Raw genomic sequence first — 54663 nt, forward strand, 5'->3', positions numbered from 1 at the left:
GTCATTATCTATTATAAATTAGCAACTCTAATCATCCCCAACATAAAAAACGAATTATTTTTGGACCATTTTTTCTCCAGGGTGACCCATTGGGTGAATCGAAGCTGTCTCCTACACTTCTAGAAGCAGAAATTCGGAGGAAGGTGAAGCCATTGCGATTCTCAAAGGAATGCAATGGGCAGAATCTCATGAATATAAAAGAATCATTATTGAAAGTGATAATATTAATATCATAAAATATCTACAGAAAGGGAAGAATAATATACAATGGCAATCACAAATTCATATTAATAGAATCCAAGATATAAAAAGGAGGTTGGACATAGTGAAATTCTCACATACTAGCAGGACTTTCAATAAAGCAGCAGATAAGGTGGCGAAATGGGCAAGAAAGGAAAATAGATCGAAGGTTTGGAAACATGTACCATATTTTCTTTGTAAGTTGTATTGTAATCGAATTCTTATCTCTAGTTAATTAATATATAGCTCTTTCAACAAAAAAAAGAAAAGTAAAGTCAAATATTTTCAACGAAAAAAAAGTAATTTCAACTCTCATGATCCACTCCTCAAAATGTACCAACTAAACTAGTACACTTTAAGTTGAAGACCAAATTGAAATAAAGACGGATTAAATGAAATAAAGACCAATTAAACGAATTTCAGTGGTCATATCAAATCTAGAAGAAACCCACTCTTGACTGCAAATCAAGCCAAAGTCTAGGGGGAACCCTCTGGGTTTGAAGTCTAGTAGAGCTCTCTGATTGCTCTCTCTTTATCTCTCTTCTAAATCTTCATGTATGCTTCTTCCTTTTCTTTGCTTTTCTTTTTTGTGTTAGGGGGACAATGTTAAATAGACTCACCATTTTTTTTATAAATACACTCCCATCTTTTTTTTTTTTTTATGAAATAATACACTCCCATCTTGTTATTTTTTTTGTTGAAGTATATATAATAAAATTGGTGAATGCATTTGAATTTCCCTATGAGGGGTTGCAGGGTTGGGTTTATAAAAGACTTGGTCCACGTTTGGGCCCAAGTCCAACTTTGTAGACTGGGATCTTCTAAAGACACCTTAGCTTAAACATTTAGTTGTAGGAGGCCCATAGAAAAAGGGGGCCTTTACTGTTAACAACAACCTTTGGGCTCTGGCTAGTCAATTTAGGAGCCCCATCCTAGATGAGTGGTTGGCCCAACTACGAGTCGCTGTGTATTTCACTCTCATGTACACCCTTGTGTACCACCTTGGATAGGTCTAAGGGAAATTTCGTCTTTTCACATCCTTTGGGAGAGTGTAATAAAGATGAGTAACATAAACATGCTTAACCCCAAAAAAGTAAACGACTTGCTTGCTTTGCGAGCTGTTTGTTTTTGCGGCTGGCTGAAGGGGAGAGACAGAGTGAGCAAAAAACTGATTCGAAAATGCTCTTGGAAGAAACCAAATGGTTTTTAGAGGGTTGGTAGTATATATGGTTATAATATGTATTTGGAAAAAAAAAACTTCCCTAAACATTCACATTATTACATATAAACCCATCTTTTGGACTAGATCTACACTAAAAAAATGAGGCCTAGGGATCTCTTTTGGGTTAGTGATGGACCCAATCCATCAATTTTTTTTTTTTGTTGAACTAGCCAATCCATCAATTGATTTAGGATTTGGAACCAAAGCCCAAAAGTTGTTATCTCATTAAACAATATTCATCTAGCCTTTTAAATGTGACATAAAATGGAAGAAAACAGTGGAGATAAGTAAGCTTGTTCTTCAACAATAAAAAACACAAGCTTGTTGACGATATATTTTCATTTGCAGTGAAATTCTCAAAGAGTGGTGGTTTTGAACCATGCTCCATTGAGGAATGCCGACAAAGATTTGATTGGCCAAAATAGAGAGAAACAATTGAGGCAGAATTAGGTTCTCTTAATAAACTAAGTGTTTATACCGATGGTTGGAGTCTCTCTGATCCACAAAAAGGCATTTCACAGACTTTTTACGTTTCTACCAATGATGGTACAACTTTCTCATGGCGATCGAGTAAGCAAAGTATGACAGCTACATCTTTTGACCATTAAGAATTTATTGCTCTCATGAAGCTACTAGAGAATGTGTTTGGTTACGCTATATTATTAGTCACATTAGAAATTCATGTGATCTATCATCAGTCACGAAATCACCTACTATTATATACGAAAAAAATGCGGCTTGCATTGCTCAAATCAAGGAAGGAAATATTAAAGGTGATAGAACGAAACACATTTCACCTAAATTATTTTTCTCACACCATCTACAGAAGAAAGATGAAATTAATATTCAGAATATACAATCATGTGATAATTATGTGGACTTATTCACTAAGTCACTACCTACTACAACCTTCAAAAAATTGATTCATGGAGTTGGGATGCAGTGCATGAGTGAACAAACATTACAGAGATGATAGTTTCAGGAGAGGTTCTATCAGGGGGAATTTATTCTACTATGAGGTCTTCTGTATCCACTAAAATTTATTTGCGTTGTACTCTTTTTCCTTTGTCTAATTTTTATCTCACTGGATTTTTTCTGACAAGGTTCTAATGAGGAAACTAAAGAATAACCCACACCTATCATAGCTTTCGGTATTGTGATCTTTTCTATTGTTAGATTTTTTTTTGTCGCACTGGATTTTGCTGAGAAGATCTAAGGGTGATGATCGTCCAAAAGAGAGTGTTGTAATATGGCTGACCAAAATTTACTATCCTCTTTAACTAGTAGGAGGTGGGAAGTAAGGAGGAAGTGGTGCCCATATATCATTTCCTTATCGGCAAAGACATAATATGCGAGAAAGAAGAGATGAGATGTTAAAAGGGGTTATTTCCCATATGGCCCCCTACTTTGTGACCAGCTTCCCGCCTGGCCCCCCACTTTACGAGAAATACCCATATGGCCCCCTTCCGTTATAACACCGTTACTCTCTCTCTTCCATTTCTTTTCTCTCTCCTCCAACATGTTTTCTCTCTCTGCCACCTCGTCAAAACCAGCCACCTCATCACCTTCTCCGGCAAGGTCGCCGGCCGGCCAAATTTTCGGCCGGCGACCTTCAAATATAAAAAAAAAAAATTTCTTTTTTTTCTCTCTCTTCTCTCTCTCTCTCTAAAAAATTTTTTTTTTAATTCTCTCTCCTCCCTCTCTTCTTCTTCTTCTCTTCTCTCTCTCTTCTTCTTCTTTCTCTCTTCTTCTTCTTTCTCTCTCTCTTTCCCCCCTCTCTCTATTCTCTCTCTCTCTCGACCTCCGGCGTAGTCGCCGGAGGTCGAACAGATTCTGTTCGAACAGAATCTGTTCAGAACAGAACAGATTCTGTTCAGAACAGTTCAGAACAGAACAGACTGTTCTGTTCGTTTCTGTTCGACCTCCGGCGACTTCGCCGGAGGTCGAGAGAGAGAGAGAATAGAGAGAGGGGGGAAAGAGAGAGAGAGAAAGAAGAAGAAGAGAGAGAGAAAAGAGAAGAAGAAGAAGAGAAAGAATTTAGAGAGAGGGGAGAGAGAATTTAAAAAAAATTTTTTTTTTTTTTTTTAGAGAGAGAGAGAGAAGAGAGAGAAAAAAAGAAATTTTTTTTTTTTTATATTTGAAGGTCGCCGGCCGGCGACCTTGCCGGAGAAGGTGATGAGGTGGCTGGTTTTGACGAGGTGGCAGAGAGAGAAAACATGTTGGAAGAGAGAGAAAATAAATGGAAGAGAGAGAGTAACGGTGTTATAACGGAAGGGGGCCATATGGGTATTTCTCGTAAAGTGGGGGGCCAGGCGGGAAGCTGGTCACAAAGTAGGGGGCCATATGGGAAATAACCCTGTTAAAAGTTACATTCCGATACTCATAGGTCATGAAAACGGAATGAAATTACTAAGATTCAGATTTGAAATGCTGTTTAGTGCACAAGAATGCATCAGAAAGCAAGTTCCGAGAAGAAATGTTGTTAGTCCGGAGAATTACAAACTCAGAGGGTGAGTAGATGGGTTTGCGATTCCTTTCTGTTGAAAATTGTTAATTATATAATCTACGAACAAAAATAATTTCTACCAACTTTACCTTACCAGAGCAAAAAATGTAGTTAGTTACTGCAATTATCTAGAATCACATTAGTTCCTGGTTATCTCATTCCTTTCCTAAGAACTTTTATCCAGCACATGGAAATCACAAAAAGATAACTTCAAGATCTGTATTGAAGGAACAGTCATTTCAGCTTAAATAATTCAGATTCAGACTGAAAATTTATTCACAAAATCTACTAATCAGAGAGAAAGAAATAACAGATAAAAAATCTGCACTGACTGTCCTCTGAATGATAATGTACATGATAATCTAGGTCTTTTGTTTTTAAGTGAACCCTACCAATGCCAGATCACAACTTGACATCCATGGACCCACAAAAGCTGACACCAATTTCCTAAAAGACAAAAATCGCCTCGAGAAAAGCCTGGTCGAGTCAGACAACTCACCAAACCACAAATACCCTTCCGGTCATAATCATACATACGTGGACAATTCTGGGTCGTCAGTACAGGAACAGTACGTGTTCTTGTCTACAAGTGATTGGAAATAGGATCATTATTGGTGCACGTCACTGTAAGTAATGGTGACGTGGAGGGATGTCTGAGATACCTTGTCTTTGTAGCTCTGAGAGAACACTTTCTGTTGATGGTGGTTTGAGACCTAATGGCAAGGGTAGCCATGGTTTACTTATTGCTTCTTTCACAATCTTGTCTATCTCTTCCTCTGCCTGCATAAAGAGTACAAAACATTTTCAAATTTCTTTAGGGGTAATTATGTCACATATTACTTATTCGTTCGGCCGTTTGCAAAACGATAAATCCCTACTATTGCACGGAGACTCTAAACTACTTGTGTCTGATCTATACTTACGTCTCTCGCAAAGATACATAATCAACATCAAGTAACATCTTGATACATAATCAACATCAAGTAACATCACTGGAAAATCTTCGTGTAAGAAAAGTCGAAGACATATTTGTCTGTTTTTGCTGATTTTTCTTAGTCCTATGCTTTGTCTACATTGACGGGCGAAGGATAAGATCTACATATGGTATATGAAGATTTTGTATGTGTTTATGCATATCAAGAACCATCTTTACAATAAATTATGCATCATTTTGTACCTTAGTTAAAGGAAAATGATGCTCTTCCCGGCACGGAACCTGGCCGAAACCCGGCGGGGTGACGTGTCGGGACGTGATTTAGAGAGAGAAAGTCAGAAAATTTCTCTTTCTAAATCATGTCCCGACACGTCACCCCGCCGGGTTTCGGCCGGGTTCCGTGTCGGGATGTCTATCACGGTTGTTAATTTAAAAGTGAAAGTGAAATAGTTGTTGATCTTCTCATTACTATTACATACTAGCATCTGATAATGAGCAGTATACAAAGCTTTTAACTTTTTTGGTTTTTTCATGTTTGTTCTGTCTTCTTAAATGATAATACTGCCTATCCATACTTATTACTCGGTCTTTGTAAATGATACTGTATGATAAAGGAATCATTTCGACGAAAACCGACTATGAATTCATGTAAATTTATGAGTAGCTAAGAAGAACAAATGATGGTGTGGAAGTAATTGAAGTTTAATTTGATCTAATTAATGTAAGAGAAGAAAAATATATCTGTTGTAACATTCTGGTCTTGATTTTGACCAGAAGTCAATTTCATCATTATAGGTCCATATCATTTTAATTAGGATTTTTTACTTTACTCCCTCAAGACTAATTGGTGGTCGAGTTTATGTGGTTCGTAGATTTACAATTTTCGTCAAAGACATTTAGTCTATGTTTGGAGCTCTAGAAGAAAACACAATAACCAAGAAAATACTCTAGTAATACGATTACTGTTAAATGTAATACTTTACTTTGTTATTTGACTAAGTCATGAATGGAATTGACCGATATTGACTTCCAGAAGCAATCTCTATTAGACGTAGTTTATTCTTACAAGTGAAAGAAGACCTTAATATTTTTGATGAAATAGTAAATATAAAGACGTAATCTCTTTACTAATTGTGGAGGGGTAAACTCAATTACTAACGGAGGTAAAAAGGCCAACAACCCAATCAATTATTGGTCCTTCATGAAACATTGGTTTGGTAGAGAAGTGAAAGACCAACAAAATTAACAAATAAACGGAAACACTTGTGGATTCAGATCTCTAAGAAACAGTTAATTATTTGCAAATCCATGATTTGGGTCCCAAATGTCTCTAACGTAGAATCTTGTAGGGTCCTCTTTTTTTCTTTTCTTTTTTCTTATATCGTAATTTATTTTAATTTCAATGTTTATATTATTATTTTGTATTATTGCTATTTTTCATGAAGTTACAATAAAAATTGAAGTTGCACTGATTTGGTTTTCTTTAAAATTAAAATCTAAATACAGTTTTCTCTACAAAGTGCTTTAAAACCGTCCTATACGATGGTACAATCAGTGTCAGGTGGACACAGACAATTCTATAATCTAAATTTTTGAAGAAATTTAGGAGGTGTAATCTTATCTATTCAAGACAAATTTGAGAGTTTTAATCTCAACTTTTGGAGATAAATTTCGGAAATGTAATCTCAACTCTTTCAGATGAGTTTGGGAGGTTTAATCTTAGTTATCGAAGAGGAAGGTATATTCTATAAAATATATCCCCGTATCAATAGATTAGCTTAGTACTTTAATATAGTTATTATTTTTTTTTAATAAATCATATTTAGAAAATAAAAGGAAAGTGATTAATAAGTTAGCTTTGCTTACGGGGTGAGATTCGAAGGAAGCCTTAGTCATATCCATTCTGCTACTATCTTCAACCATCTCCAAACTAGTCCGAAATCCAGAGACACTGTGCATCTGCAATGTGATCAAGCAAACATGGTTTTGATTGCAATTCCTTTACGGCTTTACCATCTAGTTCAACCATGGCTTCTTTCTCGTCGTAAAGGGAATGGGATGTGTACTAAATATTCGAATTTTTCGTGTAAATTTAAATATAGATAATGCATACTTACTTGAGGGAATTGATGAGTTTGTGGTTGAGATGGTGGCATGCCCCATGCATCCATATGCATCTAAAAAATGCAAGCAACATTCATGTATTTAAATTCAATACTTATAAGATATAAAAACTTAGTATATATAAATATAGAAATATAGAAATGGCATTTCTTACTCCAGGGTATATATTCCACATCCAATTTTCGGGCGATTGCCATGTGGCAAAGCTGGGTTGGCCCCACATTTGGGAGGTAGATGAGTGACCCATGGTTGGATGACCCCATACAGAACAAATTTGATTTGTAGGATGATAAGTAGGAGGGTATGCCATGATGGGTCTGTGTTGATAACTTCTCTGCATAGAATGCCTATCTTTTGGGTGTTGCCATGGTCTCCTGTGATCTTCCTTTGGCAAAACATGTCTTCTATTCATCCTATATTTCTGCATTAACTCAAAACAGAGTTAATATTTTATGCAAATTATTTATTAAACATGAATATGTCCTTTGAGCTCGGCAAAGGGGATGGGTACGAAGCTTCCAAGATTTGCCCAATCCACACTAGACGTGGGAAATCGAAGAGGCACGAAGTAAGCCCCTCGGGCCAAAAATATGAGAAGGTCCCAACCTATGCCCGTCGCTTGGGGAAGCATCCTGGAAGATGTAAGACTCCTAGGGAAGCTCTGTAGGCACAAAAGTCCTGAAATGGCCCCAAAGAAGTGCAGCACTGGGAATCCTTCTAGGTGCAGCAGGATGGCGAAGCGTGCGTCTTGGATCAAATTCAAAATTACAAATGCATGTATGAGAAAAACAAACATGACCTTAACATATATACTGACCTGAAGATGGCTGGCCACATTGTGCCTTGTTAATCCTTCAACTTTCATCAACTCTAAAATTCGAGAAGGAATGGCTTGATCAACGCCTAGTTGCTCAACCGCCTGCACAAACCGTTTATGCAAATCTGCTGTCCAATCCACCTGAAATCCCACGAATATTTAGAAAAAAACCTATACAAAGAGTTTTCTATGAAACAGATTCCAAAACATACTATGACCCAAAAAAAGGCCCTAAACCTAGGACCCAACATAAGTAGCGTTGGCACCGAAAAGGTACACCCGTAGCATACTACATTATATGAAGAGGGTAGGATACCAAATGGTGGAACGATTTGCTTTCTAGGTAACAGTGGTTCAAATGCACATTTAAACAATGTCTATATCTCCTTTGAGTCATTGAGTAGAAGCCAATCAAACTAGTAAACCAAGGCCTAGTTTTCATTATCCAAATACCTTCATTTTCTTTTTGTTAGCTTTGTACCCAAGTGAACTTGAATGTGTGGATGCTTTCTTTGAATTCACAGACTCATTTTTAGACTTCATAACAGTGTCCTTCTTTTGAGGTTCACGCGTTTTAGAACAACTAGGCAAGTCTTCGTTTTTGGTCGAATCCTCGCCTAGCATTGACGAATGATCCAAATTTGCAATATCCTCTGCAACGATTGAAATTCCACTTGAAATGTCGACGAATTTTGTTGTTCTCTCTTGCTCCCCAAGATCATTATCTATTGAAGAGTTTGGTTGATCTTGAAAACAATCATTATCGAGTACACTTCCAACTTTTTCTAAATGAAGAGTTGAAGACGAATTAAGGAACTCATCGTTGGCATTGGTCGAATTCTCCTCTTTAATTAAATTTTGATTCTCGGTTTCATTTTTCTCTTTTTCAAGTTGAAGTATGGAAGCTACGGTTTCTTTAACGGGCTTCAACGACTTTGAAACTCCACCTTCCCCTGCATTAAAGGCCTGTTAATGGGTTAGAATTTAGCAATCTTGAATTTTCAATTTCGAAGTTCATCTAATTAAGACTAACCTTATGAACAACATGCTGCCATATATTCCTTAATTTATCTTCTGATAATGGTTTTTGAAGAAACTCAGCTGCACCAAGCTAAAAATTTACGACACATAAGAACCCGTCCGGAGACTAATAACATCTATAAGTACCATTTTCGAATGAGAAATCAAGTTGGAAAACTCACAGCGATGCATTTCATCGTGGTGCTTAGACAATGGATGCTCGATATCACTGTCAACAGTTACTTTGTTTGTTCATATTTACAGTTGAAAGTGTGTAAAAAATAAAAAAACGGATAGGTAGATTTTAACGCAAAAACATAATAAAAACTTAACGGATGGACGATAAAGCGAGCTTATACTTAAAACTTACTGATAATAGGCAGGTCCTTAGCAGTCTCTAACAACTTGAAACTCCCAAGACTATTGCCTGTGCTCACCTGTGAAAGAAAATGTAACTCAAGAACTAAATATTAAGTGATCGATATGCACGAAAAGAAAATTTATATATTTAGAGCTAGTTTTCGAACACCTTACCTCGACTATGGCAACATGGAAATTCTCCCATTTGCCTGAAATTGCCTTCAATGCGTCATTTTCGTTGGAGAAAGTAGAAACTGTGACCATACACGTACGTGATCAATAACGTTGAAACATGAAGAAAAACGATAGGATCTCATTTGTTCTTTAGTAAACAAAATGTTTAAACACAATAATACTATCTAAAATCTTTATCCATTTGAGCAAATAACAAGAACAATCACATAATCATGGGTATAACAAGGACTGGGCCTAAAAAAGGCTTAGACACGATCGATCACGGGGATGGGCATTTGAATCCATGACTTCTTTCACCTCTCCTACCCTGTAAACCGCTATGCGTTCTAAAATTTCGAACTACCTGTATGAAGGATCATAACACATACATAGGACGGATTGGATGGAAAACATTAAGAGGTCCACTGTGGAGATGGAAGAGCCACAAGTCTAACAATATAGATCCTTCAATTGTCATAAGAACCCGAACCCAATTTCCATCTCAGGTCTTCGTTTGTTTTAAACTTTTTAGTTTATACTTTATAACATTATAAGTGATTATTCTTGGAAGAATAAATGCGCAGAGTGTCTAAAGATAGAGAAGAACCAACTATAGAGACAAAACTCCAACAACGGGAAGAAAGAACGAATAAAAATCTAACTTTTAGAGTGAAAATGAAGTAAATTATGTTTTTGTTTAAGAGAAGTCTAGGACTTTTAGAGTTCTTATTAAATGAGTTTTGGATCTAACCGATATAGTCCATTTCTTCGAGTTTTAATCTTATCTCAGTGGCGGAATTGCTATCTTCGTCAAGGAGAAGAACCTTTAGACCTTTAGGGAAATCCTTCCACCCGAGTAGATCATTAGCACTGCAAACCATAGTTGGTTTGGCCTTAGCATCCTCTTTAGGCCATTTACGATCTTCCGAAATCACCAAGTACAAGTGTATAATACGATCGCTTCTGCGAACCCAACAGAAAAACAAATCGTTAACCTCCTCAACCAAATCAAAATTTTCATAGCACCCATCAAAGATCTACATGAGAAAAGAGATAAGAAGCCCAAGAACTATATATTACAAAGAAACTAATCGAAAAACAAATCGAAATTCACTTTCATTTCTCTACGTAAAGAAAACTATGGAAATGTTATGTACCAAATTCTCGAAAATTCTTGAAAGGATTAAGTGTTTGTCTTTTAACTTAAACCATATGAAGAGATCATGAAGATTGAAACACAAAAGGGTAATACCAAAAGTGATTGAAGGTATGACATTTGTTAATAGATCATGAACTTAGAATCAAATACTTGGATCAATGAATAAATCATGGAAAAAAGACAAAATACTATTCTTAATCTCTAGTTAATCTATTAAATAATTCTAAAAATTAAACTGATATGGATTGGCTAAGAACCAAATCCAAAGAACTTACTAGTAAACAGACATAAGAAAACAAAGAGTGACTTAAAAAACTAGAGAGTGAAATAGGCAGGATCTTGAAAGAGAGAGAGAGAGAGAGAGAGAGAATTTATGTAGAAAAACCAAGACAAAATTGAAGATATAATACCTCCAAATCCTTCTAAAAACAAACTCATGAAATGAGAAACTTGATCAGAAAAAAAGCTTTCAACAAAAACCCATTGATTGAAACACTAAAATAAATAAAAATACTTGAAATGGAGAAGAGAGAATCTTGAACATAAATATGAAAATCATAAACTAAGAGACAGAAAGTTTTCAATCAATGCAAATGCAATAATTATGAATAGCTAGTAAAAGGAAAATGTTTACAAAAGGTAAAATGACAAAGACTCTGTACTACCTTTGGTGCATGAAGACAATCTCATTGTTTTTCTTTCTTTTGATCTCTCTCTCTCTCTCTCTCTCTCTCTCTCTCTCTCTATCTTATAGATGAAAACTTATATAGAAATCTAGAGAGAGAGAGAGAGGTTTCACTTGAACTCATGCACAATTTCTTGTCATTGGCTCTACACCACATAATTTTGCAAAATCTCTTTAAAAGGTCAAGAAAAGCTTTCAATTTTTTCAACAAAAGTTTTGATAAAAAGATTAAAACCCATAGATTATGTAGAATGTTGATGCATGAACTTATTAAAGATTGTTAAGTTATTACCCTTTGAGTGTTCTAAGGTAAAATCTTGGTTTTTAAATTGTTTCAACTTCTTGGGTTTTCCTGCCATTCTTATGTGAGGTTGTCAGTAAATGAGTAGACTGGTATATCCAATCACCTATAAAATCCAATAAAAGTTTGTCTATTTTTAAAAGGACACCTCTTTTTTTTTTTTTGAATAAATTAAAAGTTTGTTATCTTCCAACTCAAAACTAAATACACGAAAACATTTCCGTCTTTATCTCAGAGTTTGGGTTATATGATAGCCGTAAAGATATAACTTGGCGCATCATTTCCGTCTAGTCTGTTACCTATATACTATACTCTATCATGGGTAGCATTCTTTGAGCTTAATACGTTTTATTTCTAGCAGAAGTCTAGCACACTCCTCATTTGGCGCATCATACCTAGGTTAGCTTTTTTTTTTTTGATGAGCATACCTAGGTTAGCTTAATAGTGTTATGTTGTACACATATAACTTGTATCATTATCAATAACTTCCGTTGGAGTAGTTACGAAGTTGTTTTTTACTCTCTTCATCTCCGGTTTGAGACACAGATACTACATACTTTTCTTTAAAAAAATTGTACGATGCGGTTCTTGTTGAGTTGTAAAAACATGTCTAAATCTTGAGGTTCTCTTGTTCTTTATATTTTCGTACTAATTTGGTGCCATGGTAGCAAGAAGGTGCAACCGATGAGGCGAGAAGTAGGTATCAAACCCAAGTTCAATTATCTGAACACACACACCACTATTGATTACATAAATCGACTTCTTGTTGTCCAAGTCAAATATACTTTTACGGGCCACATTTGGTAAAATTCGTGCAGTAGGCTCGTATAATTTGTCTTGAAATTTTGTAGTTATCATGTAGAGATGTACAGGAATTAAGAAAAATACAAGAAAATTATGAAGAACTTAATGAAATAAGATAATTGATTAACTTTTAATTGATTGATTTATCTGGAAGTGTGGAGTAACAAGTAAAATAGGTCTTTGTATACACAATTAGAAACCCTAATAGTATTAATTATAACTAGTCAAATAAGGAATTAGAAATATCAAAATAAAGAAATTGCAAAAAGAAAAATTGTTCCTTGATTACAATTCCAAAAAATAAAATTGTTCCTAAATTAAGCATAAAAGCAGATAGGGGCGCTCTCAAGACTACCCTGTAGTTTTAGTCCGATAGATGTGGCCTAATAGGTCACCTAGGCCAGCTACATCAAGATAAAGATCTATAGTGTAGATCATCTAGTCCAAATTTGGATTGGCGCAGTCTATAATCAGTCAAACAATAATTATTTTTATATATGTTATTTCAAACGACTCATCGATCTTTTGGTTTCCAATGTAGATCGTTACAACAGAAAAATTTAACATAGCAATTACTTTTTGGTGAGACAAAAAAAAAAATTTAATTGTGAAGTTTTGGCATTTTTAATCTAAAAAATAAATTTGAAAAGGTCTATCATTTTGGGGTATGCATAATTGAAAATGAGGTTAGAAGAAAATAAAGAAATTGTGTTGATTCATGAGCAAAGGGGGCGCGGGATAAAAGACTCACGGGAACGTTTAAGCCTTATCTAGCCCGTGGGCCCAAGGGTGGTCCAGCCATGTCAGACTTCCCTCAATTTTAATTGGTATCACATTTCCCTCACCCCCACAAAGCCACAACCCTGTCATTTCTCCCCCTGTATTGGGTGGGGAGTTCGACTACATATTCTAAGTTTGACTCAAGACAGTGATATATTCAATAATATTTTGATTTTAAATTATTGAGATTCTAAGAAACAATTCGTGGCACAATTGCCGCGTTTTTTACCATCTTATTTGCCAGATTACCATGTAATAGAAGATGTCACGATTTTGCAAATATGACATCTTCTTCGCTTGCTGAAAACCTCATGATAGAAGTGAAGATGTCATAAAATGTATTGAAGAAACTTTAATACACATGTGGATGACGATTTTGAGTAAAGAATTATATGCATATACTTTGCTATAGTTTAAGAAAACCTTAAATCAAGAAAAGGTTATAGAACTTTCAAAAAAAAAAAAAAAAAGGTTATAGAAAATGCTCTCTTGTACATTTAGAACCATTTGCTTATTATGGAGAAATGTGAAGAACAAAAGATTCCAAACAATTATACTTATTCACACAGTTGATTAGCTTCGTGGATTATCGAATGAGTATGGGACAAAAGTGGTTATTGATAAAATATGTATTAGACTGAAAACCACTAAATAAATCAAAGAAGAAGATTTTTTTCCGAAATGGGTCAAGTATGAAAGAGTAGTACAAGTTTATATCAAGCAGGCATTACCGAATGAACTCACAGTAAATTTGATCGATTCTAAAAAAAAAATTCAAGATTGATATTAAGTTCAAAACATTAGATAAATTTTGCCATTGTTATAAGAAATTAGGGCATCACTTTAAGAACTATCAAACCAAATCTTAATATTAGGGACGCTATCTCAGACGATTGGCTGAAGGAAATCCAAGATAGGGCTAAACAATTATAACAACCAAGATTAAATGATTTCATTAAAGAAAGTTTTAGCTGAAATTCGAGGAAGGAGTACAAAGCAATATATACCGGCGGTCATGGAGACTCAAAATGGAAACAAAATGCCATAAACTCAGTCTTGGAATTGGAGTTGGTTTAGGATATTAAGAATCTTAAACTCCTAAAAATATATACACAATTACGTTCATATCTTTAAGCTCTTAAGTTTAAAGCAAAAAATAGCTCAAATCCAATTTCAGATGAATGAGATATTCTCATTTGAAGTTTGTTTGTTAGAATAAGGACTAAAAGGTTGGATTAGGAAATTTAGATTGAGGGTTGGTCGGTTTACAATGAGGAACATTCTGGTTTGACGGCTCAGGTCATACCCAAACAAAAAAAATCTTTACAGTGATTCAATTTAAGGGTGGTCTAGTGGGTGTAGAACTCCTTATGTAAGAACTACACTCAAATTCACCGGATGATGGGTTGTATAATGAGTATTGTTTTATTGATAGTGCATAAGAGTTATAAATTACACTAATAAATAAATATAAAGTCGAAATTACAGGTGTGAAGAAAATTTAGCGTAGGGATCAAATTTTTAGATTTCAAAATGTTTACTCTAAACCAGACAACCAGTCATAACCGAAGTCCAAGAATTCCGACTGATTCTTCAAGAACTAAAGGCCGAATGATGGGTAACAAATGAGTTAATTCAAGTACGAACAATAATCATAAAGTTTCATGCGGGTTGGAAAGTCTTCAAGAATTACCTCCGTCACAAAAATGAAGCTGAGCCTTGAATAACTTATCTCAAGTTTCGAGCAGAAGATTGTAGTTGTACAAATAGAGAATAAGGCAGAGAAGTCTTCAAATGGTTCTAAAGTTAACATCATTGAATGTGGGCCAAAACCAAAGCAGAAATGCTCAGGCCAGGGAGTGGGTTCAAGTAAACCGACGAAGAAGAATTTCGACGACAACTACTTTAACTGTGGCAAGAAGTGAGGGGTCATGAAAACGTCTCATCTGATTCGTTTAACTTAGGCGAATTGTTCAATTTCGAGTCTTTATCATAATAAAATGATTGGTTTTCTTGACTAGGTGCGTTTTGCGGAGTTAAGTGTGAAAAAACGACTAAAACTGAAGAAAGATACTCGAAGAACATTTCGGTCATTCGGAGCCAAAGATATTCTGGTTAATTTGGCCAAGATCAGCATATGGGTGAAAAGTAGAGTCAAAGACATGCCCGTAAACGAAAACGGAACTCAAATAGGAGTTCAGACAAGCAAATAAGCCAAAGTCCAAGTTGGGTCAATTGAAGTTAACCAAATCAGCATTCAGAACATCTTTGGGATTTATTTGGAAAGTGGGACAACGTGGAGCACTGTCACGATTTTGGGATGCACTACAACTTATATTATCCGGCGCGAAGCAGCAAATCACTCGCTCCAGAGCGCAATATCTAGTATGCCGCAAAGTAACTTAACCAGCATAGTCCCACTACCAAACATTATTCAAACCGCGCGATATTCAACCGAATGGCTAAAGCTTTCTGTCACACCTCAAGTCAGCAACCGCAACTCACTAAATACCGCAAATTGGTCCATCAGAAACCCTCACCGCCACTTTTCGATTCCTGTCAACACTTGGTAGCCCAAGTGGTGGATAGTGTTTACATAAACTCTAAAATCCTAGAAGTCCCAGGTTTGATTTCCAAATGAAGTGGAATCCATGGTTACTTGGGTTATTAAAAAAAGGTATAAAAAATGTAGTTATGTGGGCTTTAGGCCATTTAATTCGTTGGCCTTTAGGTCATTACTTTAGTTGGGCTTTAGGCTTGTTTGTTTCTAAAGTTTAATTTCGGCGGTTATCAATTACACAATTGATTTATAGAACTGCTGACAAAATAACATAAACCTGCTGACAATATAAAAACCAAACATTCGAACCAGAAATTCACAAGAATAACAAATTAAAACTAGTGAGTATTTCATTAACGAAACCACATACATGCAAAATAACGAAGTCAAAAGCCAATAATGCAAGCAATACTACTTGTTCCATTCAAGTATGCCGTAAAATAACAAATTCACTAATGTAAACAATAAAACCAACCGACTTAAAACCGAGCGTAAGATTCAAAATCTAATTGATATTCCATTCAACACGCCAAATGATCGATACGAGATATCATGGTAACTGCATTCACATACATACAAAATAAAGTTAATGTCTTATGGTTTGAAACTAACAAAGTGATGCATTAATGGGATAAGTAATCAATTGATCGTCAATGGTGGATTCATAGAAAGCCATGTAATATAACAAAGTAATGATGGAGGTGAGACAGTAGTGTTGTAGTGATGATAGTCATAACAAGTGAGTGAGATTTTCTTTTTAACATAATAGAAGTTATAAACACTTTCATCCACAATTACACAAATTTTGTATGGTCATAGTAATTGGTTAGTTGTGACCCTTTCTACAAAAATTAAAAATATTTAACCCTTATGCCGATCTTAGAACATATTTACCCAAATACATGATATCTAAAACAAAACGTTTACCCAAATACATATTTAACCCTTAGGCCTCTCTAGAACAAAATTTTTTTATCGCAATCGATCTTTGCACTGCTTGTAGTTTATGTGCTGGCTCGTGCGTCTCAGCACTTCTAATGCAACACATGGGTGGGGAAAACATCCTAAAGCTACTTAACTAATCTCACCACACACCTAGGTCTTGTAGAATTATTCTATAGATTAACTTTAGACTATATGACAATAAGATGCACTCTAAACTATAGGTTAAAAATTCTCAGTGAAGTCACTAAATTTAGGCAATTAGGGTTCAAATTGTAAGTTCAATTAGAATTGAGAAACCAAAAACAACCTAATCACATTATGAGACTTCTTTGTTCATATAAGTAAATAGATTCCAATATTAAAAATTTCAGAACACTTAAAACATATAGCTAAAGTAATTTCTCCCTAATTCATCACGTTAGACATCTAGGGGACAATTTAGGGCAAAATCAGACAAAGTTCACACACCTCATAACACTTATAATATATAATTAGGACAATTTCTCCCAAATTCATCACATTAGACATTTATAGCACAATTTAAGGCAAAATCAGATTAATTTCATAAATTTCAGAACACTTATAACATATAATTAGGATAATTTCTCCCAAATTCATCACATTAGACATCTAGGGCAAAATCAGATTTATTTGATAGATTTCAAAACACTGAAAAGGGTATAGTTGAGTACCTTCAAACCGAGCTGCTGTTAGGAGGTGATTTGGTGCCAAAATCGAGCTTCCAAGTTGGAGCTTCGATTTGTAGAAAGAGATAGAGATAGAGTTAGAAATTTGAGGGTTGGAAGAAGAAATTTGAGAGTCAGAGAGAGAAACTGAGCTTCAAATCTTCAAACTACAACAATGAGTTCACCACAAGAGAGATAAGATGTGAAAGAAGAAGACGTTTGAACCTTACCTCGATCTAATGAACCCTAGGTGAAACTGAGCTTCAAATCTTCAAATCACAGCAATCAAGTTCAAATTCTTGCCCTAATTTCGAGCTGATGTCTGGAACGAAAAAATCGGGTAAACCCTAGCTAGGAATTTTGGAGAGTTTGAGAGATGGAGTTCGGTGTCATTAGTAAACATGTCATTAGTAGAAAAGCTTTTCTTGCGATTCCGAGTTGATAAAGATGCTTTATGCATTCCTGTACCAACAAACAAGTATTTAAAATATGATTTTACTTATAAGAGCGAAGGCCCTTGAGGTGCAACATGGAATAGCATGATGGAGGCAATTCACTCAATGAGGTAGATGTGATTCAGTGGAAAATTGAGTTAGTATTTGGTTTTGGGAAGACCCTTAGAAGATTTTGAACAAGGAATAAGGAAGGGGCCGAAAAAAAATAGAAGTTAGCCGAGTGCAAGAGATAGTCTATCTGAACGATATAGTGAAATATGGTCAAGGGGTTAGACGACCATTCTGCTAGGGAGATATTGGAAATCCCTTAAAGAAGTATTGCTTACGAAGATAAAGGGCCGTGCCTGAGAATTTCGGGGCCCCGTGCCAAATTTGATTGTAGGCCTTTCGAACAACAAAAAATTACAAGTACAATCGAATAAAACGCAAGATAAATGAAAACTATAGATGAATCCAAATGCATTTTGAAGAAAATGGTTGTACAAAAAAATCTACCTTTTGATATCATTTTTATAAGAGATTTGCTAACGAAAAATATTTTTTAATCTATCTTAAATTATACTTATAACTACATTTAATATAATGAAATCCTAAATTTTCATAAAATTTTGGATCTTGAAAAAATTTAGGGTTATTTCCCTAATGGCCCCCAACTTTGTGACCAGCTTCCCGCCTGGCCCCCTACTTTACAAGAAATACCCATATGGCCCCCTTCCGTTATAACACCGTTACTCTCTCTCTTCCATTTCTTTTCTCTCTCCTCCAACATGTTTTCTCTCTCTCTGCCACCTCGTTAAAACCACCCACATCATCGTCTTCACCGGCAGGGTCGCCGACCGGCCAAATTTCCGGCCAGCGACCTTCAATTTTTTTTCTCTCTCTTCTCTATATCTCTTGAAATTTTCTTTTTAAATTCTCTCACCTCTCTCTCTAAACTCCGGCGAAGGGAAACCTTCGCCGGAGCTAGGTCTGTTCATCACGAACAGACCACGATCTGGTCATCACGGACAGACCTAGATCTGGGGCTGTCCGTGATGAACAGACCTAACTGCGGCGAAGGTTTCCCTTCGCCGGAGTTTAGATAGAGAGAGGTGAGAGAATTTTTTTTTAGAGAGAGAAAAAAAAATTTGAAGGTCGCCGGCCGGAGATTTGGCCGGCCGGCGACCCTGCCGGTAAAGACGATGATGTGGCTGGTTTTAACGAGGTGGCAAAGAGAGAAAACATGTTGGAGGAGAGAGAAAAGAAATGGAAGAGAGAGAGTAACGGTGTTATAACGGAAGGTGGCCATATGGGTATTTCTTGTAAAGTAGGGGGCTAGGCGGGAAGCTGGTCACAAAGTTGGGGGCCATTAGGGAAATAACCCAAAAATTTACATATTGTTAGAATTTTATCGCTTACAATCACATTAGATAATACAATAGTTAGAATTTTATACAAAAATTTAAGACTTCTATTGCTTAAAATCACATTAGATAATACAACAGTTAAGAAAAAGGGTAACAGAGCAAAAATAAAGGTTGATTTAACGACATTGCTCTTAATGTCAATAAAGCGACACAAAAATGAAAAAAAATGAGGTGCATGTGGCTCGAACTTGCATCCGTTGGGTGAAAACTGACAAACCTTACCAGCTGAGCTAATACAAGTTATGTTTATAAAAAACTGTCTTTACTATTAATATAATAATTAGACTTGAACCTTTTATCAAGTGGCCCTTTTGGTGGTGGGGGGCCCTGTGCGGACGCCCTGCCCGCACCCCCCACCACACGGCCCTGCGAAGATAAGATAATATGGGTCCATAACTAGAAGTACTTGTTCCGAAAATGAATTGGAAGATGAAGGAAAAAATAGTGGAGAAACAATTAAAAGAGGGTGATTTTCAAGTGAACTAAAAAGTTAACCAATTCAGTGAATGTATTAAACGACCACGACTTTTCTACCTTGGTCATTTGATTTGGTTCAATGACCTAGATTAAAATAGGAAAAATGGGTTAAAGATCCAAAAATACCCCCATTAATGGGCTAACAACCCAAGTGAGGAAGATATTAGGGCACAGATCCAAATTGCGCAAAATTGCTAGGCCCAAGAAAAAATGACAATAATTTTTTTAATACCTTAAACACCCTTCAAACCCTTTTATCTCTCTCTAATTCTCTCTATTTTAACTCTCCAGATTCAAGAAACACAATTATTTAGATCTAGATTTTTTCGGTGGTTTTTTTTCAAGAACACAACTCCTCCTATCAAGAAATTTCTTCAAGACACTCAACTGTTTAGAATTAGATTCATTTTTTTTATAGAGATTGATTACTAACCAATTTAGATGATTTTGGAGAAGGGTTTGCTAGTTTAAGAGAGAGATTCATCACCAAGTAGAAATCTGATCTGTTTTTTCTTTAATCTTTATCAGTACAACAAGCTTAAAATCAACAAAAAGTTTATTTTTCTTTTTTGTGTGTATGAGGATGGTGATAATATGAGGAAGGAAATTCTAGTGTGGTGTTGATGATGAAGAAGATCACGATGATATAGTAGGACTGGTTTCTAATTCATTTCTTGATGTTAATAAATTTGATATTAATCTTGTTAAGATCTTTAAAAAAAATGTTTAGGACATAATTATATGTATAGTAGGAGACATTTGATTAAGTACTGTACATACCAAAATGTACTATACTTTCTTCCCAGAAAATGTAAGAATTTTGAAAAGTGTATATGACATTATCATTTGTAAATTACATTTGATTATTTACTCAACAAAATGTCTTATACCTTCTTCCTAGAAAACGTAAAAAATGTGAAAAGTGTAGATGAAATATTAATATGTATAGCACATTTGATTGTGTACTGTACTTAGCAAAATGTCATATACTTACAAATGCTAGAAAGTGTATGAAATTTGAAAAGTGTGTATGACAATCATATTTATTGTACAAGACACTTAATTACGTACTTATAATAAAAGGTTTTATACTTTCTCTCCAGAAGACGTAAGAAGAAATATGAGAAGTGTATAGGAAATAATCATATCTACAGTACGTTTGATTATATACTCTAGTTTTATAGATTAGGTTTATTTTTTTTCAATTAGGATTACTCTAGTTTTATAGATTAGGTTTGATTATATACTCTAGTTTTATGGAAAAAATTTGCTAATATCGGTGGGTGGAACCACAAATTTATGTTGAAGAAGATATATAGATTACTCTAGTTTTATAGATTAGGTTTATTTTTTTTTCAATTAGGATTCAAACTATTTAAATCAAGATGAACAAAATTTGAAACTTTTCAATTTCAAGGTAGTGTTAGGAATAATAAAAATAATCTAATTTCTACAAAAGAAGTAGCGTGATTTTGATGTCACTTTGAATAACTAAACTTTCATACTTGTGGTCTCAAATTCACCAAACTAGGTGGTAGTTAGATTATAAGAATCACCCTTGTGATTTAACTAGTTTCGTCTCAAATATCACATGCATCTTGATTTCGAGAAAGTGAAACCTATGTCTAGATGTTTCGCGTTAAGACCAAAAGTATTTAACTCGACTTAAAAACATTGCAATTCAAGGGTCAGGCACGTTATATTGTTTTCAAAATGTTCTCATATTGCTTTGTTTTATAAGTAATGATGGAAGACTAAATTCTAAGTATTCTTATATTGAAATTCAGACACTTTTTTTTAGTTATGATCAATCACTTTCATTTTCAATGAGAAAGATTCTTGCCAATTACCTAACTTCCAAAATATTTCCTTCAAATCTTAGTCTATACTTATCTATGTTTCTTTTCACTGTTTCTGTGGGCTTGAACCCTAAGAAGTGGATTTTAGTTTATTATAATTAAGATGTTTTCATGTTAAACTCAATTTTTTTTTTTTTAAAGTGATGTTAAACTCAACTTGGTGTAGCCAAAATAAACAAGCATAGATTGAAAAAGAGTGCCTTCTTCTCAGAGGCCGATTGAGGGAAGAGGCTGGGAGAAGGATTAATTAAAAAAAATATAATGTGTAATATGTTTATGTACATGAATTAATTTATACTACAATGAGTGGTAGCTAAGTAGATTTTGGTTTCGGTGAGGCATAGAGGTTTAGGATCAACTCTAACAGCTGAAAAGGCATCGTTTATTCCTTTTCCCCTTCGTTTAAATCTGTCTATTTTTTTTTGTTTGTTTATATTAAGTTGTTTGTTTCTAAATATTTTATTTCTTTGCTGACTATTACCATAATTTGTCTAACTTACATGTTTTCAAGATGGGAAGATAATTCACAATATTATGACTTTTTGAGCATCTTCAATGCAAAACTCAATCTTAGAAATTCGGAGTGCCACATAAGATTATCTGAGTTTTTCTTACAAAATTATCTCCATTGCAAAACTCAACTAAGATCTCAAAGATGATGTGTCGAGTACCAAAGCAGACAATATCACTTGCAGTCCAGAAGGTTGGTCCGCATCATTTTATAACACATTATCCATGGTAAGGATGATGATTTTTGAAAGAAAAATATACATGGAAAAGATATATCTCATGTGTAGTCAATTACACCTGAAGTTGTGATATTATAACAAATTACTCACACTTGAAGTCGTGATCAGATGGACGTACCTGAAGCAATTGACTCTTTTTAGTAATTATCAAATGAAACAGATCTATTGACAACAGGGGGAGGAAGTCCTGTATTTAATGTCGTAAAATACTTGAAAATAATCAAGTTTCCTCATTTGGAATCAAGATACGGAGATTTGTACCTCCAAATATTAATATGCTCATACTCAGATAAAAGTCATGGAAAATGATCAGAGCTAATCAAAGGTCATGGAATAGGCTATACAATTAGAAATAAGTGTGATTCATATTCTTAATAAAATCTTCCGATGAGGATATGTCTAAAGAGAGACATCGCCGTTTTAGTTAGGCACATATATGAGATCATTGAACTATGTATGCTGTTGTGAATTTGAGAAACCAAATAAATCATTTCAGACGATATATATTTGAAAATAGTATCTACTGGGAGCATATTGATTCGGAATTACTCGAAATAATTGGTCAACTTTTGACGAGAATTAGTTGTGGATTTTTTTTACAAAATAACTAAGTCTTCAGACACAAAGTGGAAACACCAACCGAGAATTACCCCGAAGGTAATAAAGTAGAGACATGTAAGAAATTTCATTTAGTCTATAAAAGGCTTGACGCCCATTTATAAATTTTCAGTATGAATTACAAATCCTCGAGTTATATTATAAAGTACTGATAAATCATATTGTGACTCCTGAAGAGTTTATCAAAGCTTCATAGTAGAGTATTAAGAAAGATTATTCGAGTAAATAAAATCTTGAAAATAAACATATATCAAAATACTAAAAAGCTCCAAGCTTCAAAGCAACTCATATTGTCTTGAGTTATCATCTATCACAGAAAATTAAGGTCCAGAAGTACCTAACGTAGTACAAACAATACATTACGTACATTGTATTGTATTTTAGAAAGGACAATAATTCTTTTGGTTTGTAAAAGAAAGAACTCTTGATCAATATATTACAAGAGGGAGTATGATATAAGCTATCAATGTTAAAATTTTACGCGTTGTACTCTTTTACCTTCGTCAAGGTTTTGTCTCATTGGGTTTTCCTTGTCAAGGTTCTAATGAGGCAACTATGCGTACTAAAATTGTAGTATTTTTCCTTCGTTCAGGTTTTGTCTAACTGGATTTTCCTGACAAAGTTTTGGCTAGAGAACTATTTTAAAACAATGGTCAGTGAATGATGAGTTTGAGACCTATTATGTGTGTCAGGTGGATTGTGCATAGAATTTATGATGAATCACATGGAAATGTGATTTGTACATGATTTCACAAAATATTATAATTATCTTATTGATGTATATGATACACAAATATGAATCACTAGAATGTGAGCTCAACTGAAATCCCTGAAGGATCTAACAAACTTCTATCTAAAGTGTGCATAACTTTGAAGCATTATATGAATGCAACTTGAAATGTCAAATGCTACTTATTATATTTTTGTTTATATATACCAAAAGGAAGCTGACAATAAAAAGTTGAACAACACCCTCAACCTTCACGAGGGGGAGTGAGTTTATGAAGACATTGTATATTGTATTTTCATACTGTAATCTTTTTCATTCGTTAAGATTTTTACCCACAGGGTTTTTCCTAACAAGGTTTTAATGAAACAGATTATGTTGGCATAAAAAATGAACATATAAAAAGAATTTGTACTATTTTTCCTTCACTATGATTTTGTCGCATTAGGTTTTCCTAGTAAGGTTTTAATGAGGCAATTTCTGATGTGGTGGACATCTAGGGGGAGTGTTATAAATATTTGATATATGGTGGATGGCCACCACACTTTGTAACTCTTATCACCATAAGTTCTCCACCATTACTTTGTATTCAAGCACCATTATTGTGTGACTCTCTATTATTTATGCAACTCATCTAGAGGCCTATATAAAGAGGTTCCTTTGCTGAACAATACGTACCAAAATACCAATGTACCAAAATAGAGACACAGAAGAACACAATATAGTTTTTTTGTTTCTATCTCTTGGTCTATATTTCCATTATCTTTCTTCTTTACTCTTTCATTTTTCATAACATATTCGAAATTTTAATGTCAAACAAATTTTTATGTAATTTCTTCTTTCGCCCTCAGATTCTTAACAGTTAAATCAATATCCTCCTTGGCGGAAGTAGCTATCAGAGTTTTATTGTGGTTATCAGAAATGGTGGGTTGGGAGTAATTCAGAATCTCTTCCGAAGTGAGAGTATGATGGAAAGTAGAAATATCTTTAAGATGAGAGGTGATAATATGAGCCATGTCAGTTTTATTATATATCCAAACACCATTATTATTCTTGATTGAAAGCATTCTATTACTCATGTTTCTAGTGATAGTTGTGGAATAGAAGTATTCGGTATTCTTATCTCCAAGGGTAATGAATGAGAATCCGCATTCATATGGAATCGATTTAACGTAAACCTTAACTTGAAATCAATCTATCAAAGACATAAGTGTACCAGCTTGCTCAACTCATCGTTTCGATGAGTGGAACCAACTCATTAAAAAAAAAAAAAAAAAGAGTCCCAACCCAGAGCATCTATAATGCAACTCAACCTTAAAATATTAAGTGTCACTTAGGACTTTAGAGTCTTTTTCTTAGAAAAACCTCTCAAGTGCAAAACTCATTTGAGATCTTAAGATGATGTAGAAACGTTTAATTTTGAAAGTCTCGATTACAAACTCTATTTTTGAGATCTCTTTTAAGTTTCGTAAGTATCATAGCTATCAAAATTAATTTAAGAACCACTAGAAAGTTTCTCTCTCAACTATTTTTTCCTATTAAATGTATGTGTGACGTGTGTAACTCTTATAATTTTCTGAGTGTTGCATTGGAGAAGGGCTTGAATTAGAGATACTTAACTTAACCACATAGGAAAGATAATCTCAATTGATACTTATAGTTTTTTTTTTGAGTTTTGCATTGAAGATGTTTAAGTGACGAGCTTAGGTTCGATTCCAACTATATACATGCCTTTTGTTAGTTTTTTTTTTTCTGTTTAATTAATATTTTCTTTACATGTTGTCTTCCTTCACCAAATTTTCTATCCATAATCATAGTGAAGGGATTACTCACAAGAGTGAACCTAAAAATATTTGAACCTCAAAGACTCCTCTCAAGCTTAAACCTTGGCCCGGGCTACCCTGTGGATGGGCCCATCCCTATCTATGACAAACAATTGACCTGTAAAGAACTGCTAGTATTCCTAAACTTCAGCATCCTTTTGATGCTTTGATGATACTCAATATTATGAAATGAAAGGCAATCTAAGGCCCACATCTCATCGATCAAGAAATTGCTTCCTCAATTCCAAGCTACACTCTTCACGCATATTCCGTGGAAAGGCAACGATCTAGCTGACGCGCCGGCTACATTGGCTAGGACTAATAATTGTAGTATTTGGGAGGTTGTTTCCATTATCATTAGACATAAACATGGAGTAATGCCTTGTTCATTTTTTAATCTACTTTACTTGCAACAAAAAAGAATAGTTATAACAAGAAAAAGAAAAGTAGAAGACACATCTGACTCCTTAATGCTTGTTCAATTTCGCGATGCCACCAACACTTTTACTTGCAATACTATTCCGACCCAATCTGATTAAGGAAGAATCGCAGTGAGTAAGACACAAAAATATGTAGATCGAGGGCTGACATTTTGAATCATTGAGTTCTTCATTTTGAATGAATTCTGAAACCCTAAGAACAAAAATATTACCGATACCCTTGCACATTTACATGCATTTCTTATACATGGAATAAGTGTACAAAATTCATTTCAGAAGGTTTGATAGATACTAAAGCTACAAGAATAAGACCACCAAATTCACTAATGAAAACCCAAATAAAAGATATCACTACCTGGTCTTCTGGGCAATTTAATACCCGGTTTCGTAAAAGAAAACTCTATCTTCTTTGTCTCGATAGAGTTTCGACGAGTCTACGACTCATTCGTCGCCCGATGCGTTCTTGTTGTCATTGGTACTAGCAACCCAGTACTGTTTGACAGCAATGAGTACTTTCTCTGGTACAAGTGGTCCATCTTCATGATCGTGCATTTTCGTATCCCATTTCATTCCATTTACCACTTTCTGTACCTTGTTCAAGATGTCAACCTCGTCTCGGAAGATTACTGTCCCTTCAGGACGTAAGATCCGATCCATTTCAAGAAGAATGTCTTCGGGTTTGCACCTGTTTGTAGGTTCATTTATTTATCAGATCACGGAATTGAGGAGTTCAGATAAATTTAAACAGTGCCAGGCTTAGCATGAGCAAATTATGCAAAACAAGGAACACAGAAATGAGATATAATCTGCAATCGTCTAAGTTGAGATTCTGAAATACTACTTTTTAGCCCAAAACCTATCAAATCATATTAGAATTCCAAAAACACGTAATTGCATTGAATGTAGAAGATTTTTTTATCATAAGCAGAAGATTGTTGACATGGTGAAGATGCTTACCCGCTCTGGTACAAGCTGAACACACCACTAGCATGAATAAGGTCGTATGTACGTGGGTAAGTCGAGAAAGCTTCACACCTGAAAGGATAAATAAGCAAGAATTCTTTAGTGTTTAATACGAGATATTATTCATGGCAAAGTGAACATCATTTCCACCAAAATAATTACAAAACAAGATTATCGGAACTGAAAGATTTTATCTATTTTGATTGAAATATGTTGATTTTTAGTACCATAACTTCCTAAGATAAATTTTGACGTAAGGCTCTTTTTATATGGGGAATCCAGAAATAAACATTTAAATGCAGCAATCTAGCACAATTAACCCAAAACCCTGAATCAGATATCCTTCTCTATAAATACCACAAAACCTAATGTAATCTACAATTTTCGATTAAATAATACGCACAATATAGAGAATATAGATAAACGTACCAGTCGTGATATATTCCGATTAAACCTCGCTCGTAAATAACACCTAATGTGTTTTTCTCAGCAATATTGGGGACAACATTCATCACCCATGACTTTGGTGACTCAAGTGCTGCGGCAAAACCTCCAAGGCCTGCATTCATATCCATCATGTTTCGATATCTTCCCGACCCGATTAAAGAATTGATCCTTTTATAAGAACTAACACGCGTTTTCCAAAGCTTATTGTCCTCTTGATAAGATTCCATAGTGACCCCTGGAACTAGTCCCTTCGATATTCTTGGAGGGACGGCAAAAAGCCTAGCAGGGAACTTCTTCAGTTCTCCTCCGGCAACTTCACTTGGACTGCTAACTTCTGGATAAGGAGTTCTGCATGTATCCATTTTCTTGTACCTAAGAATGTATGACACCAATTAAGCTTAGAGCTAAATAAACTTAGTTACATTAACGATAAGAATGAAAAGAATAAAACCCCAAGTGAGGGATCATTTTTAGGACTTCATCACAACTTGGCACGTGACAATTAGATAAGATAGACTGATAGAGTACAATGGGTTATTGGATTTTGTGTTCTTTGCAAGGAATGAAACTTCCCGAAATTTCACCGAAATTTCGCGAAACGTTTCCTAAAATGAGATTAGGTGCACGAAGTAACACTTACAACTATTTCCTGCATAGTTTCCATCGACATGGTCGAAATTTCCACCGAAGTTGTTGGAAATAACGAAATTTCCACCGACATGATGGAAATTTCGACCGACATAGTAGAAATCTAGCAAAAAACCGGAGAAACTAATACTTATATCATATCTCTTCCTTCGTCTTTTTCATCTTCATTTCTCTTAGATCTCTCTTGATTTTTATGCTAGTTTTCTGTGGGTTTTAAATCTATTTGAATAATTTACGCCTTGACTTACTAAAGTTGATTTTATCTTAGTAACACCCCAGATATAAATGCGTAATTGACGATACATTCTGAAACTAAAATAGTTTGTTAACTGTTATTAGTAAGAATGTTATCTTTTGGGCATTATAGTCAAAGAGTTATTCAATTTACACCTGGAAGTAACTGTGTAATTGTTATTACTCCCTCAAACTAAATAGATAATGTTAAACATTATTTTTATGCTTCACTATGGTTGAATAATCTTGTTATACATAATTGCATCATATTTCTATCATTTCTGTAGATTTGTAAGATTTCCATACTGACCGAAACATTTCTACGAAACGTTTCCACTTTTGGACCGACCGAAATTTCCACCGAAACCGAAATTTCATTCCTTGGTTCTTTGTGCTTTCTAACACTTCGTTAGGATGTAGCAAATTTTGAAAAAGAATTTAGACAAATGGCTGAGTTGGATGTCCACAAACTTAGTATGGTAGCAGAGCAAGGTCGAGATGTGTTAAGCCCAACAATTTTCATGTCATCCAACAAAAATGACATCTGTTCTAATAAAAAAAGCTACAGGTGAGGAGGAATCAGAGAAGACTTCAACATGGACAAAGAGAACTCTCATGGCCAATTAAATAACATCTAGGCAGCATTCATTCACGGGTGAGTTGAACGTCAGAAACTTAATTATTCTATAAGTAATGAAAAATCATACTACTCACCAGACATCATCAAAGTCCCTAGGTTCACATGACTCAGTGGACTTCTTATGGCAAGAAACTGAGTTCTTCTTCTTCCTCCAGATTGCAATATCCCCTTTCTCATATTTCTTCTCCCAGCATAGCTGTTCAGCCAACTGTTCAAGTTGTTTTTGTTCTTCCTCGACTTCCTCCTTAGACCGCTTCCAAGTCTTATAATAGGTTCTCCAATTTATCGGAGGGCCAGACAGGATCCAGTATCCACCAGGTCTCAGAACACGATCGACTTCCATAAGGTACATCCCATCTGCATATACAAAAGAGAAGTAACATGATATTTCCATCAGTTCTTTGAGTGAAAAGAAAAGCTCCTACTTTTTTAATTCGGAAACAATGTCAAGGATCTAACTCAGAAGTACACCCTAAGGTGCTATCCGCAGACTCTATACCCTTTCACAGGTAGCAGAAGCAGGAATATCTAAGGGGCTTGTTTAGAGTGGTTAGCTTAATTGATGGAACAGTGCGGGCGTATTAATATAAACCCAAACAAATGACACATTGAAGGCCTTTAGGTTGGAAGTTTACTTACCATTAGCTGTCCATGGAATTAAACACCGAGAACACTGAGCCATATCGAAGGCTCTTGATGGATATGGAAGATTTATGCTTCCAAACACACCAATAACAGCAGGTACTCCTCGTTCTAGTGCAAACTGCACTTGTGCTTCATGATTGTCACGTGGTGCAAACGACATAGCCAACACATTTCTCTTCAATAGATAAGCACCCCAACTTGCAACCTATTAACATAGAACCACTCAGTTCAGAAAAAGGTGATTACGCAATAATTGTGAATTATAAAAGGAGAAGAGCTTATGTATCAGCTGTGTTATGAGGAAAGCGTACTAGTTCTACACCTTAACATGATAATACATAACCACTATGAGGTCATGTTGATGAAAACATAAGTGAAATTTAAAACGAAAATAGAAAATACTAAATAAATAAGACAAAAAAAGCTGGAAATAGGAAGAAGAAAACAATAACAAAATACGAATAAAATAAAAGGTTTTGGGATACACTTAGTAAACACAAAAAATAAAGCACATGAACCCAACTCAAGATAGAAAAAAACCTACATAACGTGAATCCAACTCGTCATATCCGGCAACTGGTGGAGTTGTCAGAGAGCAAACTAGGTCCAAGTACTATGTATAGCAAAAGAAAAACATTGGACGGGCAAGACTTGGTAGCTCAGAGAAGTTACGATACAAATTGAAGAGGTGGGTCCCGTGACCGTAACCACAGGTGAGAGTCCTGAATTCAATCACTTCGATGTAAACCTTTGTTCATGGTTCCACCAACGAGTCGAAGGCTCTAGCTAACATGGTAAAACCCCCCAAAAAGAAAAACATTGCATTTTGACAACGTAGAACAAAAATGAAAAAAGGAGTGATGAACATACCCCACAACCCGTGTCCAGTGCTGTTCTAACTGTACCATCCGCAATTGGGATCACTGATGCAAGTTCATCAATATATGCCTCTGCTCCTTGAGGAAACATGGTCCCTCCACCAGGAAATTTGAACACATTGCCCTGAAATTCAACCCAATTTTGGTTTGCCTTCTCAACTGTCAAATGTTTATAAGGAACATTTGCATAGTATGCGTAGTCCCTACTTTTCGGCCATGGAAATGGAGTTGTGTACCCTTCAGGTGCTGGAATAAGACATTGCAACTTTTCATCAACTCTAGGGCAATGTCTTTCTCTGTAGATCATATTTTCTCTTGGGAACTTCATTGCTTGTTCTTGCTCCTGACAAGGAGTATAATCCTTGTATTTAACATCACATGGCTTGAAGACTTTGGCTTCTGGTTCTGAAGAATCAATAACTTCACCTTTAAAATTGTGATGGCTTTCAAAATTCAAGTCAGGCAAGATATTGCAGTCTGTTTGTTTGGTGATCTCCAACGCTATGCTATCTCCTTTCCCGGAACCACTTTTTTGCCATGCCCCCAGTATATAGAAAAAACAGCAGAGACCTATGACAATGAAGATAGACACAGATCTTCGAGTTTTACTTCCCGTTGAGTTGAGTTTTGAACCCATTGTACTCTTTTAATACTTCTCAGCTTGCTGTATTTGGAAAGAAAATTAATGGCAGTCAGTAAGTCGAACGCAAGAAACGTCTAGCTATCCTGTGGCAATTTCTAACTCAATTACATGTGTTAAGGTCACCACTTGAGAATGTTAATCTGTTAAAACTTGTTGAAAATCAAGTTCTCACATATGAGCAAGATGTCAACTTAAACCTTTATTCACTTTGAGCTTCATAGCTTAGGCCATACATCTCAATTAGAACCATTGAGAAGCAAATACAACCATTATGAACTAAGTAGATCACTGAAATACATCCCAACGTACATGATGACATTGTGACCCGATTCACGAGAAATAGTCCCACATTAGACAAGAAGATCTTAAATAGTCCCACACTTATCGGTCGACACTACGGACGACTGATAAGTGTGGATCTAAATCGGCCGTGGGTTCTAAACTACACAAGGAAATATAGGAATCTAATAATTTTCTCTTTTTCTTAAATTCGTAAGACAACTTCGCAAATCGAGCAATGTGCACCAAGAAAATAGTAGATCAACTGTATGAATCAAGTTCCTTCACCTACTGAACTATCAAAAACAAAACCAGCTGAAATTTTTTTAAAATAAAAGGAAATTGGATCAACAAATCTCTGTGGCAACACATTTCATTTAATCAAACTGTAAGAATCAAGTTCTAAATTAGTTTAATCAGATTTCCTTATACAGAATAGTTCAGAAACACCCAATTTTATAAATCTATGACTATGAAAAGTTGGAGTATCTATGGTGGTGAAATCAGCTCTTAAATTGAAGCTAAAAAAACCCATACCCACAATGTCATAAAAGATTTATAACCTTAATACCAAACTACCTACTTGTATATTTCAGCTCAAATCAAATCTACTTGTATAGGTAAAGTTCACAGTAGAAAAGAAATACAGAATAGATCCATTACTAACCTGATAATTGAGGAAGGAAAACGAGTGTTGAAAAATTGAAGAAACCCTTTTGATTTCTAGAGTTTAATGCTCGATATTGGCATTTCTAGTGAGAGAGAGAAGTCTAGAGATCTAGAGAGAGAGAGAGAGAGAGAGAGAGTGATGATGAAAGCAGTGAGCTTTATAGTTAGGAATAGCTAGCTGGTTCACTTAAAAGCTTCTTTTTTTACCTTCGCCGTTTTAATGTGTGATGAGAAAAACAGAAAGAATAAAGGTGGGAAATTGGGAAAACAAATGAAGAAAAGTAAAATCATTGTGTACACCCACTTTCAAGGTAGGTGACAAATATCTTTTGTCCAATGACCATTTCAAGAGGACGTACAGGTGCCAACAACGGGGTAGACCAGTTGGTAAGTGCATATACTCTGTAATGCGGAGGTCAAAGTTTCGATCTCATGCATGGAAGTGTAAATTCATGAATATTGAATTTGGGTATAAATAAAATAGTTTCTATGAATTTTAGGTCATTTAATTCAAACATAATAACTATTTGCCACCCTAAAGATGACCGACTCACCAAAATGGCTCCTTAAAGATGACTAGTTTCCATCATAGTATCCTTTTGAGCTTTTTTTTTGTCAGTCAATTTCACTCAACTTTAACAGCTGATTAATTCTTTCCTTTTACCGTTAATTTCAAATATGTTATCTTATTTACCTTTTCTCTTACATCGTCTAATAGAGTTCCCTAGCGACAGTCGGACGACACCTCACCGACGACCATCACCTGAAATTTTTAGAAGGCATCTTTTCCTTTCTACGTCTCTCCTTAGTCGATGTCGTCCTGTTCGTTAAAGTTTACCTATGATTTCTAATAATATTAGTTCTTGTGAGAAAGTCGGTGAAGGGATCTTGGATTACCTTGCCAGAAAATCATAAATTATCATCCCTGAACTAATCTCTAATGATGATAATGAGTCGGATAATGTCAATTTAAAATCTGAGAGTAAATTTTGTTAAAACCGGCTTTTTTTTAATCAATTTAGGAAACCAAACATAGTCCAAATCAGAAGCAAGGCGGGTCATTGGATTCGTCTCGTCGAGCTCTTGAATGTAGACATAAAGTTTGTCAAAATCTGATTTCGTATGAATGAGTTATCATTGATTTACTTGGGGCAAAATGAAATGATAACTACCAAGTGTAGTTTTATTGTTAGTACCATATTGAAAAAATAAGACAAGTTCTATTTCCTTATCTAGACCTTCTTATACAAATATTAGATTCCTTGGAAAGATAGGGTGCTTTGCGTGGTTACCACCACACAAACCGCGTATGGACGCTTTAGAGGCGCCCGCATGCACTTTGCATCGTCGCGAGGACCGACTGAAGCCATTCGTTTTTTTAAGATCAGAGATCTGATCCGACTCTGGAGATGTAATCAATTGATCTAGGCGATACGACAACCAAAATGTTGGGCGCCTCCTAGGATAGATTCGTTAGGGATCTAGGGTAGGTGTGTTGGGAATTACATGTATCTAATACATAACTTAATCATGTTACTAGTGTTTGTATCTCAATCATCGTATGATTAACACTAAGTTGTCCAAGATCTATACATGAACCAATCTATGAACTAGAAGGAAAAAAGAATACCTTTTATTCGCTTTCCCACGAACTAAATTCCGATCAGTATTCGGAAGATAAAGAGCTTCAAGTGTAGCTCCTATACTTGAGACACCGATGTATAGTTTGAACTCCCTCCTTTCAGTCAGCTAGGACCTCCTTGAAGGTAGAGATGAAGAAGTCCTTCTTCTAGACTTTGATTGATAGAATGGGAAGCTTTTCTCTAAAGTCTTCTTCTCTCTAAGATGTATGAGAGAGATGATTTTCTTTTGAGAAAATTCCATACCTTTTCTAAACTTATAACTGGTCCTTATATAGGCATTACCTTAGTAGAGTCTCATTCGAATAAGGAATCCTAAAAAGTCCCACAGAAAAGATAAGCACAAAAATTAGAGTTCAATCCAAATAAAACTCTTTAATTAGGGAAAACCAAATCAGGGTTTCCCCTTAAGTGTGGCCGCCCAAGACAACCCTTAATGGGCTTGTCTTGGTCGGCCTACACTCCCCTTTTGACCAGCCAGTGTAATCCCTTTAAGGGATTCCCTTTTCGGTCCAAAAGGTGTGCTTTAAGCCTTTTCAGACTTTTCTTTCGAGCCTGATTCTTTTCTATCTTTTAATTATTATCAGATTGGATCATATTCATCTATATACCCGTTCCCATCAGTCTATACTCACTTTTCAAGTTACCATTCTTATGTGTAACCCCTTGTAGCACCCGATCTATGGTGGTGTGGTGGTTGAAGCACGGTGGTGGAGGAGGTATAGTGGTGGTGAAAGTTTTGTTGACGTGGTCGAAAGAAATAGTCAATCAAGTAAAGTTCGTGTTTATATCTAACTTAAATAACTTAACTTTAGAGTCAAAAAGCAAAGTGGACTTAAAATAAAGTTAAATTTAACTTAATTGAAGTCGTGCGTTTTCGCATCACCAAATTTTTTCTTTTTTTTTTTTTACTTTTCTACTTAAATAAGTAAGAATATACCATAGGGTGAATTGTTGTGGATGAACTAAATACGTGGTAAAACTCGTACTTTTGTTAAGCGTGACCATAACTTTTTTACAATGATGATAGGGGGACTCCCTAGGCATACTCCTAGGTATACTTACCCTCACAGTGACAAGGCCATTTTGATCTATTCACAGTTTTGTCAGAATGAAAAGACCAAAATTGCCTTGTCCTGTGAGAGAGAATACACTTGGGAGTATGTCAAAGGGAGCCCCCAATTCATTTTTCATTTTTTATAGGTCATTCAGACTATTTTAGGTCAAAATGACTTATTTTTAACTGGATATTGTTTTAATTTAGAACTTTTTCACTTGCGACTTAATTTTATATTTTACCTTTTGACTTAAAGTTCTTCTAATTCTCATATATACAGAATATAGTTTTTTAACTTAGAATATACTTTACTTTTTCACCGTTTTGTCCCTCGTAAGTGTTGAGCAATTCGATTTGGCCCCTAAGGGCCAAAAAAAATTTACATTTTTTTAGAAATACCCTTGGAGGCTAAAATGGAGTTAATTCTCAAAGTTTTAAAAAACATAATTAGCCAACTCATTTCTCCCCTCTCCTCCATTTCATCACCTATCTCCTCCGCTTCATCTTTTTTTTCTTTAACCTCATTATCTTCTCTGGCGAAAGTCGCATGCCGACCAAGTTTTTTGGCGACCTTCAAACTCATAGATTTGCTATCGGGTTTTAGAAATTGGGTGTTGTAAGGTAATATTAGCATATTGGGATCGAGCGGGATACCAAGAACCACTTCAAAACACTGAGTCTGACCTATTTATTTATCGGACTTGTCTAGTTGAATCACATCTGAATTTCGGGTGTCCAAGGGTCCTAACGGACTGGGTGTCCATGATGAGTCTCGGATACTATAAATATTTTCTAGCCCAACTTTCACGGCTCCATTTTAGAAAATTGATCATTGTTAAAGACTACAATGGAATTAACCTAAATAATTTCAAATAGGATTGTTATTACAATTTTAGCCTTTAGTAAAGTAGGTGGACATAGTGTGAGAATTTTTATTTCTTAAAAAGAAAAAAAGAGATCGGCGATTTTGGAAAAAAATTGGAAATCTTTTTAGGGGTAAATAGTTTTAACGTATTTAGTATAAGGACCCGAATAAATGGTACAGGGACGTGGTGAAAATATCATCTTTTTAGATTTTAAGTTCCTCTACCAATTGGAAAAGAAATATTTTTAAGAGATTGAAATCATATAAATTAATTTCTATCGAGACAAAAACTAAAATAATTTATCACATAATTTTCTTTCAATTTTTCTTCCTCCTTAGAACAAATTCTACTACAAAATTCTACTTTTAGCCTCTTCTACAAAACAACCACCGCTTATAAACATGTAGGTGAAGATTCGTCTCAAGAAGCAGAAAATTTCGGCCAAAATGGTTATTTTATCTTCTTTGTCGCCACAATTTGAGTCATTTGTTATTGGTGAAGATGAAAATTTTCGGCATATTTCAACCACATTAGTCAAAATTTCGGTATATTTCTATTTCTTTGTCTGAAAAATTTTCCTTCAAATTTTTGTTATCTTTTGTTCTGAGTTTTTAGATAGAAAAGGAGATCTTCAACTATTTAAAATGTTTTGTATTTGAGTGGGTTGATATTAAATATTAAAGTACTTTCAACATATTCCATATCAAAGTACTTTCAATATATTACTTTTAAAATGAATATGTGATGATTTATTTAGTTTATTTTAATGTCTACTTTAGTAAAAAGGAGCAATGTCTCTTCACTAATGGTCTCTCAATACACCAGAGACAAGTCCCTATACCAAAGACCAATTTTAAAGAGGGATTGTGGATTTTGTCAATTTTTCTAGGACAAACTTCTAGTTTTTCATCTTACTACATCTCTTATCACAATCTCCGGACACCGTCACCATCTCTTTTTTCTTTTTCTCTTTATCTCATCCCTCTCTCTGGTGGGTTTCATTCGGAGAAAGAGAGAAAAATGAAGACAAAGAGAGAGAGTAAAAGAGCGAGGATACGTAATGAGAGGGAGTGATAAAAAAAGAAAAGAGAGAAATTGTAGTAGTAGTGGTCAGGGGAAGAAGAGGAAAAGAGAGAAAATGCTTAAAAGAACATATTAAAGGTCATCGACACTGACAATTTGCTAGAAACTCTAAGGGGCATGGTGTTGGGTTTTACACCCTTCTACTAGTGTTTATAGCAGAATTAAGACATCTAATGTCTACACTAGTATTCCCAGGATCACATGCATAAACCTATGATAATCATTAATTAAAACTAGAAAGATAAATACCTTATTCGCTAGTTTTCCCTCGAACCTTTCCAATTGCTTATGAGAAGATCAAGAGCTTCAAGTGTAGCTCCTCTACTTGGGACACGAGCAAAAAATTTGATCTCCCACCTTGTTGTATAGCTAGCACACCAATGGTGGTTGGAAAAGAAGAACTCCTTTCTTCTTGACTAGATAGATAGTTAATGGGAATTAGCTCACTTTCTCCTCTCTACTTGATGTGGTAGAGTAAGAAAGCTTAGAGAGAAATTCCACACCTTATTCTCTGCCCTAAGAGTGTTTATATAGAACCCTAATAAGAATCCACCTCCTTTTAGGTTTCCTAAAACACCCTTTAGAATAAGATTTAGGGAAATAGTCGAAAATAGCAACTATTGATATTTTCTCAATTCCCTAAGGAGGAGGTGTCCAAACACCACGAAAATTTGCAGATATAATGTTTATTATATCAGCAACTAACCCTCCAAAATTCAGCCCAATCCGAGTCCTAGAAGTACCCGAACCGGTCTAGGCCCAAAAACCCTGTTTTTGGCCTTTTTGTACTATCTTTGCCTAATTCCTTTTTAGGCCTATGAGATATGTTTATGAGACACTCCCATGATTATATCTCACTCCCACTAGTCATATCCTAGATCAATTTGTCACTCTTATGTGTAACCCGTTGTAGGATCCGATCGAAGTTAGCCGCGAATTACTTCGTAATTCGACGATCGTAGTTGGTCTCTAGCTACAACTCTACGATCCCTAAATCAATCGGACTTGATGATCTTCCACATCAATTGTCCTATCCGACAAATTGTTCGCATTGTCACCTTGGTCGAAGGACATCTCCTTCAACTCCTTCAGACTCCCACTTGGACTTAGAACAAGTACAATGCTCGATTCCCATGTCACTTAGTATCCCATCTGATACGTCACGTCATTCAGACTTTCTTGATCTCAAGTACAACTGTCAAAACAAATGATTAACTTTTAATCCATTTGAGCACGGCCATGCATTTTCAGTTGTTGCTCGTCAAGTGGCCCGAGGACACTGTACCCTAACATGGTTAGGAAGACATAATCCATTCTTGCGCTCCCACTCAACTTCATGTCTATGCTGTCCTTCCCAGTATCCGCCTTTATAACCTCCTTTTACGGCGCGGCGTTTAACGGAACCAAAGTCAGACATTCCTTACATAAGATGAGCTGAGCACTCATGTTTTGAGGAATCTCTTCAATCTTGTCTTTGTGAGAAGTTTGACGATTTCATCATTCTTTGGATGAACTTCTCACGTTGAGGGTTATTCCAGTGTATAATCCCTATTATGCACTCACGTAGTCGAATCGAATACACTATTTCTATAGCCCATGAAACTGCGCTATCCCATCGACTCCCGTACTAGTCTTCGTGAGTCATTGTTGTCCATGCAATGACCTGGACTAGGGAATTGATAATGAATCACTCCAAGTTCACTTAGTAGGGTTTCATTCATAAGATCACGTATCTGACAAGCCTACTCGGAGCGTTTTCTTTATCGTGTGGACTGTCTCTTAAAATACCAAACCAAATTTTAAGGACAAAATAAAATTTCTTTTATTTTATTTATCGAATGTAAGTAATTAGGCACATAAACTCTATTATGAATCCAAATTACATTTGTTGCTATTCCCCAATGCGCTTTATACCAATGTCCCTCATGTGTGAATCATGTTTGGGCTGAGGTAACGGTTTGGTTAACGGATCTGCAACGTTATCATCCGTATGAACCTTGCAAATTACCACATCTTTTCTCTCTATGATTTCTCTAATCAAGTGGTACTTCCTTTGGATATGTTTGGATTTTTGGTGCGCTCTTGGTTCCTTGGCTTGGGCTATAGCTCCGTTGTTGTCACAATAGAGAGTCACGCCCTCTTCCATGCCAGGTACGACACCAAGTTCTGTCATGAACTTCTTGATCCAGACTCCTTCCTTTGCAGCTTCCGAGGCCGCTAGGTATTCTGCTTCAGTGGTAGAGTCTGCAACTGTGCTCTGCTTGGAACTTTTCCAACATACCGCTCCTCCATTCAGACAGTAGACGAACCCAGATTGTGATTTGAAGTCGTCTCTATCCGTTTGAAAGCTTGCATCCACATGGCCTACAACTTTTAGTGTATCTTCCCCTCCATATACCAGGAAATGATCCTTAGTCCTTTTCAGGTACTTTAGGATATTCTTGGCGGCGTGCCAGTGCGCTTGGCCTGGATTTGATTAGTAACGGCTACACATGCTCAAAGCATATGAGACGTCTGGGCGAGTGCAGATCATGGCGTACATGATTGATCCTATTGCCGAAGCATAGGGTACTTTCATCATGTGTGCTAGCTCATCAGGACTCTTAGGACACTGATCTTTGCTAAGCACCATACCATGTGACATGGGAAGGAATCCTCTTTTGGAGTTTGTCATCTCGAACCGTTGAAGAATCTTATCTATATAAGTTTCTTGACTAAGTCCGATCATCCTCCTTGATCTATCTCTATAGATCTTGATTCCCAATATGTATTCTGCTTCCCCTAAGTCCTTCATAGAGAAGCATTTCCGAAGCCAGTCTTTAACTGATTCCAACATCGGAATATTGTTTCCTATGATTAATATGTCATCGACATAAAGGACTAAGAAAACTAGGTCGCTCCCACAAACCTTCTTGTAAACACAAGATTCTTCTGCATTCTTGAGAAATCCAAATTCTTTGATTTTCTCGTCGAATCGAAGATTCCAACTCCGGCTTGCTTGCTTGAGTCCATAAATGGATTTCTTAAGCTTGCAAACTTTTCCAGCATTTTTGGAATCTACAAAACCTTCGGGTTGTGTCATGTACACATCCTATTCCAAGTGTCCGTTCAGGAAGGCGGTTTTGACATCCATTTGCCAAATCTCATAATCATAATGAGCTGCAATTGCTAGAATGATCCGAATGGATTTAAGCATTGCGACAGGTGAAAAGGTTTCATCATAGTCTATGCCATGAATCTGTTTGTATCCTTTTGCCACGAGTCTAGCTTTGAAAACGCTAACGTTTCCATCCTTGTCAGTTTTTACTTTGAAAACCCATTTGCATCCGATTGGTTTTGCTCCATCGGGCAAATCGATCAAGTTCCATACTTGATTTTCTGACATGGAATCCATTTCCGATCTCATGGCTTTTAGCCATTTTTCGGAGTCGGGGCTCGTCATAGCTTGGTTGTAGGTACTCGGCTCATTATCTTCTAACAGTAGGATATCTGTTTTCTGAGATAATTCCTGGAGCCTTTGAGATCTACGAGGGGCCTGAGCAACTTTTGGAGTGTTCTCAACTAGTTGAGATGTCTCCTGCGAATTTGATTCGACTTGAGCGGGAGGTACTCTCTCGACCTCATTTTCCTCTTCCATACTTTGTGTATAGATAGGAGCCGCTAAACCTCTTGATATTTCTATATCTGTGTTTATTTGTTGCTTATATCGAATTTCATCGATATCTACATTTCTCCCACTTGTCTGTTTGGAAAGGAATTCCTTTTCAAGGAAGACACCATCTCGAGCAACAAACACTTTGTTCTCAGATTCGTGGTAGAAGTAGTAACCCCTTGTCTCTTTTGGATAGCCCACAAAGAGACATTTGTCTGATTTAGGTGCGAGTTTGTCTCCTTGTAAGCGTTTTACATAAACTTCGCATCCCCAGACTTTGAGAAAAGACAGCTTTGGAATCTTTCCAAACCATAACTCATATGGCGTCTTTTCTACAGCTTTTGACGGAGCTCGGTTAAGTGTGAAAGCAGCCGTTTCTAGAGCATACCCCCAGAACGTGTTTGAAAGATTTGCTAAGCTCATCATAGATCGAACCATGTCTAACAAGGTGCGATTTCTCCTTTCAGAAACACCATTCATCTGGGGTGTTCCTGGCGGAGTGAGTTGAGATACTATACCACAACTCCTAAGATGATCGTCAAATTCTTGACTCAAATATTCACCACCTCGATCGGATCGAATGGCTTTTATTTTCTTGCCAAGTTGATTCTCTACTTCGTTCTGAAATTGTTTGAACATGTCAAACGATTCGGACTTATGCCTCATCAAGTATATGTAACCATAACGAGTGAAGTCATCCGTGAACGTGATGAAGTAGCCATAGTTACCTCTCGCCGGAGTACTCATTGGTCCGCATACATCCGTATGTATGAGTTCCAAGGGTTCTTTGGCTCGGTCTCCTTTTCCTTTAAAAGAAGACCTCGTCATTTTACCCATTAAACATGATTCGCATGTGTCATATGATTCTAAATTATACGAACCTAGAAGTCCATGTTCATGGAGCTTCTTCATGCGTGTCATGTTAATGTGACCCAAACGACAATGCCAAAGGTAACTTGGATTTGAATCATCTGACCGTAGCCTATTGGTTTCTATGTTGAAGACTTCGTTCTCAATATTCGTAATATAGAGACCGTTGTATAACTTAGCACTGGTATAAAACATTTCACCTTTGTATAAAGAACAACGCTGGTTTTTTATTAATAGGTGATATCCCTCTTTGTCTAATTCTGAGACTGAGATAATGTTTCTAGAAATAGAGGGTACATAATAGCAATTATGAAGTTCTAAAACTAGACCAGTTTCCAAAGGTAGACTGAAAGTTCCTACAGCTTTCGCAGCAACCGTTGCTTTATTTGCTACTCGTAGGACAAGCTCCCTTCCAGATAAATACTTGATTCCCTTAAGGCCCTGCACATCATAAATGATATGAGCACCACATCCGGTATCGAATACCCAGGATTGAGAATCAAATGTATTTGCTAAGTTAACTTCGATAACATAGATACCTTGGTCGGAATCGTGAGTTCCTTCCTTTTTCCTTTTGTTCTTCTGAATCAGTTGAAGTTCTTTCTTTGATTCAGACATTCTAATGCCTCTCCGGATTGCCTTAGAAGTTCCGTACTTCCTCAACCGTGATTTGTTTCGGGACATGTCCCTTAATCGACGGATGATTGTGTGCGCATCCATTTTCCTGAATCTCTTTTGAAGATTAGGCTCCATGGTTGCCAACATAAGGCAAGTTACTGAAATTGATTTCATCCGGATACTTTTGGCCTGCTTTTGTTCCTCAATCTTTGAGTTCGCAGTTATTTTTGGAATAGGGGTATCCAGTACGCTTTCTTTGTTTGTAGATTTGAGAACACTTCTCAATCTCTTTTCCCAATCAAGGAAGTTATCCATGTTCAATTTGTCCTCATCAAGGATTGAACATAGGTTGAAAAGATTGATTTTTGCCATAGTAAAACTACATGAAACAGAAAAAGGATTTTGCTAAGTATTACATTCGATAATTTTTGCAAAAAGTCCTAAGTTTTTGCCACATTATTCAAGATAAAACGTGTCCCTAGATGAATAATGCGATTCCGAGATCCCATCTCTCAAGGATTAAGCGGACTAGGGCCCTGCCCTTAATTCCCATTGATTTAGGTGAGTGAATACTTTCACTGATCATACCATATGATTCTCGGTTGATGGATTACATGTTTAGTGTAAAATCCATCCTTTTGCCTCGAGTATCCAAGACTCTCTTGCTGATCTCGTTGAGTAGAACCATTTAGACATGTAGGCCTCTTCTATAGGCCTACCCGCAATGTCCCAAGGTAGAGGAGGTACTCTGCGAAGGCCGACCCACCTTCCTCGAACAAGGGCGCAAGGAGTGTCTTAATTTGGATAGGCACTGTACTCAAAATTACTTTTAGGACTTTTACGCTAGTCTGGCGTTCGTTTTAGTGAACTAATTAGCCTAACTAACATCCACGACATAAAGCGTAAATAAGTAAGTAAATGCGCGCGAGAAAGTAAATCAAGCACATATGGATCCTAGTATGGCCCCTAACCTAGAAGATCTAATCTCCTTTGGTTTGCTTCTTGTTTCGCCTTTTTAGTTCGTCTAGATCTCCGTCTTTGAACCTCCATTGATTTCTCCCACTCGCCTTTGAATTTCTTCCTTGAGTTTCATCAATGGACTCATAAACCCTAAACTCTAATTACAAGACTCAAACGATTCGCAGATCGTGTAAACTTGAAATTAAAATTATTACAAAACATGCACCCATCCGTGCTCAAAACAAGAATAAGAAATAAATTCTATGGCCATACTAGTTTCCGCATTCACATCACATGCAATCATATAATATATTTCAAGGCTATCAATTATATATGCATGTATATCCGGGAGATACTTTTGTCGACATCCGTATGTCATGTACGCACCTTAAGTCTACATCAAAAGATTAGACTAATGGTGTGTCTTGGTTTGATTTTAAAATTTGATTTTAAAGAGAAATTCCGTTTGGGCCTTGAATGGCCCGGGTTAATTTCGGAAATATTTGGATTGGAATTTTGGGAGAAAATTTGGATAAAACTCCCACTCGAGTAGTGGTCCCTTTTCGTGGTCCGAAAAGCCTTGAAAAGACCCGGGACAAGTCCTAGACAAGTCCCGGCCCAAGCCCACAAAAGGGCTTGGACAAGGTCCGGATATGGCACGACCCATAGGGCCGGCATGTCCGAGCCGAGGCCAATAGGCCTGATCTCGTCCTGGCCGGAGCCAGGACGCTAGTCCAAGCACCAGACGCGTCCTAGACGCATCTGGTGCTGGACCGGACCAGCACTAGGTGTCTCGGACTTAGTCCGAGACACCCAGGACCCCAGACGCGTCTCCAAGACGCGTCTGGTAGTAGCTATTGGACGCGTCTGGAAGACGCGACCTGGAGCAGCTGGACGCGTCTGGAAGACGCGACCTGGAGCAGCTGGACGCGTCCTCAGACGCATCCAACAGTAATCTGGGACGCGTCTACCAGACGCGTCCTCCAGGCTACTGGTCCGGCCAGGAAGCTTCCTGGCCGGACCTATTGAGTTTCTAAAAAACTCAATAGTTTCCTTTTTTTTTTTTGTGTTGCAATTTTAAATTGCTTTTTCCAAAATTTGAAACACTTCTAAAATATTTCAAATTCTTTTTAGAACTATTCTAAATTTCCAAATTTTGTTTTTCACAAGTTTCCAAAAAACTTAAAACAACTCTTTTAATCAAACCAATTTGGATCAAAATTTTAGGTTTAGAAATTCTTTTCAAGAACAAATTTTGAAATCTTTTGACAAATACTTGAATCTTATTCAAAATTAATCAAAAATTTTGTGTTTTAAAACACTTTTAAACACAATAATCTATCTAGAAAAGCATGGAATTGGTCCAAAACTTAGATAAGATAGGCTAATTGCAAGAGGCTCTGACGCCACTGTTGGGTTTTACACCCTTCTACTAGTGTTTATAGCGGAATTAAGACATCTAATGTCTACACTAGTATTCCCAGGATCACATGCATAAACCTATGATAATCATTAATTAAAACTAGAAAGATAAATACCTTATTCGCTAGTTTTCCCTCGAACCTTTCCAATTGCTTATGAGAAGATCAAGAGCTTCAAGTGTAGCTCCTCTACTTGGGACACGAGCAAACAATTTGATCTCCCACCTTGTTGTATAGCTAGCACACCAATGGTGGTTGGAAAAGAAGAACTCCTTTCTTCTTGACTAGATAGATAGTTAATGGGAATTAGCTCACTTTCTCCTCTCTACTTGATGTGGTAGAGTAAGAAAGCTTAGAGAGAAATTCCACACCTTATTCTCTGCCCTAAGAGTGTTTATATAGAACCCTAATAAGAATCCACCTCCTTTTAGGTTTCCTAAAACACCCTTTAGAATAAGATTTAGGGAAATAGTCGAAAATAGCAACTATTGATATTTTCTCAATTCCCTAAGGAGGAGGTGTCCAAACACCACGAAAATTGGCAGATATAATGTTTATTATATCAGCAACTAGCCCTCCAAAATTCAGCCCAATCCGAGTCCTAGAAGTACCCGAACCGGTCTAGGCGCAAAAACCCTGTTTTTGGCCTTTTTGTACTATCTTTGCCTAATTCCTTTTTAGGCCTATGAGATATGTTTATGGGACACTCCCATGATTATATCTCACTCCCACTAGTCATATCCTAGATCAATTTGTCACTCTTATGTGTAACCCGTTGTAGGATCCGATCGAAGTTAGCCGCGAATTACTTCGTAATTCGACGATCGTAGTTGGTCTCTAGCTACAACTCTACGATCCCTAAATCAATCGGACTTGATGATCTTCCACATCAATTGTCCTATCCGACAAATTGTTCGCATTGTCACATTGGTCGAAGGACATCTCCTTCAACTCCTTCACATGGAAAATAAAGAGGGATTGGGTTAACCATCCAAAATGAGGGAAGAAATAGGTTTCCCATTCTAAGTAGCCAAAAAATGAAAGGCAGTTAAATTGCCAAAGAGTCAGGTTGGGAAAAAAATGACGAAATGGCCCTTAGAAAACAAAGTATTTACGGTTCATGCCATCGAAATTTTCTCGGGAAACGATTTTTTTTCTGAAAAAGAATCTGACAACCCGTCCATCAGAATCTGTACTGTTCAGAAATTTACGGACTTCCACCGAAAAATTCCCGGGAAACGAAATTTTTTTGAAAAATTGTCTGACGCACCGGAAAATTATTTTATTTACTGGAAATTTTCTTTTGTATTAGACACTTTTGTACCGGGAATTTTCTTGTGACCGGGAAATTATTTTATTTACCGGAAATTTTCTTATGTACTAGATACTTTTGTACCGGGAATTTGAAATTTCGTTTGAAAATTTCAAATTTTCAAAAAAATTCGAATTTTCTTGTGTACGGGAAATTATTTTATTTACCGGGAAGAGATGTTTTGCTGGGTTGGAATTTGAAATTTCGTTTGAAAATTTGAATATTCTTTTGTACGGGAAATTATTTTATTTACCAGGAAGAGATGGTTTGCTCGGCGGGAATTCGAAATTTCGTTTGAATTTTCAAAAAAATTTGAAATTTTGAATTTTTTGTGTACGTGAAATTATTTTATTTAACATCCAGTTTTTTTTTGTCAGGAAACGTTAGCATGTCCCGTTCAAGGGCAAGAGGGGGATAAAAGAAAAAGAATCGGGAAACAATGAACTGTCCTGACATTTGGACTGGAAACTCATTTTTTGGCAAGGTTGGATTTATTTTGGTTTTACCCCCTCAAAATTGGACATTTCACTCAAAAATCCGGAAAATAAATGGAGTTGAGGGACTTAAAAGAATAAAAAGAAAAGAAAATAGAAAATGTTAAGTGTACAAAAAAATATTTGACTTAATTTGTGACTTGCTTGAGGGACACAATAACATTACACAAAATCAGTCATTGCTGTAGAGTCAACAGTGGTTTTCCACATTATATAGGTCACCCGTTCAATTGCATCTGTTTCATTCCCTCTGTTTCATTTCCTTACCAACTTTTTATGGGTGAGTTTGTTTTCACCGTTACTTCTTAGTTAACTACCCATTTAGCTTTATATTTCATTTTTTTGCCTCACATTTTCAAAATAGGTTCTTCATTTAGAGCTTTATATATATATATATATTCTTTTTTCTGACTATTATTCTAAAACCTCTCTTTTTTTTCTTTCATTTCTTTCTTAAAGAATGTAAATTATTTATATTGGGAGTATAGTGATGGCGGCCATCCCCTTAATGGGCCTTTCGGCCAAGAGATTAGTGGGCCTAACGGCCAGGTTATTACATTTGCTCAGTTTCTAGATTTTAGTATTTAGGGTTTCCATGTTTAGAGTCCAAGCAATCAAGGAAAGTGTCCTTAGTAGTTATTTTCTTTCTTTATTCGAGTCTATCTAGGAAAGTACAATCTCTATATAAGAGAAGTCTAGTCTGTCTTTGTTAATCAGATCAGAGAATATTATCAACCAAGTTTATTATTATTCAAGTTATTAATCAACTTTATTGTTTATCGTTATTTTATCAGTTTTATTTCGTTAGTTTAGTTTATTAACAATGGTGGATTCCATTACTTTTACGATTCCGCAACAATCTACATCAGCTGGTATTCAGAGCTTCAAGAATCGGGGAACAGATAATTTTTTTTTAGATACTTCTCATCTTGAATGTTGGAAAAAATTTCTGCGTTTAGATTGGGATCCTTTTAGAGATGCACAACAACTCTATGTTGATCGAAAAGATCAAAACAACATTAATGGCGTTTCCAAAACCCCTATGTTTGATTGTCAATATCATATAGATTTTTGGATTCAACAGATGGAAGATTGGTTTATAAACCAAGAGGTTTGTGATGAAGATAAGGTTTTTGTCGTGGAACAACATATGTCCGAAAGAATCTATGCAAAATTCAACGAGATGCAATGGAGACTCGTTGATCAAGGAAGAAAGTTCATAGACAACTGGGATCAATTAAAAAGTATCTGCAGGTATGCTTTTCTGCCCTCGAATGAATACTTATCTTATGTGGAATTTGGAATTGAATCGAACATAATATTATCCGAAATTCCTTCGACTATCATGGTCGGTACTGCTAAAGGAGATATTCTTGCTAAAATAAATACTAGTTTTTCAATGACGGAGGAATAAAAGTTTCATAAGACGAATCAAGAAGAAGAAATTCAATTGACTAACACAAGCCCAAATAATTTGTTCGACCCATATATGATTCCGGGAGAAGAATTAATTGTTTCAAATCATAAAAAAAATTCGCATCAATTATTTCTCACATCGTCGCTTTTCTACCAAATATCCTTCTACAAAATTCTCTTCAAACAATTAAGAAAAAGAGGACTAATTTCTCTGTTCTTACAAGGGTCCTAAACTCTATGGTCAAATATCACTCAAATTTCTTCAACATAGTAATTGAAGAACTTCCAGCTAGGTTTTACCTATCAACTGAAGAAAACAAACCATGGGCTCTAGGTCTTAACAAAAGAAGAAAAAATTACAGCAAAGATAGAGGAAAGAAGAATAAGGTCGGAGAAAGAGCTGAGGACGAAGAGAAAGAACAAATTGAAGGCAACCTTGCTTTATCCATTAAAAAGTTGAGAGAAATTCATTATGAACTTGAACAGTTAAAAGAGAAAGCAAGAGAGGTGTTGGAAGTGGAACAAAAGTATACCGTGATCCGGAAGCTTATAAGGAGCGAGATTATAAAATCCATTCCGGACTTTTGGTTAACTGCCTTTTTGAGCCTTACAAAGACATCCTTCTCTGATGAAGGAAGTACTAAGATAAGTGGTACCAAAATCAAGTGGAAGTAGGGCATAGACATTACTAATGGAGCTCATTATGAGAAAACGGGAAACAACCTACCCTTTGTCCAAGAGAGGTTCTTTACCAGGGTCGGTAAGACTCAAGATAACGAAATTGTGGAATTGCTTCATGATGAGGATGCTGACATAATCAAAGAGGATTTATGGCAAGATTCACTCAACCAATTCAATGCCTTTCAGCTCATCGGAATGTCTTTTTGCCTGGATCTTTCGTTTTTTTTTTAGAAAGAGGATGCTTCTGAGAGAAATAACAGGTTTACCTCCAGCTCTAGCTCGAAAGATTTAATCGAGAAGATCGAGGGTACTTCAACGAATAGAGAATTTCAAGTCCAGAAGACAAAAGGGAAGCTGAAGGTTCTACAACAACACAAAGGTCATAAAAGTTCTAGTAACCTTTTAGTGGCAGCAGAGATGTTCGAAATCAATCCATCTCTTCATGTAGTAGAATTCAGTATGTCCTATGGAGATTCTTCAGTATATAGGCAGATGTGTTCAAAGCTATCAAATAATCTTGGAAAAGGTACCATACTCAAGATGTACTTTTTTCCCGGTCAAAGAACCTCAAGCCACATAGGAATACACGGGGCACCACATGGTTACAAGAAAGATGGTTCTACTGTTTATAACATGGCGACTCCCACATTAACTGGTGCTAAATAGGTGCTTCTGTATTTGGATTCCAATTATTATGAAGTGCCACGTCAAGCTAAGATTGATGCAGGGCCGTGCCTGACAATTTAGGGGCCCAGTGCGAAATTTTGATTGGGAGTGCTTTGAACGAACTCACATTGTTCTACATGTGAGATAATAACTACCCATTTTTGAGTAATTTATGTCATAAAATTATAAATCAAATGGAGTAATGACGCTGCTACAAATCAGTCAAACATTTCTCCAACCAATTTATTTTTTATTTGAATAAGTTTTTATCTTTATAGTAGTATTATTTAGAATTTGAGGAAAAGAAATTAATTTCTAGGATAAAGTCTGAAGGCAAGGATTTTATTACGCTCCCGTCAAAAGAAATCTATGAAATCGATTTTTTGTCATTAAAAAAACACAATATTTTTATGAACTTATTAGATGTTAGTATTTAGAAAGACATTGTAAAGATTAAGCTTCTCACATTTACCATGAGATGTCTAAAGTTATGATTAGATTATTATGTTAGGACAACATATAAAATTATATGCAAAGAAGATAAATTTGATAAGAGAGAAAAGAATTGAGAAAGAAGAGAGAGAGAGAGAGAGAGATCAAGAGTGAGGTTTAGCCCTAAGGTTTTAAAATTTAGAAAAAAAAAAAATTATTATGCAACCAGTCGGGCTCGAACTCAAGACCTCCCACTTACTAAATCTACACAACTAAGTGCCTAACCAACTGAGCTACATTGCTTTTCTATTTTGAGTCTTTCATCTTGGGCTTTAGTATCATCAATAACAGTAAAAGAACTTCCAAAAGTAGGCCCCTTGTGGTGGGGGGCCCTGTGCGGGCGCACGGCCCGCACCCCCCACCACACGGCCCTGGATTGATGTATCCGAAGTGGGAACTACGGATTGCTTTCAAATTCGTTGACGATCAACTTTATGACAACACCAACTTGAGGGCAAGTTGTTCCGCAGCGGGGGAGTATGATGGCGGCCATCCCCTTAATGGGCCTTTCGGCCAAGAGATTAGTGGGCCTAACGGCCAGGTTATTATATTTGCTCAGTTTCTAGATTTTAGTATTTAGGGTTTCCATGTTTAGAGTCCAAGCAATCAAGGAAAGTGTCCTTAGTACTTATCTTCTTTCTTTATTCGAGTCTATCTAGGAAAGTACAATCTCTATATAAGAGAAGTCTAGTCTGTCTTTGTTAATCAGATCAGAGAATATTATCAACCAAGTTTATTATTATTCAAGTTATTAATCAACTTTATTGTTTATCGTTATTTTATCAATTTTATTTCGTTAGTTTAGTTTATTAACAATGGTGGATTCCATTACTTTTACGCTTCCGCAACAATCTACATCATATAGTCTATACAACTCACAAGTTAGTTGTGGTCAAGTAGGTTTAAAACGTGACTTTAGAATATATCGGTCACCCGGGTGCATGTCATAGCAAAATGTTTGGATAATTTACAACTTGTTCAAAGTAAAAGTACCCGACAAATTCTAAGTTTGCAACTTGACTTGTTGACTCACTTTAATATATGAACAGTTTAGATCATAATCGAACTTTAAATATCTTTATCTTTAAACGAAAGTGAATCTGTAAATCACAAACTAAGTCAAATTCTTTTATAGTTGTAGCATTCACAAAATAATTTAGCAAAATTTTAGGGTGCTTCAATATTTTGTGTTTTGTTTCCCAGAACGGTGACAAAAAGACTAGAAAAGGAACACAGATCCCAAACCCACAAGAAACGTTAAGGTAGCCTACCAATGAAATAATGCCATTGTGTAAAGGTTTCCAAAAAACAATGGCATGTGTAAATCTCTCAACAAAACTACAAAAATAAATAGGAAATTTAGAAAGTAGAAATCACATGAGTCCCATAAAACAGATGAAGATCTTGAATAGAAAAATTATTTTATTACTAATCTTGATCTGAAAAGGTTCACATTTTTTATTCATTTAAAATTGCATCTTCATTGCTTCAAAGGCAATCCATACATAAATAACACTAATCATGTTCATGAATAAAAATAATACTATATCACAATATATGTCATTACATTTTAAGAGTGTGAGAGTGAGAGAGGGGGAAAATGGAGAGGTAGATAGTAGAGTCGGTGAGAGAGACAAAAGGGCCCATCATTTTAAAGAGGGGGGTGGGGGTTGGGAGTGGGAATATGAGTGATGGGGTCCCTTACCCTTAATAAAAAGCAGTTTTTTCCCTTTCACTACATGTGGAAGAAGATAGTTTGGTAGGTAGATACCATTAGTGGCTGAACCATGATGCACTCAAAACCTCTCTACATTCAAACTACATCCAAAATTACTCAACATAGAATAGTATTACTAGGGAACTACTAGCTATTTCCCATAGACAATTATAGCTTATAAAGTTTACAATTAGTTTAATTTACAAATTACATGAGCAGTTGTTGATTTCAGATTTAGTTTGAAATTGTATCTGAACAAAACTTTTTATAAATTTAAATACACTTCGAATTGGTTGATTAGCTTGACTAAAATGTTATACTAGATCATTAACAAACTGAGTGCCAATGAGGACAAATGACATCTACGAGAGTTAATTGGTCGTTAAGTTCTAGCACGGGAAAAATCAAAGATTAGGGACATGAGGACATGGTGGATTCTTTGCGGCACCCTAAAAATCTCAAGAGAATAAAGAAAATATATGGGTAAGAAAACGACTTTCTTTCCCATTAGAAAGAAAAGAGATTTTTTACCTCAAAGTCAAATTTTAGGTGTTTGATAAGAAGGTGAGAAAAAGAAAGTCTTTAGACAAAGGTGTTTGAATTCATACTGAGAAACAAACTATTTATGTCTTAGTTGGATTATTTATGTCCTAGTCATATTATTTATGTCTTAGTTGGATTATTTATGTCCTAGTCATATTATTTATTTGTGCGTCTTGAAAATCATCTCTAGACCATTTAGGATTAGGCAGAGAGTTGTGATTCGCATAGCAAATGCGAATTATAGGTCCCTGTACAATGTTGGATTGGTGTAGAGATGAATTCTGAGACGCACAAACGTCTCGGTATATGTACCGTCACGATATTCGTGCACCACTAAGAAGGAATTAATCTCGATGTTCTATATCGAAGGTGTTAGTCAAAATGAATCTACCGCGGTGGACACCTAGTATATATATAAAGACTAATGTTAATTTCTACCTAATGTTATTTTTTAACTATTTTTCTAAAACGAGTAGGCCCTCTGTGTTTTCTTAACTTCTTTATATTATTCGGATGTGCATAAGACTATTTATCTATATTGGTTACAACCAACACAAGTCGTATATCAATAGTAGTTGAGTCGGCTTATAATGTGACGGTATAGAGATAATTCGCTTGGATGACACATCAAGATTTTTAGACGCTTACAACTTATTATACTAAAAGTATCCCCACAAAGAATTTTTTCTGGGTACGCCACTGGTGGGAACCAAGAACATGACGACAATAAAAAAACTTAGGGATCAAAGTAATTACCCAATACCTAATTAATACTATTTTTTTTTTTTTAATTTAAACACCCACTTCATAGAAAGTAATTACCCAAGACATATAAGCTAACATAATGAAATCCCGAAAATACAACCTGATGTCGTCGTATTGAACAATTTCCACATTGAACAAGAAAAAAACAAAGAAAATCAAATAAAATAAAGGAAAAAAATTTTGTTTATAAAGAAGACGGTAAATAAAGGAATAACTCGATTGATAATGTGCATACTACTTCTCTAATTTTGACTATGGACAGAGGAAAATCAAAAGAAACTCATTGTTAACTATATCAATATAGTCAGTGAAGGAAAAACCCAAAGAAATTTGCCTATAAAAAAAACAAGAACCCATTAGTAAGAACTCATTGGTGCCTACTACTTCACCTAATTTGAATCCGGATTGATCAAGACCATATTATATAATTCAACAAGGACCATCTTAGTTTCAAACATCATCATAAGCAGTATTTTCATCAAACCATAAAACAGTTCAGCAATGATTGAAAAATTCAGCAATGACCTTCAATCGAAAAAATTCAAACTGGAATACCTAAACCCAAACCAACCAGCAATATTCCCAGCTTTATAAATTTCAATCCTAACTTATTGGCACACTTAATAGACTTTGTTTGAAAAAAGTTGGTGGGCAAAAAAAGAGGTTGAGGGGGATGAAGTTTGAGTAGTGGGAGAGGGATTGACGTGGGAGGTGAAGAGTTTGGTATAATTTTAATTAAATGTAAAGAAGTTATGAAGGGAAACAATGAACATGAATGAAGAATATACGAACCAGATTAAAAAGTGAGAGTACATGAATGAAGAATAGACGGCTCAGATTAAAAGATAAGACATTTCTTGGTCATATGTATGCGTGGCTGTCCAGTCATCATCTAGGAGTATGTGGCAATCTAGTCATAATCTAGGGACATTTATTTTGTCCTAGTCACAAGTATCTGTTTTGTATAATAGATTAGGTCTTTAACCAATATATAAATGTTGAGCATTTAAGGGGTGCCTTTAGAATTTAAGCGGACGCCTTTAGAATTTAAGCAGACGCCTTTAGACAAATGTTTATTTAGTTTTTATTTATTAATAGGTCATTTAACCAATATAGATGTTACCCATTTAAGGGGTGCCTTTAGAATTTCAGTTTATTTATTAATTGCACAGAGATGAACAGAGAGAGTTATGGTAGAAAAGAAATAGAGAGAAAGTTATGGGAGGAGAGAGTTATGGGAGGAGGGAGAGTGTGAGAAATCAACTTTCCCATCTAAAAGGTGGGAAAAAAATTAGACCATTTGCACACTTTTTTTTCTTAGAAAATCGATTTTCTTACCCAAATTGGTCAACCAAACAACGGAAAACTGATTTTCCTGGGGAAACGACTTTCTTACTCACATTTTCACATGTATCAAACGGACCCTAAGATCCGTTTAATACGTGAGAAATGATGGAAAAGAAAGTCATTATTCCTCTGGTGGGACAGAAAGATAATTTTTTCGATAGAAAATTAAACTTTTAACTGTTTGATAGAATTGTAGGAAAATAAAGGTTGCCCATAAAAAGTAATGTATAAGTTGGATTTTGAATGGGTGCTTTTATAAACTAATATGTAAAATGGACTTCTTAGGGGTGGCTTCAGAATTTCGAAAGGTTGTTTCTTCTAGGGGTGGGAAAACGGTCCGGGAACCCGGGACCAGGCCCGATCCGCCCAGACCGTTGCGACCCGCAGACCATCTGCAACCCGAGTCGGGCATACCCGGCCCGATGGCTCGGCCTATAGGGTCGGGACTCGGATAGGCCTTTAAATTTGAGTCCCGGCCCGATATTCCAGCCCGCTACCGCGTCTATCCGTCCGCGTCTACCCGCCCGCTATCCGAGTTCGATAGTGAGCCTGATACCCGATTAAACGAATCGCCCGACTACCCTACTCGCTACCCAACTTAGGATCCGCGTGAAATAGTTTAGATCCAACGACTGAGATGGGGTGCCTCTTCCAATTAGATCTCAGTCGTTGGATCTAAACAACTTGATCCTCATCTATTATAAAAACCCTCTCCCAACAGAAAAACCTAAAATTAACCTAATCACTCTCTCTCCGCCTCTCTCTCTATCCGTATCTCTTTCTCTAACGAGTTACCTCTACGGTTCTACTAGTAACCTCCATCATCTATGAGACTATGCTTCCATTTGTAATCCAGAAAAGGTGAAAGATGATGTTGGGTATTTATGTATACGCAGATGATCAAACGATCAAATGACGCGGTTAAGCCTTTCAACTCATCTATAAGACTATGATTTCAGTAGTTAGTTTGTTTTTTTGTTTTGATTTTTAAGGTTGTATAATAGATCTTGACTCATCTTAGAATTTAGTTAAAAATATTTGTAGTTAGTTTTTTTATCTTTAAGTAATGATGATATGTAGATTTGTTATTACTGGAAAATGGTCCAAAAAGCTTTAGTGATTTTGTTTATTATTTTTCTTTGATCT

General features: G+C 35.9%; 2 protein-coding genes and 1 pseudogene across 13 annotated transcripts; 1 reads left to right on the forward strand and 2 right to left on the reverse strand.

Moving 5' to 3' along the window:
• Positions 1 to 3996: 3996 nt before the first annotated feature.
• APRR2 (CheY-like two-component responsive regulator family protein) lies at positions 3997 to 11652 on the reverse strand. 12 transcript variants are annotated; one of them, XM_086632885.1, is made up of 13 exons: positions 11477 to 11620; positions 10149 to 10360; positions 9398 to 9477; positions 9234 to 9300; positions 9046 to 9092; positions 8877 to 8954; positions 8297 to 8809; positions 7844 to 7984; positions 7181 to 7447; positions 7020 to 7079; positions 6769 to 6861; positions 4631 to 4748; positions 3997 to 4185 (listed from the first exon to the last, which is right to left on the reverse strand). In XM_086632885.1, the coding sequence occupies exons 2-13, from the start codon at positions 10276 to 10278 to the stop codon at positions 4163 to 4165; spliced, it is 1617 nt and encodes a 538-aa protein (XP_086489011.1). In that variant the 5' UTR covers positions 10279 to 10360; positions 11477 to 11620; the 3' UTR covers positions 3997 to 4162. The 12 variants fall into 12 exon arrangements, with proteins under 12 accessions (XP_086489011.1, XP_086489003.1, XP_086489001.1 ...); XM_086632877.1 differs by lacking the exon at positions 11477 to 11620 and adding an exon at positions 11222 to 11425; XM_086632875.1 differs by lacking the exon at positions 11477 to 11620 and adding an exon at positions 11191 to 11208.
• A 14369-nt stretch (positions 11653 to 26021) lies between these two features.
• On the reverse strand, positions 26022 to 32234 carry LOC147544485 (S-adenosyl-L-methionine-dependent methyltransferases superfamily protein). The gene is made up of 7 exons (XM_086632989.1): positions 31916 to 32234; positions 30319 to 30990; positions 29443 to 29653; positions 28878 to 29160; positions 27264 to 27653; positions 26829 to 26906; positions 26022 to 26556 (listed from the first exon to the last, which is right to left on the reverse strand). The coding sequence occupies exons 2-7, from the start codon at positions 30961 to 30963 to the stop codon at positions 26313 to 26315; spliced, it is 1851 nt and encodes a 616-aa protein (XP_086489115.1). The 5' UTR covers positions 30964 to 30990; positions 31916 to 32234; the 3' UTR covers positions 26022 to 26312.
• Positions 32235 to 47543: 15309 nt separating this feature from the next.
• On the forward strand, positions 47544 to 48653 carry LOC147544486 (CBL-interacting protein kinase 23-like; annotated as a pseudogene).
• The last annotated feature ends 6010 nt before the right edge of the window (positions 48654 to 54663 follow it).

The sequence above is a fragment of the Eschscholzia californica genome, unplaced genomic scaffold, assembly GCF_041429995.1.
Source record: "Eschscholzia californica isolate CP2 unplaced genomic scaffold, dmEscCali1.0.p SCAF_4, whole genome shotgun sequence".
Classification (NCBI taxonomy): Eukaryota; Viridiplantae; Streptophyta; class Magnoliopsida; order Ranunculales; family Papaveraceae; genus Eschscholzia; species Eschscholzia californica.

Excerpts from the sequence above, each read along its gene's own strand:
- APRR2 (XM_086632874.1), bottom strand. The coding sequence starts at position 11,246 with ATGAGATTGTCTTCATGCACCAAAGGTAGTACAGAGTCTTTGTCATTT. Across the intron at positions 10,361-11,190 it reads TCTTTGTCATTTTACCTTTT|AAGCGATCGTATTATACACT; the intron begins GTAAACATTTTC and ends TTGGGTTCGCAG. Across the intron at positions 9,478-10,148 it reads CGAAGAAATGGACTATATCG|TTTCTACTTTCTCCAACGAA; the intron begins GTTAGATCCAAA and ends GTATGGTCACAG.
- LOC147544485 (XM_086632989.1), bottom strand. The coding sequence starts at position 30,963 with ATGGGTTCAAAACTCAACTCAACGGGAAGTAAAACTCGAAGATCTGTG. Across the intron at positions 29,161-29,442 it reads AATTCCATGGACAGCTAATG|ATGGGATGTACCTTATGGAA; the intron begins GTAAGTAAACTT and ends TTGTATATGCAG. Across the intron at positions 26,907-27,263 it reads ATCGGAATATATCACGACTG|GTGTGAAGCTTTCTCGACTT; the intron begins GTACGTTTATCT and ends TTATCCTTTCAG.